Source organism: Equus caballus, chromosome 7 (genome assembly GCF_041296265.1).
Source record: "Equus caballus isolate H_3958 breed thoroughbred chromosome 7, TB-T2T, whole genome shotgun sequence".
NCBI lineage: Eukaryota > Metazoa > Chordata > Mammalia > Perissodactyla > Equidae > Equus > Equus caballus.
This window is the reverse complement of record NC_091690.1, coordinates 85,901,029-85,973,117: the sequence shown is the minus strand read 5'-3', so window position 1 is coordinate 85,973,117 and position 72,089 is coordinate 85,901,029. Positions and strand designations below refer to the sequence as shown.

Here is a 72,089-nt window from a genome sequence, read left to right as displayed (position 1 = left end):
GAGGAGTGTCAACTTTGTGAAGACAGAATCAATAGTCGATCAATGTGCAGCCAAGACTAGCTCTCTACCTCCAACTCCAATTAAAATTCTTTGCAATACAATCTCCCTTCCTTAAAGCCCCTGACTTTTACTCCCTCGGGACACTATTTGGATTTCTACTTGAATCTGTGCTCCCTGAATTGCAGTTCCTTGACCCCAAATAAACACTTTCCTCTTAAAGTAGTTTTAGTCTTTGCAGGTTAATAACGTCCTCAGAAAGGGCTGGCCCCCAGAGAGGCAGAATCCTCCCGGCCCAGCGAGCGAAGTTGTGCTGACACGTCTGGTGTCAACAGCCTGGAATATGCCTCCACGCTCAGTGTCCTGTTAGGCCGGTGTTTGCACAGACCCGCGCCCCAAGTCCAAAGGATCGCACCGGCCTCTGCACAGTGGACCCTGAGCCAGGCAAACCCAGCAGCAACCTGCCCCCGTGCCCCGAGGCCCTACGTGCAGCCAGCCAATGGCCATGGGACTGGGGCGGGACCTCAGGTATCGGGCCAATGGGATGCGGCGCGACTGGAGGGCAGGCCGGGTCCCAGGCGGCGGGGTTCGCAGCCCAGCCCCCGGCCATGTGGGACCCTCGCGGGGCTGAGGCGTGCGCGGCGGCGCTCGGGGGCGCGCTCTTGCTGCTGCTCTTCGCGCTGGGCGTCCGCCAGCTGCTGAAGCAGAGGCGGCCGGCCGGCTTCCCCCCGGGGCCGTCGGGGCTGCCCTTTATCGGCAACATCTACTCGCTGGCCGCCTCAGCCGAGCTCCCGCACGTCTACATGAGAAAGCAGAGCCAGGCGTACGGCGAGGTACTGCCCGACGGGCCGCGGGCAGGGCGGACCTGGGCCTCCCTCCGGGTGGGCTGACGGCCGCTGCCATGCCCCAGCTGTCGGGTCCCGCCCAGCCGGAGCCCCGCCCCCTGACGTCCCGCGGGAGCCGGGCTGGATCCTCCGCCCCCGAGGGCGCCGAGGGCGTGCTCCCGCGCTTGCGCAGTGGGCCCTCGGGCCGCGCCGGCCGTGGCTTTGGCCGAGCGGGGCGCTGTCCTCAGCAGGTGGAGCTCCGGCCCAGTTTCCCCGCCCCGCGGGCCCGACGGTTCGGTCAGGGTCCAACCGACGGCTTCTCGGTGAAATGAGGCGTCCGGATTCTGGGACCGAGTTGATGGTTAGGAGGTTCTTGGAGGCTTCAGTGAGGACGGCTGGTCTAGGCGCTGGCTGTGCGGATTAGGGAGCGCAGGGGACGGCCCGGGCCCGGAAGGGGGCTCTGGGAGACGACTGGGAAAGAGCGAACGAATTAGTGACTGAACTCGGTGCGGGGTCCACAGCGCAGGGGCGGCGGTGGCGTCCCGACTGGCCAGGAGCGTCCTCGTGGCCAACGCGGCTGCGCCTGCTGTGGGCCGGCCTCCCCCCGACGGGGACTGGAGGGACCTCACAACCCCCGGGCGCGGGCGCTTCCTGTCCTCCCCATTTTACCGGGAAATGCTGAGTGACTTGCGGACAGCCGCGCGCTGCTCACTGGCGGGGGAAGAGACCTGAACACGGGCTTGTTTGGAAGGGTGTCTTGACCTCAGAAGGAGGCAGAAGCTTCCAGAGCCCTGGCACTGACTGAACGCACCTGTTTTGTGTTGAATCCATTGATTAATATGCAACAACAAGCTAGGCTCTGCCAGGTGCTGAGATGAAGAGGCGACAGGGCAGGTGCAGACCCATTTTAGGGAGTTACAGCTTAGTGAGAGAGGAAATAAATCTAATTATCGACCACAGCTTGGTGAGTGCTTTGAAGGAAAAGTACAGCAGGGTTGTTTGCAATTGTGATATTTCAGGTTGGGGCTTAAATCCCTATTTAAACCAGTTTTTACAAGAATGACTCTAGATTTCTGCAGCTCCCTAATGGTTTATCTTGCTAAACGGAAGCAGGATTTAGGTAAAGCAAGCATATAATTCTTAGATTTTATTTCCCATCCTCCAGTTCTCCAGGAATTGAGTGTGTTTCCATTGAATATATTTGATCTCTGCTGTGTTGGTGCAAAACATTGTAATGTTCTAGAGAAATCAGGAGATGTGAAAGCATGAGACTAGATGCCGAGTCCTCTTTCGTCAGACAAAACTTGACCTTTACTTCTCTAAATCTTAATTTTTCCTCATGTGCGTAATGAGAACGATAACCATAAACGGTACAGTGCTATTCAAATTTTCTTAGTCATTAATCATAGAACAGATTTATTAGGCCTGCAAATTAAAAAGTATTTTTAAAGCAATTATGTGAAATGGTTTCTGGCGGAATAGGAAATTACATTTTTCATACAGAAATATTTGAACTGAAAGGAACTCTGTATTTACAATGAACGTTCTTTTGGGGGAGGGGTAATCTAAGTCTTCTATCATTAATAGCTTACAAATTAAATTATAAACGTGCTGGAAGATTATCATCTTGGGATAGGTAGATCTGGTTCAATGGATTTAAGAATTTGGCATGAGTAACCAGTTTTGTTGCTGGTACAACTATTTGAGGTGACCATGGCTCTTTACTACAGATCGAATAGGGCTAAAATGTGTTATTAGGTTGAAGAGAGGCAGAGGAAAAAAAGAAGAGCAAAAATGAAAAGGATGTCTGCATTGATGAGGAGACATGGTTTGCCTGACTGCCTTAGACTTAGGTTGAAAGCCGCCAAACATATTGACTGTTTAACCTACGGCAGCATTTGATCTTTATCCTCGTTGTCTCCCAATTTCTTAGAGATGTTTCCTACTTCTGAGAAAGTCTCAGAGTTAATATGAATTGTTAAAATACTATATACCCTTTTTGTGGAAGGGACAGGAGACTGTTATCTCCTGTACTCTGTTGTTCTCTCCTGCAATTCTGGAAGGTTGCAGAAAGTTGTTTATAGGGCTTAGTTTTAAATAGACTCTTATTTTTCCACTATCTTACTTTGTAATTTGGGAGATGTGTACTCACAGAAAAAAACCTGGGCTTTAAAATTGCTTATGAGAAATGACAGTCACTTCAAATGACACCCACTTTTATGCAGTTTGTGAATTCAATTTTCCTTTTGTAATTCTTGTGTGTGTGTCTGTGAGAGGAAGATTTGCCCTGAGCTAACATCTGTTGCCCAGCCTCCTCTTTTTTTTGCTTGAGGAAGATTAGCTCTGAGCTAAGGCCTGTGCCACTCTTCCTCTATTTTGTATGTGGGCTGCCTCCATAGCATGGCTGATGAGTGGAATAAGTCTGCACCTGGGATCTGAACCTACGAACCCTGGGCTGCCAAAGTAGAATGCAGAACCTTAAACACTGGACCATGGGTCCGGCCTCCTATAATTCTTGAAAGGAAGACAGCTGGTCCTCAGATAGTGACCAGGGGGTGGGAGTAGAGGGTGAATGGAGAGATAGTGTTTAATGGGTACAGAGTTTCAGTTTGCAAGATGAAAAGAGTTGCAGAGATGGATAGCAGTGAAGATTGCACAACATTATGAACGCATACAATACCACTAACTGTACACTTAAAAATGGTTAAGATGGTAAATTTTATGTTGTGTGTATTTTACCACAATGAAACATTTGGGGGTGAAAGGGACAATCACTACTGTTAGGTGTTAAAGATGACTTATTGCTGATCTGAGTCTTTGGTGTAAAAGGTAAGATTAAAATATTTGGATACACTGCTAATGGGAAAATAAGAGGTTCTGGCTGGTGATATCTGTCATGATTTTAAAGAGATGGGGAAGAAGGAGTAAGGGAAAACAAAGTTGCATTAAAACCCTTGGAGATTTTGAAGAGCAGAAGAATGAAGATGAATCTAGAACATGGAAGCACTACTCCAGAAAGACAATCTCTAAGAAATGGAGGGAAGAGGAGAAAAATTCCAAAAATCCTTCTGAATACATGTGGCTGCAATTCCCTACAGAATCTAAAGCATGATTCATAATGCAGAAATGATTTTGGGGGGCCAGCCTGGTGGCGCAGCAGCTAAGTGTGCACATTCCACTTCGGCAGCCCAGGGTTCACTGGTTCGGATCCCGGGCATGGACATGGCACCGCTTACCACGCCATGCTGTGGTAGGCGTCCCACATATAGAGTAGAGGAAGGTGGGCACAGATGTTAGCTCAGGGCCAGTCTTCCTCAACAAAAACAGGAGGATTGTCAGCAGTTAGCTCAGGGCTAATCTTCCTAAAAAAAAAAATGATTTTGGTTTACTTTTTCCTAAGTATAATAGTAATAACCCATGTGAAAAATATGAGAACTATTTAAGAAGTAACTATGTTTATTATACCAATCCCCAGAGAAAGCTTCCGTGAATATTGTGCTGTTTTTCCTTCCAGATATAGATACATATGCATGTTTCATATCATTGAAAATATACTGAATACATAATCTTTGTGTCTTACATGTACTTTTCCAATGCCATTAAAAACTCTTATATCATTATACTGAGGTACTATTTTGTACTCAAATATTTGCTCAATGTTGAATTTTTTGTTGTTTCCAGTGATTCCACTGTTTTAAAAAAAATCATTGGGAAGTCATACTCACCAAAAACTGGAAGCAAGAGAATGTCCTTCAATAAGTGAATGGATAAACTGTGGTATATCCATACACTGTGGTACTATTCAGCAATAAAAGGAATGAGCTGTCAAAAAAAAAAATTTGGATACACAAAAGGATCTTTTCAGATACCATGTCTTTTGAGACAAGGGAAACATTAGACAGAATAAACAAATGGGACTTCATCAGACTAAAGAGCTTCTTCAAGGCAAGGGAAAACAGGATTGAAACAAAAAAACAACCCACCAATTGGGAAAAAATATTAGCAAGTGATATATCCAACAAAGGGTTAATCTCCATACTATATAAAGAACTCACACACCTCAACAACAAAAAGTCAAACAACCCAATCAAAAAATGGGCAGGGGACATGAACAGACATTTCTCCAAAAAGATATACGGATGGCCAATAGGCACATGAGAAGATGCCCATCATCACTGATCATCAGGGAAATGCAAATCAAAACTACACTAAGATATCACCTTACACTCGTTAGAATGGCAAAAATAACCAAAACAAAAAGTAACAAATGTTGGAGAGGTTGTGGAGAAAAAGGAACCCTCATACACTGCTGGTGGGAATGCAAACTGGTGCAGCCACTGTGGAAGACAGTATGGAGATTTCTCAAAAAAATTAAAAATGGAAATACCATATGACCCAGCCATCCCACTACTGGGTATCTATCCAAAGAACTTGAAATCAGCAATTCCAAAAGTCCCATGCACCTCTATGTTCATTGCAACATTATTTACGATAGCCAAGACATGGAAGCAACCTAAGTGCCCATCAACTGATGATTGGATAAAGAAGATATGGTATAGATATACAATGGAATACTACTCAGCCATAAAAAGGGGTAAAATAGTCCCATTCACAACAACATGGATGGACCTTGAGGGTATTATGTTAAGTGAAGTAAGCCAGATAGAGAAAGACAATCTCTGTATGACTCCACCCATATATGGAAGTTAAACATGTAGACAAAGAGAACAGATTAGTGGTTACCAGGGGAAGGGGGGTTGGAGGGTGGGCACAAAGAGTGAAGTGGTGCACCTACAACACAACTGACAGACAATAAGGTACAACTGAAATTTCACAAGGTTGTAAACTATCATAATCTCAATAAAAAGTTATAAAAAATATTTGGATACAAAAACAGATAAAAAACAAAAAAAAACTTGCTTCTTGATCGAGACTCTATTCTATATCTTCACCTAAGGGATTGGATTTAGATCCCTTTTCCTGTCCTTGACCCTTTTTGATCTTTGACTTCCTCTCCTTACAAGCTCAGTGCACAATTCCCTAAGTTCTCCTTACTATGCAGTCTCAAAAGGTACACTTAACTCTACAGCTTGTATAATCTGTGCATCTGTGCATCACTCTTTTAGGAAAAACTCAGGTAGAAAGTTATTAGCATTCTGCACTTGCTGAGTGCTGTGTGAGGCGGTCTGGAGACTACAGAGAGAAAATATATAAACAAGTCCTGCCTTTAAGATACTTAGTTTGTAAGAGAGGAGAGATGATAAGCCAACTATAGTACCATGTATTCAGAGCTATAATCAAAATGCTGTAAACCTTACTGCTCCAAGTGTGGTCTTGAGTCCAGCAGCATTGGCATCATCAGAGTTTGTAAGAATTGTAGAATATCTGGCCCCAGCCCAGACCTGCTGAATTAGAATCTATATTTTTAACATAATGTGCACATGTCACCTGGGGATGCCAGTGCTGCTGGTGCATGGACCATATCTCAGTTTGAGATGTGAGATTGTAGAACACAAAGGAAGGGCTAATTATGCCTAGCTGAGTGAAGGGGTGAGGGTGTCATTGAAAGCATCACAGATGGAGGGACATATGCACTGGGCAAGGAAAGACAGAGAAGTCTTTGCTGAGCTGATGGGAGGAGAGAACAGGTGGATGAGCAGTCCAGGCAGAGGGGACAACACAAATAAAGACACAGGGGCATGAAGAGTACCCTTAGAGAATGGTAAGTAGTAGTTGTATTGGAAAAATGGATGAAGAGAAGTTGAAAATATAGGCTGGGCCCATACTGTGAAAAATATTTTATGCTATGTCAAAGACTATGGACAATAGGAATTCAAGAAGTTATTTGAGTAGAGGAGTAACATCATCATACCTATCTCATTTAAGTGAAGAAGATAGACTGAATGGGAGAAAGCCAGACCACAGCAAGAAGCCAGGAGGAAGTTATTGCAATAATCCAGGCATGAAATAAATAAGGGCTGGACTTAGGCAATGGTTGTGGGGATGTGTGTTCTTTTAAACCGCTAAATGTGTGTTAATTTGTCATGCAGCAATAGATAATGAAAGATTTTAGAACCTGGAAGTGGGACCATGCTGTAACAAATACCCAGGAATATAAGAGCAGTTGTGGAACCAGACAATAGGCAGTGGCTGGAAGAGTTTTGAAAAGCATGAATGAGAAAGTTCTAATTGGCTTGAAGACTTTAGTAAAAACCTGGACTTTCAGGACACTGCTGGTGAGGACTCAGAAGGAAGTGGGGAACACGTTATTGGGAACTGGAGAAAGAAAATCTGGTTATGTAATGACAGAAACTTAGCAAAATTGCCTCCTGTAGTTATGTGAGAAGAAATTTTAAGTGATGACTGTAGATTGTATAGCTAAAAAGATTTCCAAGCAAAGCATTGAAAGTTCTACCTGGTTTCTTCTCGTTTATAGTAAAGTGTGAGACAAGAGAGATAAGTTGAGAGAACTCTTGAACAAAAAGGAACAAAGACCTACAGATTTTGAAAAATCTTAGTGTCTTCAGATGGCAAAAGATGCTAAAATTAAGAGATTTACTCTTAGGAAAACATGCTCTAGAGAAAGGCTGAGATGATTAATATACAGCATTTTGCTGAACCTTCAGAAAGCTCAAAAGATCAGAGTATTCAGTCACACTATGGATCCATTGAAGAAATTCAGCTGTGCCTCCTAGATCCTTTCAGTCAACTCAGAGGGTCTCTGAGAGACTTAATAGCATTGTCCCTCAGCTGTTTCAGCCAAGGATAGGGAAGGAATTATTTTGAAAAGATTTGTGGGTGTATCTTTTGTCTAATGGAGCAAATCCTTGTGAAATCCAAGGAAGACCCACAAGATTGTTGAAAGAAATTGTTTCAGCAGAAACACTGCCAGCTTAGACTAAAAGGGACAGGAAATTACAAAATCAAAGGAGATATTGGGTCCTCAACATTGTACTGGCTGGAAGTAGGCTGATAAAATCACATAGCTGCAAATGCGTTATCTTTCATGAAGACGGCGGGATGACTCAGGACAGAGCTGAGAGCCAGGGAGGATTGTTCTCAGGCCTTGAAACCTAATCAAGAGATATTTGTCCAGTGGATTTTAGAATTACCGTGGACCAATGGTCCTTTAGTACCTTCTGTTTCCTGCCTCCTTTGAGCCAGGATGTCTATAGCTGTTATCCTATGTCTGTCCCATCATTGTATGTGGAGTTTGTTGGGGGCTGTCTCTTTAGTTTCACAGGTCCCCAGAGGAGAGTAATTGCCCCAGGAGTTGTGCTTAATGGATTACACCCAGGAGACTCCTTTATGCCTGGAATTGACTTTGATGAAATTTTGGATATTGAGCTGATGGAATGAGACTCTTGGGAACCTTGGAGGACAGTCAATAGATTTTGCCTGTGGGCAGGGCATGAATCATTAGGAATCAGAGGGTGGCCCTGCTAGACAGAATTCTAACAGAGGCCCCAAGATTCCAGATCCCTGTGTACCCCACTGCATAACCCCTTCCACTTGACTAGGGGCAGGACCTGTGAATATGGTGGATGTCACTCCTATGATCAGGTTACCTTAGATGGCAAAGTAAAGGGATTTTACATATGTAATTAAAATCCTACATTCGTTGATTTTGTGTTAGTCAAAAATAAGATTATCTTGGGTGGTTTTGACTTAATTAGGTGATAGCACTTGAAAGAGAAACTGGGTCTTTTCTGAAGAGAGCTGGTCTCCTCCTGGCCTTGAAGCAGCAAGCTACCATGAGTTCCGTGTAAATAAATTCAGCTGACAGCCCTGTGAGCTCCGAAGAGGACACTGAGCCTCAGATGAGACTGCAGCCCAGGTCAGTGCCTTGAGTTCAGCCTTATAAGACCCTGAGCAGAGGACCTAGCTAAGCAAAACCTGGATTTCTGACCCATGGAAACTGTGAGGTAATACCTAAATGTGTGGGGTCTTAAGCCACTAAGTGTGTGGTAATTTGCTACACAGCAATATATACATAAGACAACTGGAACAAGGCAATGACTCTAGGATTTCAAAAGTGGGAGAAACTTTGATATCAGTCTTCTGTATTCATCTAGCAATGAGTGTAGGGATCACATGTCCCCTATTCACCACGGTATCGCCACTGTATTAGTTGGCCCTGCCATGACACAACACCATAGACTGGGTGACTTTTTAAAAAACCTGTCAACCAAGAATCTGATATTCAGGAAAACCGTCCTTCAAAAAATGAAACACGGGGGCTGGCCCGGTGGTGTAGTGGTTAAGTTCACGCATGCCCCTTTGGCGGCCTGGGGTTTCCAAGTTCAGATCCCGGGTGCATACCCAACACCACTCATTGGGCCAGGCTGTGGCAGCATACCACATAAAATAGAGGAAGATTGGCACAGATGCTACCTCAGAGACAATCTCCCTCAGCAAAAAGAGGAAGACTGGCAACAGATGTTAGTTCATTGGCAGCAATCAGAGCACATATCCCTGATATTTGGAGAACAGTGTCCTTTTAGCCCACTCTGGCTCCCACAAGCTGTGTGTAAACTGCTTCAGGAACATCTGCACAGCTGCCTGCCAGGGAGCTAATGCAGGCGGGAAAGGGTAACTGCTATTGTGATTGTGAAAAGAGCTGAAATTGACCAAAATTAACTGCAACTTACCAACCAAGTGTTCTCCTGGATATTGCGTTGGTTGTCCAGGTGGGAAGATGATTCCTGGTACTTCCTATTCCACTCTCTTCCCAGAATCCTCTCCCGCCCTTTGATCTCAATATAAATACCAACATCTTACCATAGCTTACAAGGCACTCTAAATCTTACCCAGTCGTTCTCACCCTTTGTTGTAAAAACTGAGTATGTTTTTTAAAATACTGATGATCAAACCCCATCCCTAAAAGTCTAATTTTAACCTCATCTCTTTCCATTTTATCTTTTAGTCTGTCTCCAACTTTACTATACCCCCTGTTTCTTAAACATGCTTTACAACTGTGTGTGGTAAATATTTAACAACTGGTCGCTCTCTGGAAAGAAAAGGTCTTATTTGTAGCGTTTGCAGAATTCCACTGTGTAAATCTGTCCACCCATGTCTGGTTTCAAGCTACCGATGAGCCATGGCTGAACACAAAGTTGGGAAGAGATGCTAACAATAGCTTGCATAAGCTTATATAAGCAGGCTCCATCATGCCACTGATACTATGACTGTGCCCCTGATCTCTATGCCTGAATGCCCCTCAGTCTCTCCCAACACCCCCACCCCCCAACCACCACCTTTCAATCTTCAGATCTCTAATTAAAGACTTTTTCTTAAGGGAGCTCTTTCCCTAGTTCCTGGCTAGCCTACATCTTTGTTACTTAGACCTATGCTGCATTGTACATTCTGGTTATTACTCATATTTTGTGTTAATGTTTGATATCTTTCCTATTCATCCACCAGTGAGAATAGGAACCATGTGTTTCCTGTTCACTACTGTATTGCCACCGTGTTAGCTGGGGCCTGCCATGACACAAACCTATAGACTGGGTGGCTTAAACGACAGACATTTATTTTCTTACAATTCTGTAGGCTGGAAGTTGGGGGTCAGGGTGCCAGCATGGTCAGGTTCTTGTGAAATCTCTCACCCTGGCTTGCAGACAGCCGCCTTCTCATTGTGTGCTCACATGATGCATAGAGAAGGCAGAGGGGTGGGGAGTGCACCAACCCTCTGGTATCTCATCATAAAAGTATGCTAATCCTGTTAGGAGGGCCCCACCCTCATGACCTCGTCTAAACCTAATTATTTCTCAAAGACCCCGTCTACAAATGCCATCATATTAGGGATTGGGGCTTCAACATTTGAGTTTTGATGAGGTTGAATTACTCTTGGGAATCAGCTGAGTTCAGGATCACCTCACAGATTTCATACCTGCCTTACAGACAGGACCACCCAGTATTCCTTGGCAGCTCCCCAGGTCTGGTGTATGTGACACTACTTTCTGGTTTCTCTAGGGTTCTGTGGAGTGACCTTTGCATTCCTAGGTCATGCTCTGGGCCCAACCTTCAAGAGACTGAAGGACAAAGCCTTAGTGATCCTGCCCTGACTTGGCCTCACCACTTCTCCTTTTCAAATCCTTAGCTCTGGCCCCTGGATGTTCTGCCATTTCCAGAAATCCAGTCATAAGTAAATGAGGCAGCTCTTCAGCAAAGGTCGTCTTCCTCATCGATGCTCTGGAAGGGATCTGGCTATCTCAGGAGCAGTGTGTTGTCCACCAGCCACCTTAAAAGGTCATTTCCCATTCAGTTTTAAAGCTCCTGCCATTCTTCATGGGATCTTCAGTAACTTCCTGTATTTGGATAGAAGGACGGGTAGTTCTCATTGCAGAGGAGAAATAATTGAGTAGACCTGGATCCAGTGACCGATGAGCTCATTCAGGCTCTTGTTATTTCTTACTTTCCCAGTTGCTTTGTTCACCTGACAGAATCCTACACATTTTTAGAGATGTGATATGATATCACATTCCCAGGGAAGCTTTTCTACCTGGATTAGGTTAGAATACAGCCTCTTGTGCTAGTCAAATGATACCACTTATCAAAATGGGTTCTAATTGCCTCCCTCATGTCACAAACACTTATTGGACACCTACTATAATTGATTCTCTGTTAAGTGTTATAATGGAGAGCAAAATGGATGAGGTACCTGGGGGAATGGAAATTTCAGTCTAAGGGGAAGTAGACATTAATCAGATATTCACACTAATAAATGTATAAACTAAAACTGAAATGGTGAGCTGAAGAAAAATTACATCTACTCTTTGAGATCAAATAAGGAAGAATTATAATCTAGACTCAGGGATGGTCATCTGGAAAGGCTTCCCTGAGGAAGCAATGCTTAGCTGAGATATAAAAGATGAGTAGCAGTTAACTGAGAATAGAGAAGAAATGGGGATTCTGGAACAAGGAAACAGCATGGGGAAAGGCCCTGTAGTGGGAAGAACAAGCAGATTCTGACAAACTGAAAGACTATCAGTGTAACTGGAGTTCAGAGTGAGAGGGAGAGCATGGTGAGAATTGTGGCTGGAACAAAAGTCAGGTGCTGCATCATACATAGATTTTTGAATATATTTCAGGTTTTGTACAAGACATGGCCATTTTTGGCTGCATTTAAGTAGGCTCAAAACCACTCATATGCCTTTCCTAGATCTACAGGTGAACCAGGCTCTCCAGGAAGTCTCAAAACTACCCCACTGTATGGAAACAATTAATCTTATCATTGTCCTGGCAAGCCTCAGTGGGAAAGACGAGGTCCAGATTTATAGTGCTTGGCTCAGGGCCCTACCAGAGATAAGGGCAAGACATTTGTTAGCTCTACCAATCACTTACATGCAGCAGCTGCTACAGGAATACCCAGAAAATTTTCACCAAGTGCAGAAATATATGAGGATCCAAATAATTGAAGAGCCTTCTCCCTCACCCCAGATACATTCTTGAGAATGAATGGATAATTGTCTAGTATAAAAAACCAAGTCCAGGGCCAGCCCTGGTGGCCTAGTGGTTACATTTGGCACACTCTGCTTTGGCAGCCCAGGTTTAGTTCCTGTGTGCGTGCCTACACCACTCATCCATCAGTGGCCATGATTTGATGGAGGCTCATGTACAAAATAGGGGAAGATTGGCAACAGATGTTAGCTCAGGGTGAATTGTCCTCAGTGGAAAAAAAAAACAAAAACCCACCAAGTCCAGCCACAGACTTCATGGTAAAGAAAATATGATTTGCTGCAAATCCCCAACAACCAATATCAAGTTCTTTCTTCAGAGGTCTGGTCTCAGTCACAGCCAATTCTCCCTGGAATGTCTGCCCAAGAGTGAATCTCTTGAGAATCAAGTGAATCAGAAGAGAAGAGAAAGTGAATTCTGCTCACTGTTGGAGGAATTTTCTAAGAGTCAGACTGACCCAAAGCGAATGCACTACCCAAGGAGATAGTGACCTCATAATTTAAAAGTAAACTAGAAGACGACTTGGGGGATGTTATAAAGTAGATTCAAGCATGTGGGTTGGTCTACATGGTCTTAAAGGTTTCTTTCCACCTTGAGAATCTTAGAGGAAGAAAGAATGATCTGAAACAGTAGCTATAAGTTGGGGAGAAATGAGACATAAGAGAGGGGAAAAGGCTGCTGGTAAAAAGCTCTCAATAATGAGGAAGAACAGAAGGACTTAATTTTGTTTGGAATGGTTGCAGCTTAGCCATTGCACTTAGTTTGATCTGGACTTGGGAACCAGAGAAAAGAAATCGCACGATGCATCCTTTCTGGGAACTGCGGCTTCCAGCTTGCACTTAGGCACACATCTAGCCAACTTCCTTGAATGTGCTTTCCAGATTTTGAGATTGAACTAGAGTTGTTACGGTTTGGATGGATATTAGTTATCTATTGCTGTGTAGCAAATTACCTAAAAACTTAACAGCTCAGAAGAGCAAATATTTATTATCTCACACAGATTCTGAGGGTAGGCTCTGTGGGAGACGCTCAGCTGGGTGGTTCTGGCTCAGGGTGTCTCTTGAGGTTGCAGCACAACTCTCAGCTAGGTCTGCACTCATCTCCAGGCTCATCTGGGGCTAGATAATCCACTTCTAAACTCACTTATTTGGTTGTTGACAGGCCTTTGTTCTTCGCTGGCTGCTGGCCAGAGACGTTCATTCCTTGACACATGGACCCACGGGCCCATGGATCCATAGCCTACTTGAGTGGCCTCATGACATGGCATGTGGCTTCCCACAGAAGAAGTGATTCAAGAGTGAGAGAAATGTGAGTTGGTTAGTGAAACAGTGCCCAAAAAGGAAGCAGGACTCATATCTAGAATATATTAAGACCTCTTACAGCTCAATAATAGTAAGGTAAGTTGTCCAATTAAAAATGGGCTAAATAGTGGAACAGGAATGTCACAAAAGAAGATAAACAATGGCCAATAAGCATGTGAGAAGACACCCAATTATCACTAGTCATTAGGGAAATAAAACTCGCAGTGAGGACCTGATATAGAATCAGAAGAATGGCTGAAGTTATAAAGCCTGAAAAAAGCAAACATTTTCAAGGATGTATGGAACAAGTTGAATGATCATACATTTCTGCTGGGAGTGTTAAATGGCATATCCAAGAGAAATGACTTCAACTATTCATAGAAAAACTTGTACGTGAATGTTCGTAAGAGTGTCATACATAATAACCAAAACTGGAAACAATACATGTGTCCATCCGACAAATTTTGGTATACAATGGAATGCTACCTAACTCTTTTTCCCCAGTGGTTTAGAATAAATACCCAATTAATCCCCCAAATAATTATATACTGATATATGCAACAATATAAATAAATCTCCCAAACATCATGCTGAGTGAAAAAAGCTAGATAAAAGAGAGTATAGACCATCTAAGTATGAAAAAATGAATCCACAGTGATAGAAATCACATCAGTGATTGTGTGAGGCAGGGGTATGGGGGATATTGACTTCAGAGTGGCATGGGGAACATTCTGGGATGATGGAAATATTCTGTACCGTTTTTTGTGGTAAGTGTTACATAGGTTATATGGCATACTGTTGGTAAAAATCATTGAAATATAGTTTAAAGTATGTAATTTTATATTTATCCTTATAACATTGTTTATAAAGGTAAGAAAAAATTAAAAATGGGTAAACTAAAAAGTTTTAGAATGCAAGAGGTAGCTCACAGAAACAAAATAGTATTTGAAAACGTTATTGTCCTCTCCTAGTCTTTGGAAGATCAACTATGAGGCAAAAATAATATATATGAATAATGTAATTAATCACTTTAATTTCATAGCCATAGATATATAGGTAGATAGATAGAGATATAAATATTTTAACCTCGAGGAACTACTTTTTTTTGATATTTTAAAAATATTTTTGGGAAAGGATCACATAATAAGCCTCATAGAAAATCTCAATAAGTTTCCTAAGTAAAAACATTATAATGATCATTTTATCAAACCTCAATACAGAAAACCTAGAACTGAATAACTGAAGTATAATTTTAGAAGCTATTTTAAATCTAGAAACGCTCTTAATAACTTTTGAGTCAAAGTGAAAATCAAAACAGAAATTGTAAACTATTTAAAAAATGAGATCTTTTACATATCATAACATGGCACATGGTTAAAGATGAACTTAGAGATCAATATCAGAGCCTTACATACTTTCATAATTTATTTATAACTCAGATAGTATTTATTGAGGGCCTATCATGTTCTAAGAATTTTTCTAGGCTTCTGAGGTATAGCCAAAGATACATGTAGCTTCCATCAAAGAGTTACGTGCTAGTGGAATGTCATAGACAAAAAAGGCAAACAAATAAATTTCAGATAGTGCTAAGTTCTTTGGATAAAATAAAGCTGAACAAGGTGGATAGAGAGTGATCTCGGAAGGGATGCCATTTTATATATAGTGGTCAGGGAAACCTTCTCTGAGAAGGTGACATTTCACCAGAATTCTGAAGGCAAAGAGGGAGGCAGACATTGATGAAACAGCATTCCAGGCAAAAAAAAAATAATAATAATAAAATACAAAGACCCTGAGGAAGCTAGGAGTGGAGCAAGCAATGGGTTAATGGCAGGAAGGGAGATCAGACAAATGATGAGGGGTTAGATTCTGTAGTACCTCTTAGGTTATCATAAGGACTTTACCTTCTATTCTGAGTGGATGGGGAGCCTGTGGAAGGTTTTGAGCAGAGGATAGACACAACATGACTTACGTCCTAAAGGAGTCACTCCAGAATCATCTATAGAGTGCAAAGGGTGAAAACAGGGAGATCAGTTGGGAAGTGGTTGTAATAGTCCAGGCAAAAGCTGATGGAGATTTGGATCAGGATGGAATCAGTGCAGGTTGAGAAGAAGCGGCGAAATACAGGTAGTCAAGAGAAAGAGAATATAAGGAATTTGATTTAATAATTCAACTCAGAAATCTGGAAAGAGGCCAGCTAAACAAATTTTTCCCGACAGTCATCTGGGAGAAGGGAATTAAGTGCGCAGGGAAGAATTAGTGAATTAGAAACCAGGAAAATGGTAGACTTGAAAAAATATATATTAAAGCTAGTGCTTTGAAAAGTCGAATAAAATAAAAATTTTGTAAAGTGAATAAGGAAAAAGAAAAGAGAAAATACAGATATACCACATCCAGAATTAAAAAGAAGATGTAACCTCAAATATGAATATTTTAAATTATAATGAAAAATTTCAACTTGCTAATGCATGCAAAAATTTTAAATTAACAAGTTTCACAAAAATATATGTAAGTCAAGAATAGATAGAATAAAATAAATAGAATCACAGTAGAGTAGAACAACGATGGCAGAAATTAAAAACTTTGTTAAGAACTATGTTATAAAAGGAGCTCTGTGAGAAAGTTTTACAGGTGAATTATATCAAGCTTAAGGCACAGTTTCCAGCTATTTACACTGATCTAGAATATAGAAAAAGTTCAAAAATGTGCCAACTCATTTGATAACATTGGCATAGCCCCAATACTAAACAAAGGTACAAAATCCTAAATAAATCACAAGTAACTGAAATTCAGAAGTATATTTTAATGCCTATCCTCTGACCAAGTAGCATTTATCAGGAAGCAGTATAGTGATTTAAGCGAGGAGATTCTAGAGTCAGCCCATGAACGGGTTTGCGTCTTGAGATGGACCTAATAGGTGTATGCCTTTGGTCAACCTATTTAATCTCTGTGTCTGTTTCCTCATCCATAAAATAAGGCTTTTGACAGTATCTACCTTATCCAGTTGTAAAGATTAAAAGATTATCTGTAACGCACTTACTAACACGCCTAGCATGTGGTAAGCACTTAAAACTATTTTCTGTTAGTATTAGTTTCCACTTTTTGAAATGTATTACTCATATTAAAATGTTAAAGGAGAAAAGCCATAAGATAATCTTGTTAGATAACAAAGGATATTTTGATAAAACAATATCCATTTATAATTTTTAAAAATCTCAGTATACAATAAGAAAGATTATTCTTCTAATATATATTCTTGAATATAGAAGATCTACTTGTTACAATAAGAAAAAAATATGAAATAAGATTTACTATTATTTACAGATAATACAATTATCTACCTGGAAAGCCCAATGCAAGTCAAAATCCAATAGGGTTGTTAAAAAGTTGACAATTATCCTAACTTCCTTCTGGAATAATGTGTGACGATTGTCAAGAACATTTTGAAAAAAATAAGTATGAGGTGCCTTTGCCCTACTAGTTATTAAACTGTGTTACTGGTGCATAAACAAAGCAAGAGAAGAGAAAAGAAAAGCCATAAGATGATCAGCATATGATATGGACAGTGTTTCAAATCATTTTGGGACATCTCGGTTTACTTAATAAGTGGTATTGGAACAAGTAGACATAATATGATCAGTAATAAAATCTATCACCCCTTTGTGGGTGTAACCATTGTATGGTTTCAGAAATTCATCGTATTGTCAGGGGGTATTTGCAGAGCCAACTTGAACCACGCACTAGCAAGGTGATACCAGAAGCCCATGGCTTATTGAAAAGGGTGTATTAACTCTCTAAAAACAATTCTTGATATATGTATTTCTCCTTGTAGTTCTGTCAGTTGTTTTACATAAATTGGGGCCATATTGTTGGGTGTACATCTGTTCATGATAAATGTATCCCCTTGCTCAATTATTCATTTTTCTAGTATATCAACACTTTTCTTTTCCCATAAGGTATTTTTTTTGCCTTGAATTCTATTTTGACTATATATTAAGAAGTTACTTCAACTTATTTTTATTGGTATTTGCTTTGTATAACTTGTACTACCCTTTTATTTTAATTCATTCTGAATTGTATGCTCCTAATGTTTCTCAGATGGAAAAGACTGCTGGAGTCTTTAAAAAAATGCAACATGATTGTCTTTGTCTTTAGTTGGTGACTTTAACTAATTTACAGTGATTTTAAAGCTATATAAGCATTTATTATGTCATTTTTTACTGCATGATGCATTTACTATACATTTTTGTGGTCTTTTTTCTCCTTTCCAGTGACTAAAACACGTTCTTTTATGCTACATTAAAAGTTATGCATTCTTGGGGCAGGCCCAGTGGGGTAGTGGTTAAGTTCGTGCGCTCCACTTTGGTGGTCTGGGTTTGCGGGTTCATATCCCGGGCGCAGACCTACACATCACTCATTAAGCCACGCTATGGCAGCATCCCACATACAAAAGACAGAGGAAGATTGACACAGACGTTAGACCAGGGACAATATTCCTCAAGCAAAAAGAGGAAGATTAGCAATAGATATTAGCTCAGGGCCAACCTTCCTCACACACACACACAAAGTTATGCATTCTTTTAAAATTCTATGGAGGTTGCCATAACTTAAAAAAAAAAATGTACTTATGTGCATTTATTCCTATTAAACATGAGTATAACAAACATTAATATATACTATTACCCAGCTTAGAACATAAAATCTTAGAAAATAAAACCTTGGGAGAAGCCCACTGTATACCCCTCTTCATGATATCTCCTTCCCTTCTCCTCAACATTAATCACTTCTTTGAATCTGATGCTTATCATCCCTACGTATGACTGTATACTTGTCTACATACATATGTAATCCTAAATTTTATGTAGTCTTGTTATGCATGTTTCAAACTCAAAACAATTGATATCATCTAGTATGTACCCTTTACAACTTGCTTTATTTTGCACTCAACATTATATGTAAGATTTATGCAGAGTTGATACATATATTTATATTCAGTGCTCTGTATTATACATATCAATTACATAAATAAACCACAGTTGGTTTATTAAGGTATATATTATCCAGTTTCAGTAGTGGGAGACTGGAATAGACTCAAAATGAATATCCATTAAGATGATTTTAAGAAGACAAAATGAAAATGGTAACCAAAATGAAATAGGAAAAAAAACAAGTGAATTTGACAAATTGGCCATTCAGCAAATTGACCTAGAGCTCAAAATCTCAATAAGAAGAAAAAACAAGCTGTGGTAGCTAAAATAATTCCATTTGCTAATGCTCCTTATTAGTCTGCTTGGGTAACCATAACAGAATTCCACAGCCTGGATGTCTTAAAAAGCAGAAATTTATTTTCTCACAGTTCTGGATGCTGGAAGTCCAAGATCAAGGTGCAGTCAGGGATGCCATCTGGTGTGGGCTTTTCTCCTGGTTTTGGCAGTTGGCTACCTTCTTGCTGTGTCCTCACCTGTCCTCTTCTCCATGTGTGCTCAGAGAGAGAGATCTCTAATGTCTCTGTCTCTTCTTATAAGGATACCCGTCCTATCAGATTAGAACCCCACATTTATGACCTCATTTAACTTTAATTATCTCCCTAAAGGCTCTATCTCCAAATAGTGTCATATTGGGTGTTAAAGTGTCAATATATTAATATAGGGAGGATCCAACAATTCAGTCCATAACACTCTCAAGTCATATATACTACTCTGCTATTGCTACAAAATGCTACATAAAACAACCTCAAAATGTCATGGTTTACAACAACAAATATTTATTTTTCTTGCTCATGGGTCTGTCGTAGAGTTAGGTATGATCTCAGCTGGTGTCTATGTGTGGATCTAGGCTGCAGGTCAGGATTAGGTCCGCAAGCCTCATTTTGGAGTCAAGGCTAATAAATCGATGGATACCTAAGGCATATTCTTTCCAGAGTGGTGGCAGAAGCACATGAGTACAAAACTCAACCACATAAATGCATTTCAAGACTCTTCTTGCAGCATTTCTACCAATATCCCATCAGCCAAAACAAGTCACTTAGCCAAGCTCAAAGTCAATGGGCAGAGAAATCAGTTTCACCCACCATGACACCATGGAAGGGTGAGAGTATATAACCCTACCATGGCATAACGAAGAATTGGGAGCAATAATTTAATCAGACACAACTCTGAGTCTTTGGCTCTGAGTGTTCAAGTTGAGCCTTAATTTGCACTAGAAGACATTCTTTTCCTGCAATGGCCTGCATGGATTATGAGTAGTAAATACTGATGCTGCAGCCACACCAAAGTCTTTGTCACTCCATGTTGTGCTTTGATTGCCTTATGGGAAGAAGGAAAGCTGGCCAGATTAATCCAGGGGAGGAGGAAGATAGACTGAGAATTGTGTTCAAACTGAAGACATAGTCCTTGTGGAGGCCTTGAGGCAAGAAACAGAGTCACTGATAACAAGTGGCCATTGCAGAAGTCTCCAGGCACTTGAGGGACTCACTATCCAGGTGATGTAATCACTGAAGATGAAGACCTTTGGGCAATTTAGCCAGAAGAAAATCAGGCCCAGAGGGAACCTAAGAGACGGCCAAACATAAAAGGGAAGAAGACTTAACGCCATTCATTCACTCATTCATTCAATTAATATTTACTGAGTGCTGCCTTGTACCAAGCACTCTGTTCACTGTTTGGCATGTTGGGCATAGAGCAATTAACAATACATGCATATCCCTGTCCATGTGGAGCTTACATTCTTGATGGGGTAGGGTTGCAAAAGATAAACAAAATAAATAAACAAAATTTATACTACAGTAGAAAGTAATAAGTGATAAGAACTAAAAAATAAAGAAGAGGGTTAGGGGGCATGGGTGGGATGGGGTATAATTTCAGAAAGAATGGCTAGGGTAGGTGACATTTGAGTAAACTTCTGGAGGAGATGGCGCTATGGGGATAGAGCGTTCTGCACAGAGATACCAGCAAGTGCAAACACTTCGGGGAGCTGATGCTGGGGAGGCAGGTTGAGAGATAGTAAGAATGCCAGTGCATGAGAAAGTAGTAGGACATGAGTCCAGCAGGTAAGGGGGATGGTGGTGAGAGAAGAGGAAGGGAAGATGAACTTGTAATCCATCACAGTGCCCCAGGTGTGTATTCCGTGAGATGAGGACTCAATGGAGTATTTTGCACATAAGGGAGATGTGGTCTGATCTACCTTTTACAGCACAGGTTGAGTACAGACTCTATGGGAGCAAGGGTCATAATTCTATGTGCTCCTGAGGAAATAACGAGTCAGTAAGTAGAAGGAGATGACTTTTCTAATTAAATAACCCCACTTAACTGACCATCCACCAGTGCAACTGGCTGCCAGTCACCCTGGGATTTACAGTCAGCAGCTTGTCACTGACAGCCCCAGCAGAATATAGGGAAGTTGATGCTGGGAAATTCCTACCTCAAATGAGGCATCAGAACTGTGACATCCCAGATTCCTTCCAATACTGAGCATCTCTGACTCCACAGCATGTGTCCTCAGTCTCTTCCACTTAGCATATCATCTCTATGAATGCAGGGAGTTTTGTCTGTTCTGCTCATTGCTGTACTCTCAGTGCCTCAAATAGTGTCAAGCATATAGCAGACACTCAGTATTTGTTAAATGTGTGCATGCCTCTGTTAAACTTATTGCAGGACCTTGAACAGACCAAGCATGCTGCCTTTGCCTCATCTGAGTCAGCCTGGTCAACAAAGTGTTCACAGGTCCCTGAAGCTCTCCCGGGAAAAAACAGCGTAAAGAGCAGCAGGGGCTCCTTTTCAGTGCATCGAAAATACATTTTTAATCTTGATGAAGTTCAAAAATGGTAATATTCTTCAAGCAAAGAGTTCCATCAATGCACAGCATTACCGTGTGTCCCCAGTTATCCACAAGAGAGTGATTTCATGTCCTCCTAAGGTTTAGTTGGCCTGCCAACATACACATGTTGGCTGATGGGGCCCAGATTGGCTATCAGATAAGCCATGAGACATGCTGTCATATTTATTGAATAGAAATCCAACATAAAAAAGATACATACTAGGTAAGTGCAATGCTTTTATTCTGCATTTAGCCTTAGTTTACTTCAAACCACAAAGAGTTACTTTAGTATTAAGGAGCATGCATTAGGGGTGTCTTTCATGCTCCCTTTCCTACAAGTTGCTTTCATGATAAATTAAAAGAAGTAGAATTCGGCTTCATGGTGATCTAGGAAGAAAAAACACCAGGTAGAATTTAGTTACTTATTAATTGTGAGCCTCTTGTCATGTATTATCTCATTTACTGTTTATATTAATGCTAGCAGGTAGATACTATTTTTGCCTTCAATTTCCAGATGGGGAAACTGAGACTCAGAGAGAGTGCCTGTTCCACGGTCATATAGCTAGTAGAGGGCAAACACAGTACTTGGACCCACGTGTATGCTCTGAATTCAGATGTATGTGACATTGTAGTGTATACTTCAAAAGGATAGTGTCATTGCCTTTCAAACTGAATGCTAGAATAATCACAATTATAACTGCAAGGAACAGTGTTTTAAATAAATAAAATCTATATTTCCTGGCAGATGATCTCAGTGTCACAGGGGGACACTGGTAAACAGAGAGAAATGAAACCAAATTCTAGGGGTTTCAGTTATTGGGACTCTCTGTTCTTTCTCCAGACACCAGAGTGGGCACCTTCCCCTGTGGATTTGTTATCCTTTGGGCCCAGGGAGGGTTAGAGTGTGGACAGCACTCCGGCAGTACCCAGCCATCCATCCTCCCATCCAACAGTACAAAGACAGTCACCTTCTTCCTGGAGTCATTTTGCTGCTCAGGCCTGAAGATCCCTGCAGTGACGGCCAAAGGCTTTGGAGCCCACATCGGTGGGCACGAAGTTGCTCTTCACCCCACCCCCAGAACTGCTCAGCAAGCCTGCCAGCCATTGGGTCACACAGGTGGCAGTGTTGCAGGATCCCTTCTGGGCAGGGACTCTGATTTGCAGGAAGGAGAAAAAGAAGCCTGTCAGTAAGAGGCTGGGGGCAGAATCCTGCCCCATGGGACCTTCATGGTCAAATTACTGCTCTGAGAGGCACCAATGAATCTTAAGAATTTTCTCCTAAACACAGTTATCATAGCAGAAAATCATAGGCCATTAGGGAAAATGCCATGATCACTCTCCATAGACATTCCCAGACGTGTCAGAAAACCCAGTGGTGGCTCTAGGTAACTGTCCATGGGACACAGAGCTGTAACAGTCAATCTCTCCTGTATAAATAAATCAAACAGGTTTACGAGACTGGAGAGAATTACGGGGCAGCACCCAAGCCCATTCTTAAGGACTGTCTAGAAGCTACATCCCATTCTCAGGTACCAAGTAGTCCTTCTTAGGAAAAGGAAAATTCCCCTGCCTTAACTGGAAGAGGAGGAGAGTTGGCAGCATCACATCATGGAGGTGCTTACCTACTCCTCAGGGCTCCTGTTCTTGCTTCTTGAGGTTGGTCACAGGGACCACCCAGCATGCCCTGAGTCCAGCTACCTGGAGCTAAGGCTACTTCTAAGACAGGTGTCCCTGAATCCATGAAGCTGGGATCTGGGCCACAGAATAACCACCACAATTCGGTCTTTTTAGAAATATACCTTAATTCTCCAATGACAAGCACATTCACAAGCTGGAGTGAGAAGCTCTGCTATGAAATTCTCAGGGACTCACAGGGCTGCCCTCTCTCTCTCTGATCTCTTCCTGGGTGATTCTCTTCTGGTCTGTAGGTCCTGCTCTCTCTCCTCCCATCTGAGCTTCCAGACATCGACTGCCACAAAGAAAGCCACTCATACCAGCCCGAAGAACAAGCAGAGAGATCCATACACATCAAGTTATAGGAAGGAAGCAAGAAAGAGAATTAGAAAGGAGAGGGAGGGGCTTAGTAGGCATCATGGGACGTGCCAATGGGAGGGCCATGGTCTCCCTCCAAGCCTCTGACCATGACCCTTTTCTTGCCCCACATTCCAACCCCAATTGTAGTTTATGGAAACATGAGACTTGTTGAGGTCCTGCGGGTATGTGCCCAGCACACAGGTACTCAGATTACTGCACCGCTTAGCTCTGGGGCTGTCCAGGCTGCAGGGAAAACACATGCCAGGTGGTACCATGCACTGGGTCTGCTCCTGTGGCTGTCACACAGAACGTTAGAGTAGGAGTCACTTGGAGCCAGGCACGAGGGGCAGGCAGGGCAGCTCACACCTCGTCCATTAGGAGAACTCAGAGGTTCACTGAGCCAGAGCAGGCTCAGTGGGGAAGGGCTGTGGTGGAGAAGCTGGGACCTTGTCTAGCATTCCACATGCTGCTCAGTCCTTCATGCTCTGCAGTGAGGGTCTCAGGGGGGATGCAGGTGCAACATGCACCTCTGTCGGGGCAGTGCTGGGGCCAGACCAGGGACGGATGTGTCTCCAAGCTCAGGGTGCACGGAGAGGTGGGGCCGGGAAGGGTGTCTGGTCCTTGATGATATGCACATCTACATGGATCCTACACATCCAAAGACCCCAAACCTACCTCCAACACTGCTCTACCTGAGCCCACCCTCTGCAAGGCCTTTGGCTTCACCTTGCAAATGTGCAATGAAGGCACCTTGCAGGTGAGAGAGAATATTGTATGCAGGTTAACAAGGTGGAGCCAAATTTCCAGAATCTCCTGAGATATGTGGGGTCCATCTGCTGGGGTCACACTTACCAGTCCTAACTCCTGCAGGGCTGGGAAGTCTCCTCAGTAATGCCAGACCAGTGTCCAGAGAGAGGGATTCCACACCGTCCCCAACCGCTTTCAGAAATGGATCTTTTTACATGTGGTCTAGCCACAGTCTCTCCACCTGACCTGTCTTCAGTGGAGCCTGAGAACAGCGGGGCCCCAGGTCGGGGTGAACTGACAGCCTGCTGGCCTCCTGTCCGGCTGGGTTCTCTCCTCCTTCTTGGGCCTGACAGGAGGGAGGGGGTGCCCTGTGCTGGGTGGGGTGGGGAGCCTCACCTGGCACCCCCTGTCTCCTGCTCCTGCTCCAGCGCCCTGACCTTCATCTGCACATAGTCCTTCACCAGCGCAGCCAGTAGGAGTCGCGATTCCTCCTCAGGGAGTACAGCAGGATCTGGGAGGCTCTCCAAGGCAGACCTGGGGAGGGGAGGCAAACCCAGTACAGGCTCAGAGCCCCCACCTGGCCCCTCCCCGGGAGAAGCAGCCAGGCTTCCTGGTTTCTGCACCTTCTCCTGAGGAGGTGGCCACCCAACTCCCAGTGCACAGGGCATGAGGCCAGTGTCCTTCCAAAATGCTCCTTCACCAGGAGCCCGGCTCTGGGGTGGCCTTGAAGAAGTGGTTTGCTAAAACTGGATCATACAGGCTTGTGAAAACTGATGGTTAGATTTTCAGGAATTTTATGAGCTTAGTGTTAAATATCGCCATTATTAAAAATTAATGATAAAACTTACAATTAGTTTGAATCTTAAAAAGTTTAAGTTTAAAAAGTAGAAATTGTATCAGGGTGAGAAATCAGCTTAATAGATCACATGTCAGCTTTAATAATAAATTTATTGGCAAAGTAGGCATATTAGGATATATTTCTCAAATTATGGTTGATTTAGATAAATAGATTTGCTACAGATACAAATATTTGGCAAATAGCAATAAAGGCATTCTGTGAGGCTCAATGAAGCATATGAAATTTACAGTAAAGAATATTGTATATGTTATCTCTATTTGTAAGTTACGTATTACGCATCTTTATATCTTAAAAAGTTTATAATAAACTTCTATGCAGGTTTATATACATACATTTTCCTCCGAGAGCTGGTTGTTAAACATTCGGAGCATGAAATTGTTTGATCCCTAGGGAAGTGGGAGGAAAGTGTGCTCTGGCAGGGCTGTCTTACCTGAATGGCACTACCTGGAGGATGCGCGCCTGGTACAGGACCAAGATGCTGAGAGGCAGGAAAGGGGAGAATTTCCAGAGCCCTATGACCCCTCTCTACAAGGGAGGAATGACATCACCACCTACAGTAGTCGGAAGTTCTGTGAGCCCACAGACCTGGGCTCTGGTCCTGCCTCTGCCTCTAACTCCCTGGCTTCATGGCTTCAAGCTGGTCATGTCACATCCCTTGACACTTGTTTCCTCACCAGCGAAGTGAACTGCTGGCAGATCCAGTGAGCCCACAGCATGAATGGTATAGGAAAGCTGGAGGAACAATCCTAGCAGGACCCCTGGGTGAGGAGGTCACAGTCCATAGCCCCCTCCCTACCACCCCACACAGTCTCGCTACACCTGTTGGCCATCAAGGACAGTCTTAGAGCACCCTGTCACCACAGCTGCACCCATAATGCAACCCAGAGCTGTCCTCCCTGTGTGGGGTTTTTACTCACACCTGGAGGGGTGTGTGTTAGGGGAACAGATAGAGAGGGAATATCTCTGAGGTTGGAATCTCCGAGAAACTGAAGACCAAATTCTACTCTTAGCAGCAGGGCACGTTCTTAGAGTTCCCTGTAAAAACCAAGCTTAGAAGAGCATTAAATTGGGAGCCAGGACTTAAACTGGGGAAATAAGCTCCCAGAACTCACAAGGGGCTTGCGTTTAATGGCTGCCTGTCCTTCAGTCATTGTGCCTGGTTGCCACCCACATCCGCTGGTCCAGGTTGCTAACTGATTTCCCGGGGACCATTAGGAACCGGGTGCGATGCGTGAGCACACAGTTTGCAGAAAGCTCCTCCTGCCTCCTGCTCTGCGCGCCGTGCCTGGGGAGCTAAAGCATCCCGAGATTGGCCTAAGCACGTGCAGCAAGAGACTGAGAGTGAAGCCCACCTCAGCGCAAGAAGAGTAAAGCAGGGAGTCCCCGAACTGAGACTGTCCAGTGTTACCTGGGGCAGGAGCCTGAAATGAATCGAGGACTAATAGCGATTCTGTGAAGAAGAGATCCAGACAAAAGTGGACAAAGACTCTGAGACAGGCAAGAAGATCAGCCACGAGAAAGACTAATGAAGACAGAGGGAGAGAGAAATAGAGCCATACAGCTAAGCGGGAATCTCGAGGCTCACCTGGCAGCAGGTAATAGGTAGGTTGGAGCGGAGATGGTGGCAGCGGCAGCAGCGTCGACGTCAGGGGACGGCACTATGGAAGCGTCAGTGACTTCGGAGCCGAGCAGGCTCCCATGCCTCCCAGCACCAGCGGCTGCTCTTATTCCCGCTGCTCTGGGTCTAGGCTGGTCCAGGAATTCGAGGCAGCCAATGAGGGGAAGGATGCTGTGCCCCCACTGATTGCGTCACCACTTGCGTCCAGAACCTGGAGCAACCAACAGGACCATCCCACTTGTATTTGCATTGAGGTCATTGATGAAAGGGGGAGGGGTGGTGACCAAGGGAAAACACCCATAAAGTGAGCAGGAATTTGAGGGCAGCTTGTCATCACTGTAAATTTCACCGGTTCAGGTCCGCTGGCAGCATCCAGGGCTGTAGGGATTCCTACCTCCCACAGTCTGATCCTAAACCCCCGTGCCTGTGAGATTTGGAGGGTTAATGCGCAATGGGGTTGATTCTGGGCCGCGGAAGGGTGTCTGATTTAGGCAGGTGGAATCACCCACAGAGGAGCCGGACTCTTGGGAAGCAAGAGATGGAGGTGAGGACAAGAACTTTGTCAGACCTGAACCCATTTCCAGCTGCACCAGTTCCAGGCGGTAGGATCATGAGCACGTAACTTCTCAGCGCTTGAATGTACTCATCTTTGAAATGGGGACCCGTCTTGAAGGAATGTTGTGATTAGTAGGCATATGTCTGGCTCCCAGCTAGGCAGGGATCTAGAAGAGCTTCCTGGTCCTCGTAAGGGATTTTGGAAGATCACATTCCATGCTTTCCGAACCCCCACCTTCTGTGGCTGCCTGGACTCGCGCTGGGTGGTCCTACACGTGGGTAGGAGGGGTCATACGTCCTGCCTGGCCTCCGCGGGTAGGTATAAGGCACAGATAATTCCCAAGCCTCCGAGTAGCCCCTGGCACTCCCCCTTCCACCCTGCCATCTGAAACTTTTCCCTCATCCGCCTGTCTGAGCCCAGCTGCCCCAGCTTCCAGCTGCTGTTTGCCAAGATGTCCCAGTGGCATGATTTCAGCCCCGCACCGCATCCCGCACACTTGAGTCCTCCACTAGACACCAGGGCAGGCTTGACGCTGCTGAAGAGTCCCTGCGGAGACTAACGCTCACGCTCACTTCCAGCTATACTCCTACACACTCACAAACTCATTGCTGTGCTAAACATGCGCCCACTCTCCAAAGCACAGGCACCAGCAAAACGACACTGCGCGTAGGGACATCCAACCGGGTTCACTCTCAATCGCGCCCCAAGCGTGCCTCCGAGTCTCTTGTGGGATGGCACGCACACACCGGAACGATGATGACCTGCTGGCATCGTACCTGCACTCGCTGAGAATAAGTATGCTCACAACATCAAATTCCTAAGCAGAACCTCCACCCTCTCACCCCCTGCTCAACAGGGTTTTAGGACCCCTCCGCCGGAGCTTTCTGCTCCAAGCCTGCCTGGAAGGTCCAAGGTCCTACTTGCCGCCCTCAGCAGGTAGAGTGCGGAGAAAGAAGCTTCTCGCTGTCTCCAGGATCTCAGGGTCTGAGTGCGCACGCGTCATCTGCAGCGGGCTATGTGGACGCTCCCAGCGCGGCAAGCGCAGCTGCGGCAACAGGAGGGTCGGGAGTTAAGCAAGGACCCCAGCTTGGTAGTTCTGTCAAATAAACCAGAAACTAGCCCCGGCGGTGCCTTAAGTGACCCAAGCCACCCCTCCACACCCCAGTCCTCAGTCCACAAGAGCCTCAGCATTTCCTAGGACACACCTGCCTCGCGGCACGTCTCTTCCCATTCCACTTGGTGGCCTCTGTGTTCGGGGACACCGAACTTCCCGGATGCCCTTATTCCACTTTCCTCCTTCTTATCTCCCAGGGTGGCACTGCCGCAAGGGAATAAGAGCTCGGGGCGGGGGAACTGGGTGTCTGAAACACACTCTCCACAGGGCAGACAGGCAGGGCAGCCGGGGAACCCAGGAGTGGAAGGACGGGTGGGTAGGACTCAGGTGCGCGTCAGGCACGGAGCCGGGAAAGCGAGCGGAGCTCACCACCAAATTAGAAGAGCAGGATTCTGCTTGCATTCCAAAATTATGAGCTCAAAAATTTGAGCCAGATTCCTCTGTAATTATTTAGCATGGGAAGTCGATTTCCTCATAGGCTTTTTCAGGAATGAGGCAGGGAATTAAAGGTTACTCCTAGAATTCTATCTAACACTGAAGTCTTCAGGTGTGAAATACAAAACCATTTTCCCTTTAGCTTATCCCTCATTGTCTAGTGAAACCAAAAATAAGTTTACTTTCATGTATTCAAATCGGTTAGATTCCGGCTGGCTATTCTCTCGGGGTTTCAGAACTAAACACAGGATGATCTAGAGCAAAGTCACTGAGGAAAATGCTGATTTTCAAATAGTCCTTTGAATTTTTGGCCCTTGATTTTACAATCTTATTTCATAACTTTTATAAAATAAAGGTCAGTTCTGAAACAATCTTTCCTGGAAGAAACTATTTTACAGCACACTGATAAATTCTTACTTTAATGTTTATTTCTACTCTCATTAGATTTCTATACTCTTTGATTTAAAAATAAAAATAAAGATCATTTATCAGGGCTTGTCAGGGACTCACAGCCTAGTTGAAAATTCCTATGTGAGTTTTCATGGGATTAAAAGGGTTACAACTAGGGTGATGTCCCTGTGGGCAGGCGGCTAGTTCACACAGTGCTTGAGGGGCCCAGGGTTTCGTCAGTTTGGGTCCTGGGTGCCAACATGGCATGGCTCATCAAGCCATGCTGAGGCATTGTCCCACATAGAACAACTAGAATATACAGCTATGCACTGGGGGGGGCTTTGGGGAGAAGAAGAAGAAAACAAAATGCAAAAGAATGAAATGAAACTGAACCACTATCTTACACCATACACAAAAATTAACTCAAAATGGATTAAAGACTTGACCATAGACTTAAAACCATAAAACTCCTAGAAGAAAACATAGGCAGTAAGCTCTAGACATTGGAGTTGGTGGTGATTTTTTTGGATTTGACACCAAAGGCAACAAAAGCAAAAATAACCAAGTGGGACAACATCAAACTAAAAAGCTCTGCACAGCAAAAGAAACCATCGACAAAATGAAAAGGGAACCTACAAAATGGGAGAAAATATTTGCAAATCATATATCTGATAAGTGGTTAATATCCAAAGTAAATGAAGAACTCATTCAACTCAATAGCCAAAAAAAAAAAGATGTATTTAAAAATGGGCAGAGCATCTAAAGACATTTTTTCAATGAAGACATACAGATGGTCAACAGGTACATGAAAAGGTGCACAATATCACTAATCATTAGGAAAATGCAAATCAAAACCACAATGAGAAATCACCTTACGCCTGTTAGGATGACTGTTATCAAAAAGACAGGAAATACACGTGTTGGCAAGGATGTAGAGAAAACAGAACTCTTGTGCACTGTTGGTGGGAATGTAAGTTGGTGAAGCCACAATGGAAAGCAGTATGGAGGTTCCTCAAAAAATTAAAAATAGAACTACCATATAATCTAGCAATTCCACTTTGGGGTATTTATCTGCACAAAAACACTAACCTGAAAAGAAATTTTCCCCCTCATGTTCATTGCAGCATTGTTTACATTAGCCAAGATATGAAAACAACCTGTGTCCATCAACAGATGAATGGATAAAGAAAATGTGATACACACACACACACACACATACACTGGCATACAATTCAGTCATAAAAAAGAAGGAAATCTTGCCATTCGCGACAATGTGGATGAACCTTGTGGGCGTTATGCTAAGTGAAATAAGTCAGAGAAAGACAAATAGTGTATGATATCACTTATATGTGGAATCAAACATTATACAAAAAGCAAAAAACTGAACTCATAGATACATAGAACTCATTGGTGGTTGCCAGGGGCAGGGATTGGGGATGGTTGGCAAAATGGGTGAAGCGGGTCAAAAGGTACAAACTTTCAATTATAAAATAAATAAGTCATGGGGATATACAGCATGGTGACTATAGTAAATAATACTGTATTGAATATTTGAACGTTGCTAAGAGATCATATCCTAAAAGTTAAAAAATAAAAGTTAAATTTAATGTTCCTATATAATTTGTATATGATATAGACTCAACAACACCACCAACAACAACAAAACCACAACCACCACAACATCTATAGAAACAGCAACATAACTTTCATCATAAATCCATTCTGTTCAGCCAGGGGGAAATTTGGAGCTGTCAAATTAACTGGATTATTTCAACAGAAAATTGATCATACTGGGCTCCGTGGTAAGGAGTTTGGGAGTCATAACAACAAATAAAAAGCTGAACAGGTTGAAAAATCATCAACTCATCTAGGACCCCATAGAGAGATGAGGACAAAGGTCAAAACCCTGCCTCCCAAGAATGGAGAGACAGACAGGCAAATACAGGGAGTAATGGCTTACCAGAGCAGAGGAGCAGAGAATCACAAGCAGAAACTCAGCTAGAACCAGTGCCTGGAACCAGTGCTTGGGTAGGATAACCTAAACTGTAACTGGTAAATTGATGGACAATTTTCAAAGCTAAAAATTCCAGGGGGACCCAGTCATGGGGGGAGGGAACCTACAATTTTGTGAAATTTACCTCCAGGAGCCGTCAAATTGACCAGGTTCTCACAGTAAATATCAAAGAAAATCCCCTTATGCTTATCCCATGGGGTGGGAAAGGAACTGTTTTGAAATAGACCAGAGCACTCTGTTTTACTTAACAGGGTCTGCCCTCAGCAGGAGCTAGTTAAGCAGAGCCTAACCTGCCAGGTGTTATCAGAGCCTAACTAACCAGAGGGAAGGGAAATACCCAACTCCAGTCAGCTGTATCCTCCCACATAGGAGAAGGGACGTACCCAACTTTAGCTGATTCTAAGGAAAAAAACTGAGAAGCATGTGAAGTTCACAGTCCAGAAGTATAGGCTCACTGAACGTCTGAGCCCCTAACCATAAGACTATAGAATTCTTCCCCTCCCCCTTTATTCATAATGGCCAACACCTGGAAGCAGCCAAGATGTCCTTCAGTAGCTGAATGGATAAATAACTATGGTACATCCACACAATGGAGTATTATTCAATGATAAAAAGAAATAACCTGTCAAGCCAAGAAAAGACATAGAGGAAGCTTAAATGCATATTACTAAATGAACGAAGACAATTTGACAATTTGAAAAATCTACATACTGTATCATTTCATCTATGTGATATTCTGGAAAAGGCAAAACTATGGAGATAGTAAAAATATCAGAGGTTGCCAGGGGTTGGGGGTGGGTGGGATGAATAGGTGGAGCATAGAGAATTTTTAGGGCAGTGAAAATATCCCGTATGGTACTATAATGGTGGATACACATCATTAGACCTTTGCCCAAACCCATAGAATGTGCAACAGTAGCAGTGAACCCTAAAGCAAACTATGGAGGTTGGGCCATTGTGATGCATCAGTGTAGGTTCATCAATTGTAACAATGTCTCACTCTGGTGGGGGATGTTGATAATGAGAGAGGCCACACCTGTGTGAGGGCAGGGGCGGTGTGGGAAATCTCTGTAGTTTCTTTGAATTTTGCTGTGAATCTAAGACAGCTCTAAAAAACATAAAGTGATTTTTGTCGGCTAAGGAAAAATCACTATTTTAACCAACAGATATTTATTTGAGCAATTAGAATTGCAATTTGAGAGACACAGATTTAGGCAGAAACCCAAAATGTGCTCTGGAGAAGACAAAGAAGGCGAGGGTTTATGCAGACAAAGAGACATAGCTCACACAGGTTGTATTGTAAGACACGTGATGGGTGCTAGCAAGAACTGTATCCTTGGCTCCATGTGATTGGCTGCTAAGGCCATCTCTAAGGCAAAAAGTTCTTATCAGTGGGAGTAAGCATTTTTCTACAGGAGTAAGCATTTATTCTTTTCTTAAAGGAAGGTCAAGATAACAACAGTGAGGCACAATTCAAAAAGTCACATTCCATCTAGGCAGAGATGTGGTGTACATGCATAGCCTCACTTCCTTAAATGGCTTCCCAGCTCCATTTTAGAAGCCCAGACATATGTTACTCCAATTTGTTATTGCTGTCCACACTTTCCCCTTTGATCAAGATCTTTCAGCAGAAAGAATCACAGATCAATCATTTGGTGAATATGTATAGGTACTGATATTTTCCTCATTGCCAGGAAGGCTCATTCCTAGGAAGTCATGTCCCACATAAGGGGGAAAGTGAGATGTTTGACCATCAGCAAAAGTAATGCAGTCAGAGGCTTTGGCCACATCTGAGCAATAAGAGGCAATCAGGATATGAGTCTTGGGCATAGGCTTTGTCTGGAAAGACAATCAAGTCCTTTGTTTGCTCAGTGTTGCAAGATTGGTCAATCATCTCAAGTCGTTGGGCAATTGTCACTCTAGCAGTAGAGACAGACACACAGCATCAGGAAATGCAAATCATTAGAAGTTTAAAGGTGAAAAACGTTGAACAAATCAGAACAATGATCATTAGTAAAGCCTGGAACCCTCATCTCAAAATAGCTCCAAGCCTAAAGGGTAACCAACCAATAATCTCAAAGTGGTCTAGGAGGCCAGCATTATGACCTATGTCCTTGAGGAGATTTATATTATCTTTTATGACTTTTAGCTCTTGTTTTATGTGACCAGACTCATTTACATAAAAACGACATTCTTCTCCCAGGAGTGCACAAGCACCCTCTTCTTGAGCAGTTAGAATGTCAAGAGTCCTTTGATTTTGAAGGATAACTTCTACCAGACTGTCTATTTGACTCCGTTGACATTCAATAGCTTGTTTGTTGGCAGTGAAGGTTGAAGCCATCATGAGGGAGAGGTTATGAATGGCCATTTTAAGATCAGTTGCCCCATAAGTGGGAAAAAATGCCCTAGCAAAGGCATATCCCATTCCTGTTTTAGCTACAATTGAGTTGTATGTAGGAATTCCCTGAAAGTTATAGTTTCTTTTGTCTCTCTTCGAGTTGATATGAGAATGAAGCAAGAAATGGGACAAGCGCAGTGGAAGGAAGATTTTTTTCTAATGGTGGCATCTGGGGTGAGTGCTACTATTCCATATCATCCCTTCCAGGAAATGGGGAGAGTGGAAAAAATATTGGAGCCACACAGAAAAAAGTATCCAGTGTTTTCAAGAGATATGGCATAAGAGGGTCTGTGTGCCCAGATTCTTTTTTTGGGTTCAAAAGAGGGAATCTCATGGTCAGAAATATTATCATTTTCACAGAGGACACAGTAGTCAGAACTAGGAGTGTTGTGAGAATGGTTATAGGAACAATGAAGGTTTCTATAAATTTGGAGCAAAAGATGAGATTGATTTCGGCTGGTTGAATTTTGTTGAGGGTCAATTGGATCACTAGGGCTATTATAGTTTTTACTTAATTTCCACCAGTCTTCTGATTTTTGATCTATACCCTAATGGGTGCCTGTTGAGGGGAGTATGTCAGCTTCCCAATTGCCAATCTCATTATTTTGGGAGTCTCCCCACAATAAAGACAGGTCAAGGGTTGTAACACCATAATGGTTTTCTAAACCCCGGGGCGTGTGAATTCATGGTCAACAGAATCATAAAGAAGGGTGAAGTTACAACTATTGAGTGGTAAATAACACAGTTTTCCCAGTGCCATTTATATTTTCAATACACAGGAAAGATTATGTGTAAATACCCAAATTCAGGTGAGAGAGACACCACAGTGAGCCGGAGGTGCCCAATGAAATGAGGTGATATCAGAGGTTGTTTTCCAGGAGGCAGCTGACACCTGGTTTCAAAAATGCCATAGGAAAACCCTATGTCTTTTCCAGTTAGATTCCTCCAACCTTGTAAGGATAGAGGCTATGCTACCAGTTCAGGAATGTGATGAGTGTGCTTTGCCCTTGTGCATATTCAGTGATTGGTAAAGTTGGCACTGTTAGCAAGTTTCTATAGAGTTGGGATGAAAGGCTGAGATAAGGCAGTGCAAAGTGGACTGTACTTAAATAATAAACACCATTAAGGCAGCTCTCATCCAGATCCCAGACATTTTGTTGCTAATTAATTGGTTATTTAGTTAAATGATTTTGGATGGTTATTATGAAAGGATTATTAGAACGAAAACTTTTATGATTAGCTTTTAGCCCATTTAATATGAAATTTAGAGAAGGTGAAAATAAAGAGGGAAGTAATGAGATGGGTAAAGGAAAATAGGACAATAGTAAAACAATGTTAAAAAGCAATGTAAAACACAACAAAGGTGACCTGCATCGTGTCAGAGAATTAGAAATTAGTAGTATACTCAGGAGTATGATTATTATAGCAGCTATAAAGTAGATATATGTGCATTACAAGGGTTTAGGTGGGGAAGCTGGAAGATTAGAAATACAGGCCTAGTCCTGTGTCTTGGGATTCACAGTCTACAAACTCACAAAAAATCACAGTTGCAAAAACTCCAGGTGATTATTGTTTTGGGGCAAGTTTTGATAACTTTAATTTAAGATCACCAACAGGTTGAAAAGTCCAGTCAGGGGCCGTAGATTTTTTTAAGTGAGGAACATGAATCCACGAGTCAATATCTTTTAACTTTGCAGCGCAAAGATTGGTCAGCAATATCCGATATGGTCCCTTCCAGAGAGGCTGCAGGGAGTCCTTATGGAGGTGTCTTTTCCAATAAACCATATCTCCAGGTTGTAGGCTGTAGTGTTTGATGTCTTTGTCTCCCAGGAGCAACCTATGAAAAGATTGTTCTACCAGTCTCTCATTTTTTTGGAGGGCTGGGATTGGCCTTTACAATAGGTCATATGTCACCTTTGAGTAGACTAGGTTCATAGGCCCCTTGGTCCAGTCTCAGTGGCTTCCCAGTGACAATTCCAAAAGGTGAAAGTTTATGTTTCCCCAAAGGAGTGAATCTGAGATTTAACAGTACTAATAGAAGAGCCTGTGGCCATAGCAGAGGGAAAGATTCCATAAGTTTTGCCAGTTGGGTTTTTATAATCCCATTGTTCATTCCACAAGGCCAGAGAATTGAGGATGATAGGCACAGTGAAAATGTTGCATTATTGTCCAAATGTGACAAATACATAGTAATATTTGTCTGGCAGGATGAGTCCCTCAGTCACTGTGAAGTTCCGAGGGTATTCTCCAATTTGGAGTAATTTTTTCCAACAATATTTTTCCTACTGCTGAGGCCATAGTTCTATCACATGGGAAAGCTTCAGCACAGTGGGAAAAGATACAAACCATTACCAAAACATACTTGTACCCTTGAGATGGTGGCCACTGGATTTTATCTCATACTTTAAAGGGTCCAGATGGCAATGGAAAATTCTCCATAGAACTATGGATGAATTTTCCAGGATTATGTTTAGGACAAATTTGACATTTATTACAGACACAAGAAACCACTTTAAGTGAAGGTTTCCAATATTATTGCTTTCCCCAAAGTATTCTTTTATCTGAACTCTAATGGGTCAAGTTGTGGAAATAACTAAAGTTTTGTCCCTGGAGGCAGTCAGGAAGGACCAGTCAGTCATTAGGGCCATACCGAAGATTGTTTTTAGTGTTAAATTGGCAGCTTTGTTCAATCCAGTAATTTTTCTTTCATTCAGAGGCTAATTCTGGGGCCTCCTGAAGAATACTTTTAAGGTCCTTTGAGTAGAGGTGACAAGGAGAGTTCTAAGACAGGTTTTTTCTTTTAGAGGGCTGCCTGTTTAGCAGCTGCCTTGGCCAAATAGTTTCCTTTGTCTTCCTCCATATCTACCATGGAATGTCCAGGAATTTTTATAACTAAAGATTTAGGCTTTTGAATAGTGTCTAAAAGTTCTAAAACCTGTTTTTAATCTTTTGCCCTGAGGAAGTAAGAAATCCTCTCTCTTTCCAAAGCATACCAAAATTGTGAGATACCCTGAAGGCATAGCAGCTGTCTGTATAAATATTAGCAATTTTACCTACAAAAGGCAGGCTCTAGTTAGTGCTATTGGTTTGGCCCATTGGGCTGAAATAGCTTTAGGTAATGGCCCAACTTCAATAGTCTCTGTTAGGGAGATGATGGCATATCTGGCTCGGTATGTTCCTATTTCATCTTTAAGATAATAAGTATCAGTAAACCAGATCAGATCTGCATTGTCAAGTGGGATTTCTTGTAAGTCTGGTCTAGGAACCAGAAGTTGGCCCATCAGAGAGATGCAGTCATGAGGCATTTCATCAGAAGGCAGGGGTAGTGGAGAGGCATGGCTTAGAGAGTGACAGTAGGCAATGGTAACATTAGGTGCTGACAGCAATAGAATTTCATAGGACGTTAGACAGCTAGAGGATATTGAATATGATGGGGATTAAGGGGGGCTTCCACTGAATGGGAAACATATATAGTAAGTGGAGAACCCATAATTATTTCTTCTTTCCTTTCTAGTAATTTTGCCATTGCAACTATGGCTCTTAAGCAAGGAAGAAGGCCTTTGGCTACTGGATCTAATTGCTGACTATAATATCCGATAGGCCTTTGTTCATCTCCATGACACAGGGTTAAAACCCCAAGGGCATTTCCTTCTCTTTCATGTACAAAGAGAAAGAATGGTAAACCATAATTGGGATGTCCTAATGCTGGAGGATCTGGGTGGCTTTGTTTAATTTTGGTAGAGGCTTCCTGACCTTCTTTGGTCCATGTGAGGGTCTCAGACTGATCAGTTTTAAGGAGAGAATATAGTGGTTGTGTAGGACTGAAAAGTTAGATATCCAATTTCTGCAGTATCTAGTTGGCCCTGGGGACCCTCATGATTGTCTTTTGTTTTTTGGATGTGGAAAGGACAAGATTCCTTGAATCCTGTCAGGGTCAAGAAGTAACCCTTGTGTTGAAATAAGGTGTCCAAGGTATTTAACCTGAAGCAAACAGAATTGTGGTTTTTCTTCAGCTACTTTATGTCCCCTTTTAGCCAGTTCCTTTAAGAAATGAAGGCTACCTTCAATAGATGTCTCCTTGGAAGGGGAGGAAAGAAGATCACCTACACATCGTAACAAAGAGGAGCCTTGGGAAAATTCAGTATCTGAAATGTCAGCCTTTAAAATCTGAGAAAAATAAGTAGGGCTTTCCCTGTATCCCTGCAGCATAACAGCCCAGGTGTATTGTTTTTCCCAGGTAAAGGCGAACAGGAACTGGCTTTCAGGGTCACGGGTATGCTAAAGAAGGTGCTATTCGGAGGGACGGCTGTGAGCAGCGTGGGATTAGGCACTACAGGATGTTGGGAAACAACAATATTGTTTATTGTCCTGAGATCCTGAGCAGACGTCCATCCCCTCCCATGGGGTTTTTGAACAGGAAACATAGGAGTTTACAAGGGCTAGTGCGAGGGATAATCAGTCCCTTCTGTGACTAGTCTTCAATTACAGGTTTTATACCTTGGCTTGCCTTGGGGTCCAGGGTTATTGTTTTATGTCAGGTAGGGGTTTCCTTCCATCTATTTGGAGAATTGAAAGGCTAGTGCAGAACGTATGTCCCCTTTTTCACCAAAAGGATTCAGGGATAGTGTCTAGGAGAGGTTCTGAATTATGAGTCTGTAGGGAAAGGATGGGGATAGATATTGATACATAAGGATCTTCTTGAGGACCTGAATTTGGGGGTTCAAGATTTAAAAATATTTCTGCCTTTTGAGAGATAGAAATGTGTACCTGATGTGCCTCAAGAAAATCTTGTCCCAGTAGCTGAATGGGAGCTGAAGAAACTAAAAGAAAAGGATGGTGTCCCTGAATGGGCCCTGGCTGGAATGCATTAGGAAGGGACTTAAAAGATTGTCATAGAGTGATTAGAAACCCCAACCATTTGTATAGTCTGAATAGTCCAAGGGAGGGAACAAGAGAGTCCGGTGGGGTTTAAAACGGAATAAGTGGCCCCTGGATCTATAAGCGTCTTCATAACCTCTCCCTCGATAGTGAGATCAATTTCCCCCAAGGTATTATGGTGGAGTCGGGAAAGATTCCCCCACAAGCCCTTGGCGCACTGCTATTATGAAGATCGATGTAAGGAGTTCTTAGATGGTTGTAGCGAAATTGAAAAGGGATGGTTACCTCTTCCTTGAGTAAATACTTTAAGTTGAAAACAGTCCCTTTTAAAGTGTCCTGGCTTTTTACAGTAATAGCATAAACCCTTGAAGCAGAATTATGACATTGTAAAGGGAGTTTGTGTAGATTAGTGGTTAACTGCTGAAGTTGGAGATTCATAATCTGTGCAGACTTCTTTTTATTACTTCTCTGGATAGTTTGGGCTACCTGATTAGCCAGATTAACTAGATCAGGAGTTTTCACAGTTTACCACTTTAGATGGGTTCATTTTATTAGTAGCGACAGTTCTTCGTCGAAGCCATTGACAAAGGTGGAGTTAAATATGGTGTAAGTGGCTGGATTGATGGCACAAAGGTCAAAGTTTTCAACAAAAGCAGTTTCTAGTCTGTTATAGTGATTGAGAACAGATTCATCAGGCTTTTGGATACATCATTGGGCTTTTTTCCAGACTATAGGTTTCAGGAAAGCTTTAGGAATAGCCTCATAAAGTCTGTTCCCTAATTTAAGTGCCTCAGTCCTAATTGTGGCCCTTCATTTGGAAAATCTTCTAGGGAGTTATCCCATTTGTCCAGTTGCATCCAGTTTCTGACCTGATCTTCACCAGCCAGCATTATAGTTAGTTGGTGTAGATCAGAGAAACTAGGTTCATATGTTTGGATCACAATGTTAAATTCTTCAGGAAATTTGTGGGGATCTTCATTAACCTTGGGAAATTCCCTAGCTTGTAATTTAGCTTTTGACCAGTGGGTAAAGGAGGATTGGGCAATTCCTTTCTTCCCAGGTTTAATTTTAAATGGAGCAGTAAGAGCAGGTGGGTCAAGGGGACTTCGGGTAGGGCTGTGGGCTCTGTGAGGTCTGAGAGAGGCTCCGGGTCTCAGGGAAAAAAAGAGACTTCAGCCAGCGAAGGATATAAGGGAGGAGGAGTCAAAGAAGGCAGAGCAGAAGGAGAGCAAGGATTTGGAGGGGCAGGAGTTTGTGAAGCTTCTGCCAAGTTTTCTTGTTTTAAAAGTTGCTTAGAGACAGTCAGAGAAAGACGAACTCTATATGACTCCACTCATAGGTGGAAGTTAACATATTGACAAGGAGATCTGATCGGTGGTTACCAGGGAAAAGGGGGGTTGGGGGGAGGGCACAAAGGGGGAAGAGGTGTACCCACAACATGACTAACAATAATGTACAACTGAAATCTCACAAGGTTGTAATCTATCATAACAATAAAAAAGAAAAAAAAGTTGCTTAGAGAGATCTGAATTAGCTTCCAAAAGCCTCAAGTTAACTGCCTGAAGGGAAGCAACTTTTTCAGCGTTTCTCTTAGAGGCCTCTAGGTACCAATTAAAATAGGCTTCCCTCTCATTTTGCCTAGTTTTGTAACCTATTTCTAATTGCACACATAAATAAACTAATATGGGAGTATCAAAAGTTCCCCATCTTGGCCAATGAAGTTTTAAATCACCCCAGGTAATATGGGTCCATCAAGGTAAAAATTTACAAGAAGAGGGGCCATATTCTTTAAACATAAATCCAGCTGGAGTTCCTGAGGGAGGCTGATCATTTGTGATTGTTCTAGAACAGTTGTTCCCCACAATTTAGAGAAAGCTGTTCTTGAATGACCAAGGCAGGAGAGTATGTGCTTTGGATCTGGAATGTGTGAGGACTGCTTCCTAGAGGGTCGCCAACGGGCCACTGAGCTCTTTCTTACATGTCTCGGAAAATCCTGGACACCAGGCAGTGTCCGGTTGCTCAAGGTACTAGGATGACTAGTCCTTTACGTGTACCTCCCAGATGAACTTATGGAGTTCCTTCTGACCCAGAAAGGAGTTATGTTCTCCAGTTGGGAGGCCCCATGAGACCACTGCACAACATGGACAGAGTCTTGACACTACCCCTAGGTTTCTAGTCGCCTAGAAACACCCCAAAAGGGACTGGAAGCAGCAATGTCTCTTATCTTGAGAGTCCGAGGACCCTCGTTTAGAGGACAGGAGAAGCTAAAGGGTCTGTGTTGCTTATGAAGAACAGCCAAATTTCAAACTGTGAGAGAATATGGCCACTTTAATAAAGTGAAAAGTTACTAAAGCTAAAAGAAATGTCGTTAAGCCCAAATCCTCCACCTAGTTAAGACAAGGATGAAATCTTCCCCTCCAAAAGAGTGAGGGCAGACAAGAAATTCTTGAACCCTGATCCTCCCTGTAGTTAAAGCAAGGACAGAAATCTTTTCCTCCAAAGGAGTGAGGACAGAACCAGTTAGTCTGCCCAAATAAAACCTGGTCTGAGCTTCAACTATAAGAGAAATAGGAGGTTCGGATCCAGGAGAACTTACCACCGAAACTCCGAGCTCACCTGTAGAAATGCTAGAGAACAAGGGTGTCTTCTGCGTGTCCGTGGCAGCACTGGGGGTCCCGGGTCAATTGCTCTGGATCCTGCCAACTACACCAAAGTATGTTGACTAAGGAAAAATCACTGCAATTTAAACAACAGATATTTATTTGGGCAATTAGAATGGCAATTCAGCAGATATAGATTTAGACAGAAACTCAAAACGTGCTCTGGAGAAGACAGAGAAGGCAAGAGCTTACAAAGACAAAAAGAAATAACTCACACAGGTTGTTTTGCGAGATGCATGATTGGTGCTAGCAAAAACTGTCATTCCTTGGCTGTGGTTGATTGATTGGTTGCCAAAGCCATCTCTAAGGCAAAAAGTTCTTATCTATGGGAGTAAGCCTTCTTCCATAGGATAATTTTCTTCTTTTCTTAAAGGAAGGTGAAGGTAACAACAGTGAAGCGCAGTTCAAAAAGTCACATTCCATCTGGGCAGAGATAGGGTGTATGTGCATAAACCTTACTCCTTAATGGCCTCCCTAACACATTTTGAAAAACTGTTTAGGGGGCTGGCCCCTTGGCGGAGTGGTTAAGTTCACACACACCACTTTGGTGGCCCGGGGTTTCCCCGGTTCGGATCCGGGGCGCAGACATGGCACTGCTCATCAAGCCATGCTGAGGAAGTGACCCACATGCCACAACTAGAAGGACTCACAACTAAAAATATACAGCTGTGTCCCAGGGGGGCTTTGGGGAGAAAAAGGAAAAATAAAAATCTTAAAAAAAATAAAAATAAAATAAAAAACTGTTTATACTGCATAATGAAGGGGAGAAACCAAAGCTTTCCATGGGTAAGTTTATTGAAGAACATGAGAAGAGAATTGATTGCTTCTGAATCATTTCCATAAGACATTTTCAGAGGGCAATAAAGCCACTGCTAGGGCAAGGAGGACGGAAGTGGCTGCCAAAGAGAGGCGGGAAGTGAACCCTGGTGGGGATTTTGCTGAGATCTTTAAACAGGTGGATGTACATAAACATTGGAGGAGCAGGACATCTATGAGTAATTAGCAGCCTAGAGATAAAATTGTCTGAAAGATGTTGCATGTACAATGAGTATGAAAAGTTATATAAAGATCAGATCAAAATAAAACAAGACAAACAATTATAAATATTAAGCTACCAACAACTCAGTTCTAGCTGTGTGTCAGACACTATGTATATTGTTATCTGTCATACTCTCAACAGTCTAATAAGATGGATATTATTATCTTTGTTTTATAGACAAGGAAACAGTAAGAGAATTTGCCTTGAATTAATTATATTTTCCAGATGCCACTGAGGGTCTGAGATGCCGGAATGTGGCTTATCTGTTGTAACATCAGGTAAAAGGTCTGGTCCTCTGGATATGGCCACTCAATCAGAGGAGGACATGGGCATGTCTGCCTGCTTCAGGGTTAATGTGATTTCCAGTTAGAGACTCAACAACTAGGCATAAATCATTTGCAATTCCTGGAGCTACATTCAGGAGATTGAGAATTTTGCAGCCGTAAAATAAATGTTGGTGCTGCCACTTAAGATAAGTAAATTACTAAAGAATAAAACCAAATCAGATCCATAACAACATTCATAAAATAAAAATTTCAAATGCTTCAAAGTTCAACCAAACAAAAATCCAGTAACTTGCTTCCTATTGTTTGCATTATGCGTTGTTTTACCTTGTCTGAAATTGTGGTTGATTCTCTAGAGTGTTTTGTTTTGCCAGAGGGTGCGGTGGGGGAAGAGGAAGTAGAAAGAGTGCTAGGAGTCAGGAGACAGGGTTCTCATTCCTACCCCTAACCCAAATGGTACGACTTTGAGAAAATCATTTAGACCTCTATTTCCTCATTTGTCAAACGAACCTAATAAATTGAGAGATTTTGAAGTTCCTGTCTAATTCTGACATTCTACAAACGTGCTGTAAACTTTATGCTGTCTTTACAGTGCCTTTGAATTACACCAAGATACTCGTGATTTAGCTTCCCCCACTTGCCCTGGCAGCTACCACTGTCTTCTGAAAGAACAGCAGAAGGGGTCAACATGAAGGAGTCGTTCTATATGTCATTCTATTGGGTGACACAATCAGAAAAGTCTCCTCCCTCCACCTGCTGCTAAATAAGGAGAGTAAAGGATTTTCAAAATAGATAGGAGGAAGAGGGGGACAGATGTCCTGGTCCTTGCATTCCTGACACCAAAAGATGTAATAGTGCCCTCTAAGAGGGGAGCGAGAGCTCGCCGGCTGGCCTGGCAGCACCATCTTTTCCTCTTCTTCATAAAAATGGGTCTACAACTGACACCTGGCCCTTGCCTGGATGACATTATTTCTGCAAGTTGTCAGCAAAAGCTTTGCAATGTGGCTACTTGATGAGTTCACCTAGACCCTAGAGCACATATCTAATTGAGCCTGAAAAAGAAAGAGGAGATGAATAAGATCAATCTACTAAGAACAAGTATTCTTACCACTCACACAAATGAAATAAAGAATAATAAAAGATAGAGAATAAGTATATTAGTTTCCTATTGCTGCCATATCAAATTATCACTAGTTTAGTGGCATAAAACAATGCAAGTTTATTAACTTATACTTCTATGGCTAAAAGTCTGATGTTCAACACACGTCTCACAGTGCTAAAATGCTGGCAGGCCTGTGTCCTTTCTGGGGGTTCTAGAGGGGAATCCATTTCCAGAGCCTAATGGCCACCCACGTTCCTTGACTTGTAATGAGGTTAGACCAGAAATGAAAAAAGCATTTGTGGCAGAAGAAAGGAATTTACATGTTGAGAAAGTGTGGCTCAGGGAGACACATATCTGTGAGGTTTTCCTGGCCTCTCATTCTCGGAGAGTCAGAGGGCCTCGCTGACTTTTCTACAGAGAGGAGTTGACCTGCCCTGGGGCTGCTCTTCCCAAACCCACAGGCACCTTCTTACCGTAGGCACCAGGAGAGGTTCCTTCCAGGGTCTAGAGGCTATTTTAAGATGCCTTCAGCTACCAGGGAAAATGCTGAGTGTGGTGGAGGAGGGCCAGGCTGGTCACTCTGAGAGGTGGATGGACTCAGTTGGTGATATCAAGGAATCACTCTGGATGGGTTTCTCTTAGATGACTAAAATTCTCCCTTGGCGCCGACTCACAGGATCCAGGATGGCTCTCCTCTCCCTGGCTGAGAACAGTGTTCCATGGAGAAGAGGGATAGAAATAAGAACCTTCCCACTGTACCAGGAAGCTCCTTACAGAAACCAGTCCTTTATGGGCACTGTCCGGGGACCATCAGGTGCATATAAAGGGATTTCCTTTATAAGTGGAATCACCTGGGATTGGGAAGAGTATGACTTGGGGGTCCCATGCAGCTGGATTTGAGTCTTGGCTGTATCACTCACTTATTGTGCTTGAGCACATAATAATCTCCCTGAGCCACACTTTCTCAACATGTAAAATGGGGATAATAATAACTACCTTGCAAGAATAGAGATCTTTTCTGTTAAAGACCAGACACATTGCTTGGCCTGGACCAGATACGTAAGAGTGGTGGCTGTTATTATTGTAACAAAAGCTTATCCTTTCAAGTGCTAAATCACATCAGTTTAATACGGTAAATTAAATGAAATCATTACACATTCCTCTGCTTTCTTAAGATGAAGACAATCTGTAAGTCTTTAATTCTCAAAATAAAACCAATTGCCAAGGCCACAACAGAATGAATCTGCCTTCCCCAAACCTTTCACATCTATGCCTGGCCATGTTGCCATGTTTTTTGCCCAGCAGGATTAATGAGAATTTATATTAAACACTTGGCACATGGCCTGCCGTGGAGGACGCACTCAAGAGTGGTGGTTATTATTATTGTTATAACAAAGGCGTCCCCCTTCAAATGCCAAATTATACAACTTGTGTGAAAAATTAGATAAAATGCATCGCATACTTCTGTACCTTCTTAAAAGAATATACAGAATGCAATTTAAACTCTTTCTTAAGGATTCATTGACACCATCATAAGAACCTCACTTAATGTGTTGGGCACTAAACTGTCTGCTCTCAGGGACTATAAGACGTGTAGGGCCAATAGCCCCAAACTAGATGATATCATGCTGTTTTTCTTTTGGAGGTCTAAAATTAATATAATTTTATGGTTATTCTATTTCATTTCTGCTCATCAGGTTTTCAACTATTACTTCTTGCTGATGTCATTATAACTGTCTTTTGTGACAATCCACCCACTTGAATTTTCACTGTGAAATAAACAACAAAACAACAACAACAAAAACCAAGCTTTGCAGAATGGTATGGGAACAATGAACCTCTCTCTAGACAGAGTGCAAACCTGTAAATACTGGTCAAGAACTATAAAGAGGGTCTTTCTGCACATCTACTCAGCTAATCTGTACTCAAGCGAACAGAAACAAAGCTTGTCAGTTATGTGTAAACACAGAGTAAATAGATACCAAGTGAGCATTTATGAGTAGTGGTCAGGAACTTCATGGACTTTTTTTTTTTTTTAATTTCCCAAAGCCCCAGTACATAGTTGTATATCCTAGTTGTAAGTCATTCTAGTTCTTCTATGTGGGACGCCACCACAGGATGGCTTGATAAGCGGTGCATTGGTCCGCACCAAGGATCCAAACCAGTAAACCCCGGGCCACCAAAGCAGAGCACGGGAACTTAACCTCTCGGCCAAGCGGCCAGGCCCATTCATGGACTTTTACGACAACAGATTCAACTGACTTGTGCTCAGGGAAGCAAGAGAAAACAGCCAAACAAGTTAGAGCTGTGTGTGAATGAAAAGTATACAGACATTGAGTGAGAACTTAGTAATGGCCGCGACGGCAGGAATGAATTGCTGTGACACCTATTTCAGTTATTCAGAGGCTATTTTCTTGGTCTCTTCTCCCAGCTTTCTCTGGTTTAAGGCAGCTTGCAGGCAAGGGACACCCGATGAGTGGTGTTTTTTTGTTTCCTTCAGGAGGCAGGGTCATGGTGAAGACAAAGCCCGTGATGTGGGCAGGGCTTAGCGATCCAGGCTGCCATCTTGTGAGGAGTGTGTCCCTGGATAACAAATAGGGCTCTGAGGACATGAGCAGAAATCGTGTTTTCATTTCCAGGTAAATATGTATTTGGTCCTTGGAGCTGCTGAGAGATCAATCAGCTTTCACTTGTTCAGATCAAAGTTAGTCATTGGCGTCAAAGACCCAGAGGATCTTAATGGCTCTTTGGAAACTCCCCAGCCCTGGGCCACTTGTCCTGGGCACACCTTTAAGCAGTAGTCAAACACGCTTAAGCAGTCAGTGCCTGACTTCTCTTCAGCACGTTTAAGTACCATCCACAGAAACCCTCCAGCTAAAATGAGAATGTGAAGAATAGGCTCCCTGAGGAGCCCAAGGGCAGAGTAGAGACCATGGGTTAGGGAACGGTTGGTTTCTCCTTTGCCTTGTGGTCAACCTGGGAATGGCTTATTTCTTTTGCCTCAGGAGGTCAGGTGTTTTCAGTGGCCAAAATACTACTAAGAAATCCTTTCTGCTGTCTTTGTAAGAAGATAGAGATGCCAGGTTCCTACAGGTGATAAGGCAGGATAAGGGGGAGGTTGTTGAGAAAGTTCGTTCTTGCTTCTGCTTCATACAATTACATACCGGATGATATAATTATCTGTTTTCTTTCACATCAGACTGTAGTACCATTAAAGTAGGAATGGTATCTATCTTGTTCACCCTTGTATTTCTAGTACTCAAAGACTTTTATCGTACATGCTCAAAAAACTTTTGGATGAATAAATTTCTACTGAGATTGAAGAATCTAAGAAGCCCAATATGAAATTTCTCAATACAGTTTTGGCAAACCCTGCTTAGGACACTATAGAATTGGAGAAGACAGGGGCTAAAAGCCTTCTAGATACTTCTAGAAAGTTCTGACAAATGCCAAATAGTCTCAGTTCAGTCTTTGGAGAAATCATCTTTTTGGTAAGTCACTGGAGTATCCATCCAGTTTTCAAAGTTGTAGCAAATATTGAAAGAAAGAAAGCTGGTATAGGAGGCAGTCATTCTGTACTGAAAAAGAGAGTTCAACCAAAAACTACTGGCCTAGTTCAGTGATAATGGACTTTGATATTTAAAGGAAATGTAAATATTACTATATTAAGTACCCCATAATCATATACTCTAGGAATCTTATTCTATTTTTTAATTCCACTGAAAACATGAAAACGGAGTTCCATCTGATTCACATTAACAGCATGAAGGCTATTAACAATAATCTAATGTGGTATTTGCAAAAGAATGAATCAGAATCTTAGCTTCTATTAAAGAACAGACATTACCTCGTAGGTATTCCATAAAAAGAAAGCCTGGGGAAAAAAATCTTATGACAAGAGTGAATGACATCAAAACTTAAAAAAAAAAAAAAAAAAGGCCAAAAATTGAAGTTAAAAAACATCTCCTGAATTTTTCCCTAAAGCTGCATTTTCCAAAAGAGATTGGGAAGATTTATTACATCAGCATCATCTGGGCATTGATAAAGACACATAATCCCAGGCCCTGCCCTCTGCCGGATGAACCTGAACCTCCAGGGGCCAGGTCTGAGCACTGAATACTTACTACACTCCCTTGGTGATTCTGCTGCACAGCATTTTGAAAACTACAGTCTTCACAACATATCTTTCTTTTCCTTCATCTCATTGGTCAAAGTCAGCTTCCTGCAGGAAGGTTTCTGTGATTTCTTTTACCTACTAGCAAAATTTCTGTGTTTCCTTTTTTCTACTAACTCCTCACCTTAAGTGTGTTATCTTATACAACTGTGAAACTGAGTTGATAGAAGAATGGAGAAGCAAGATCTTAGTTTTCTCCACATTAGACATTGAGATCTTGCTTTGTTAGATTAGTCCATGCATTCTCTCAGACAGAACAATAGACATGGTAATATTCAAAGGCAAATTGTATGCAACCCACATCCCTAACATGAAAGATCATAGGGTACAGTTTTGGGAGAGTATCACAGCTCACTTAGATTGAGCCTTGATTAAGAGTTTTCCCAGTGATAAGCTTGACATGAAATTCTTGACCCAAAGCTTCAGACAGATTTTAATTAACAGTAAGAACCTAAGCTTAGAACAAAGCTCTAGGTTCAAATCGCAGGTGTAATGCCACAGTGATTTTAGAAAAAAAAAAATGCTACATTTTAAAATTAAACAACTAGAAGGACCCACAACTAAAATATACAACTATGTACTGGGGGGATTTGGGGAGAAAAATAAGAAAAAAAGGAGATTGGCAACAGTTGTTAGCTCAGGTGCCGATCTTTGAAAAAAAATTTAATTTAATTGCGATTTAGAAAAGTTGCTTTACCTTTCCACATCTCTATTCATCACTAACTGAAGATACAGTATCTCACATGGAATAATAATAATAATAACAGCTGATAATTATTAGATGCTATGTTAGATGGAAGGTGAATAGGAAAACAAAATTGTTTCTCTTCCATTAAAAAATATTGGTGATCACGCAACTACCACAGCTTCTAGCCGTAATAGGGAATAGATTGAGTATTACATCTCCAGAAAGAAAACAAATTGATAGTCCTAGTAAAATGTTTTTTCAGAATCAGATCAAAGGAAAAACAATAAAACTTGCACATCTTTGTTACAAAAACCAACAATACCAGTTCATTATGAATCGTCTATCTGGAGCTGAAGAAGCTATCTTTTGACGGTGGCAAATTGTCTTTTCCCTCAGTGGCTGCAATAATATTTACTATCCCACAAACTTTTTTAAAAACTGTGCCATATTTCCATTAAGAGATGAGTTTATGTCCCCTCTTCTTAAACTGGGTGGACCTTTGTGACTAATTAAATCAATACAGTACAGCAGATGTGACACTGTGAGACCTCTGAAGCTAGGTTGTAAAAGGCAGTACAACGCCTGCCTGGCTCAGACCCTCAGGATTCTTGCCCTTGGAGTCCAAGTATTGTGCCCTGAGGAAGCCCAGGCCACATGAAGAGACCCATGCAGAGGAAAACCGAGGGTTCCTAGCCATCAGCCTCAGCTGAGCTCCTAACCAACAGCCCCCACCACTAGTTGAGAGCGCCATCTTGGAAAGGGGTCTTCTCGCCCTCAGTCAAGCCGTGCCCAGCTGACGCTGTGTGGGACAAAAGCCTTCTTCTGCCACGCCCTGCACAAATTGCAGATTTCTGAGCTTAAAGAATGCTTGTTTTTGTTTTAATCCACTAAGTTTTGGAGTGGTTTGTTATGAACCAAAAGATTACCAGAAGAGTACATTATTTAATTCTCTAGAACTCTGATATCAACACTACATGTCGGCATTTCTTCAAACACCTTGTGGGTTGTGAGGATGTAGTAATTGGGCATCCAATTCAACGGAGGAACATTATTCAAAGCAGTGCTTGGATTCCTGCTTGGAATTTCTGTATTTATAAAATCTCTATATTTGCTTAAATTTGAAAAAATATGTATGTAGAAGGATGTTCATGGCAGTGCTATTTTCATTAGAAAGAAAAAAAGGAAACAACCTAAATAATCATTAATAGGTAAAATAAATGATGGTAAATGATGGTACATCTCTATATGGAATGCTAGACAGGCACTAAAAAAAAGAATAAGATGTAAATCTACTGACCTAAGGTTAAGTGAAAAAAGAAATAAGCAAAGCAGTGTATGGGATGGTTTCATTTGTGTTAAAATACATAACAGATACTCCATTTACGTAGTTCTATAAGGAGAAAGATGTCTGGAATGAAACCCAAGAAACTGTTAAAAACAGCACCTCTGGGCTATGGGATTGTGGAATTGATCAGGAAATAAGAACTTATATTTCCTTTCCTACATTCTCTGTGTTAATTTCTTACTTTGAGTTTGGGTTTTAAAATAAAAAATACCTTTCAAATGTATCCAAAGACTACAGATTAGCTGTAAAGTGTCAAAATTACTTTTCAAGTTTTCTTTTAAAAGTATTTCTTACCTGAGGGGCATGTGTAGGTATTCGAAGTACGTTTGTCTTCCCTGGGTGATTGTATTGGTGCACGACAGCTGTCAAACATGGAGCCACCAACTCCAATGCTTGGAGGATGGGCAGCCATGGCTTTCAACTGGAAGAGTAAAACTCTTTAAGAGTAAGAAATTTCACCAAGGTCAATTCCATGATAAGAATCGGAAGGACCATAAATACAAGAATACAACAGCTTTTGCCTGTAACTTTTCCACAATAATGCTAAATATTCTCACAGCCAACATGATTATTTACCTTATTTTTCAACTTGCCTCAGAAATAACATAAATTAGCATAGAAATTGGGATGACTATCTATGTTGATAGAGGGAACAGTGGTAGTTATGACCCCACAGTCATTTACTTTACTTGACATTACAGGATCCCATACCAGTTCACTGATGTATTGCTCAGGCTAAGGGGAAAATTACTCTGATTTTCTAAATGCACATCAGCGAGGGGTTAATTTAGGTGGCCAGGGTACAAGCGGGGGTGGGGGGAGGGAGGAAGGCAGCAACAGAGAATGAAATTTGCCTCCTGTTGTCTGTGACTCAGATGGAAATACCGTAGATAATGACGAATTAAATATTATCAAACCAAGCATCTCAGCATAGATTTGATGTTTTTGTTATTACAGTGTGCTTCATGGTAGAAAAGTTTTGATTCGAAAATGTGACTAACAATGATTCTGAAGAAATTTTCATGATAAGTAAAACGGAAAGCATATTAACAATAATCTCAAACAATATCAACAAAATATACGGAAAGAAAGCCACAGTCCTCACTGAGCCTGGATTGAGTCCTAAAATAGTGAACTTTCAGTGCATCCAAGCCCCCTGCTCTGACCTCTGACGTCCCAGAGCATGTGGTCATCTGGTGGAGAAACCCAAGGTGAAGTCCTGTGGCCACATCTTTTGCCTGACATTAGGGACAGAGGTGAAGGATGCCATCCCTGCCCTCTGAGAGCTCGGGCTATGTCATTAGTGTGGTTCATATCACATCATGTTATGGCTCATTGTGAAAATGTTTTAAGAAAGGTCTTATTCACATTTGTTCACTGTGTCTAGCACAGGAACCAATTTTAATTGCAGAAAAAAGTTAAAAATATGGTCAGGGGAATAAAGAGAAAAATGAGATTAGATGGAAAAAGAATCAGAATTGTTGGAAAGAACAAACCACCAAATCTTCTGATTGCCCATCATTCCAGGGAGCTTGTGTGTGTTCTTTTGTTTAGTCCTCACCCCAGTCCTGTGAGGCGGGAAAGAAACTAAGCCTGCAGAGGTTAATCCCTTACTCTGTTCCCACCCATCCTGCTCACTGAGGCCAGGGAACATGGTCTGATCACTCATTGGCTTAACAGCCTTCCATGGTTCCCCATTGTCCTTGGAATAATGTCCAAATCCCTCAACTGACTAAGGAGCTATGGGACCTGGTGCATTCCCACGTCTCCAGCTTCATTCCTTGCCCCTCTTTCTCCTGCTCTCTTCCCTTTTGGTGTAATGCATTTCCTTCAGTTCCTTGAGCACACACCATGCCCTATTTCATCCGGCCTTCCCGCAGGCTGTTCTCAAATCCAGAATGCTTCTCCTTCCTCTCTTTTCACTGAATGTTGAATGAATGAATGAGTGAAAAATGAAGGGATACTGGAGAGAGTCAGTGTACGATCCTGTTCAGGAGAAAGATTAGTTGTAGTAAAGGGATTAGGGACTTAATTACAAAACCATGATAATAGATGAGTTCTTGAGGTTTAAGCTGATCACAAGATGTAGCACCTCTAGCACCAAGATGTTGCTTTTTTCTCTTCACAAGTTCCTGCTCTTCCTTCAAGGTTCAGCATTAGTGCCACTTTCTCTAGGAAGCTTTCAACTCCCAAAGTAGTTAATTCCCATGGCTACATGCCCTATAGCTCTATGCATTTCCCTTCTATACTGTTCATTACATCCGACTTAAGAAGGTGCTTAAAGGCAGGGCTGTGTCTTTCTTGTTTGCTTTTCCACCCCCAGCACATAGCACTGTAAACACCACGTGGTGGTTGCCCTCTATATATTTATTGATTTGAATTACACACAATAACTCTAACACACATAGTTTGTGTTTCTCATTGTTTTCGTGTTTCATTTTTTTGGCCATTAGCTTCTTTCAGGTAGCTTTATCATGTTGTGGGAAATTTTACGAATTTCCTACCTACTCATACAGAATGAGTACAACTATTAGGGAATTGCAGTTACCCTCAAGTCTAAAATGATATTGTGTAATTAACAATAGAATTTTTAAAATATCCTGGTTCTCTGAGTGTCCCTCTGGACACAATGCTGGGGAGCACAAGTGTTTATTTTCCTTTCTTTTACCTTATTCTTCACCCCTTCTCCCTTTGCTTGACTAATTCCTATCCATCTTTTATATCTCAGCAGGGCTATCATTTCAGACCTGTCCACCTAGGCTATCTAAATGACAACCTCATTCCCAGATCAAGTACAAGAGTACCTGACATGCGGTAGGAGCTCCATAAATGTTTCTGAATGAATGAGTGAGTGAGTGAGAGAATGAACTGTGTTGGAGAGATTTGAGGCAGCATATTGTTCAGGTGTAAGATCAGGAGTGAAGAGATGAGGGAATCAACCACAAAACAATGTTGTGTTCTTTGACACTTAAACCTATCAAAAGATGGAGCATACCTAGCACCCAGATGTTGGTTTCTAAATAGCATCCCCCAAAAAACTGAAGCAGGAATCTTTGGAGAAATAGCTGATTCCAGCCTGCAGCAGGGGAAATGCAAGATGAATCTGGAGCAACATGCAGTGCCAGAACGTGAGGAAGTGCTCAACTGGCCATAAGTGTGGACTGAACTTAGTGACTCTCATCTCAGAGACAGATTATGAGAATGGAACTGGAGTAACTTTAATAACAAGGGAAACCTGGCAGACACTATCTTAACCAAGTGATCAAGGTTAACCTCACCAGCAATACATATTAACATCATGGACTCCTTGATATTATGCAATGAGAAAGGCACCTCTCTTCTGGGATATTCTTCCCCAACATCCATAACCTTTATCAAATCATGAGAAAATATCAAATAACCTAAATCAAAGAGCAGTGTAAGAAATACCTGACCAGTATACAAAAGTGTCAAGGACGTGAAAAACAAGGAGTGACTGAGAAGCTGTTAAAGAATCAGAGGAGACTAAGGAGATATGACAACTAAGTGCAACATGGTATCCTGGAGCAGAAAAAGGATATTAGTGGGAAAACTGGTGACATCTGAATAAAGTCTATAGTATAGTTAATTCTACTGTACCGATGTTAATTTCTTAATTTTTATAAAAGAACTGTGGATATGTAAGATGTTAACACCATAAGAAGCCGGGTGACGGTATATGGGAACTCTGTACTATCTTTGCACCTCATCTGAAAATCTAAATTTATTTCAAAGTAAAAAGTTAAAAACAAAAAAAAAAGGAGGCCACACAAAGTTTGGCTGCAGTGTCCATTTACAAGGAGAGTAGTTAGGGGAGCAGGGAGGCTTAACTAATTTGGGGTCCATGAAATCTTGGCCCTCTAGCACTGCATATAATTCTCCCCTTATCTGCATAAGGTTTTTAGTTTTATGGAAGGATTTCACATCCTCAAATTCATTTGACCCTCTCCATTGAGAGGAAGGGTAGGAAAGGAAGGTGTATAGGTTCACAGAGTACTATAGTGAGCTTCTCCCAGGATCTATGTTAAAATGAGGATCTCACATATAATATTTGAGGTTAGGCATCTGTGGAGACCAAGGTGTGTTCTCTGAAAGAAATTGATCTGAAAGAAGACTGTGACACCCTTAATTAACACGCTAAGTAAAGAACATGACAATGGTGATAAGCAAGTCCAGAAAAAGGATAATGAAATACTGAATTAGTCAGCATGTTTGCAACATGGACCAGGAGGATGTAGGCCCACGCTGTGTCTCATAAACCCAGCTAATAGGATCTTCTCTCGGGTAAAGATCAATGACTTAGGCCATTGTACCTCCTTTTCCTAATTCTGTGCTCTCTAAACAAGTAATTAAGGCACACAGACAGAAAATTAGTTACCTATGTACCTAGCACTGTGCTAGATAATTTAAATGCTTTATTTTTTTTAATTTTCTCACAAGACAATGAAGTAGGCATTATGGCCCTCAGGTTGCATATGGGAATCAGAGACATACAGAGAGGTTAAGCTACACACTTGGCTACAAAGTAAGTAGCAGAGCCAGGATTCAACCGAGGTGTATCCAATGCTCTGATCCAAACTCTTTCAAGACCCAGACGGTAGGTACAGAGAAGACTTTCTTCTTTAACCATCCTACCTGATGGGGACTCCTGGCAAAAACTGGCCCACTGCACTCTGGGATTCTCTTATAGAACACTCATTGTTTAAAGGCAGAAACCCCACTTGCCGTTTGAAGACAACAGTCTCCACGGTGAATGGACGAGAAGGTGACTCCCTGACATCCATTTCTTCTTCTCGTTGTGATTAACCCGACTTTCGTTGGGTGTTAATGCCAACCCTGCCCAGCCCAAGCACTTCATTTGAAGCTGGCTCCACCTCTGGCCCTTGGCAAGACATCTGATTCAGACTAGTGTAGCCCTATTCTCGGCCCCAGATTTTGGTGAAAGGATGGGCATGCAAGCAAATTTGGGTCTAGAAGCATGAAGATTTGTTTGCTCGGAGCCTCTGAGGAATATGCTCCTTTGCTCTTCTGAAGGATTTTCAAGATGTTCTTTCCTCTCTTCTGGGATAGGAGTGAGGAAGCATGTAGCACAGCGGGAGGGATGAGGAAGAAGGTTTCAACTAATCACTTTGTCCCATGAAGAGGAGTCAGCCTTTGGGGAAAGTACCGTGTGGATCAGACAGGTCAAAATAAACGAAGTCTTTGGTGTTCCCACCTTCCTCATGAGCTAATAAACCCCTTTTGTCATTTAATACAGTATGAGTTAAATCTTCTCTTAGTTACAACTGAAATCATCTTCACTGACAACTTCCAAACTAACACCAGCCATTGAGTAAGGCAATCATATGATTTGTCATTCAAATCAGGACTGTATTGAGAGAGCAAGGGGGAGCTACTAATCATTAGTGCTGGCAACAGGCGTCAACTGGGAACATCCTGGACAAACTGCAACGTGTGGTCACTCTACCATGGAGGCATATACTGGTTGCAATTCTGTCAGTGGATAAGCTGTAAGTTTTTGGGTGATCAATCTCAGATTTCTGAATGTCAGTCTTCCCATATGTGAAGTGAAATATGACATTCTGTGATTCCAGGTAGTTTCTCCCTGGTCTGTAATATTCTGAACTCCCTCCTGCAGTGGGAGTCCAAAGGCTGAAATGTTCCTAAGAGCAGAGATCATCATCATCATCATCATCACTTTATTACTCAGCTATTGCTGAAATAATGCTACATAACAATCAACCACAGTTTCCACAGTAACTTACAACATTAATCCTTCTTGCTGATGACTCTGCAGATAAGCTGTGGCCTGAGTGATCCCAGCTGGGCTTGCTTGGCCAGGCTGAACTACAGACGTTGGCTTGGGTCAGGATTTTCCACGTGTGTCCATTCCTGTGCCCAGGCTGAAGGAGAAATGACCACTTGGGACATACTCTTCTCATGGGACAGGGTGGAAGCTCCAAGAGGACACAAAAATACATTCAAGTATGTTTAAAGTCTTTGGTCTGACATAACATATGTTATATATCCACTCACATTCCATTGGCCAAAGGAAGTCATAGGGTCAAGTTCAGTGTTAGTGAGACTGAGCTGTGCAGTTCACTTCAAGAAGGAGGCACTGACAAATCACATGGCAAAGGGCTTAGATATGTAAATCTATTAGAGGGTAGATGTGAAGAATTAGTAACAACAATCCAGTCTAACGTCCACCATGCATTGGGCACGCCCTGGGTGCCAGGCTGTTGAAATGCATTATCTCATTAAACCTCACAACACTTCTATGGAACAGATATTATGAATATTTTTGGGTTAATGAGTGTTTGCCTATTGGATGCCTGTTGGGCTGTGCCCTGTGGTTACCATGTAAAACAGTTCTGATAGTCAGTTGGCTGGAGAGCAGGCAAGGTAGCTGGAGAGCTCTGTTAAGCACGAAGAGGGATCTGGAGTTATTTCCTAAACTCATATAAGCAAGATGGATATCTGATCCCAGAGCCGCCAATAACAAGAACTTTGATTTAGGTTAGAAGAGAACTTGCAGTGTGGGTGCCCCCCTCCCTTCGCATCGCCCCCATCACCTCTGCACCTCACTCTTCAGGATTACTTCCTTACAGCACTATTAAATCTTGTCCTTTCCTCTTCCTGAAACACACTCACACAAGCACAGTGGCAGCTTCACAGGTTAATATGCTAAATGTTTGTTAGTTGGGATTTTGCTATTCTGCCATTTTCATACCAACCCTTACATGAATATTCGAGAAGCACCAAGGAACAAAAATTACAAATCACAAAAGACTCTAATAAGCAAAAATAATAAATGGTACATTTGATGTCTAGGCATTCTAAAGAGAAATCCTAGCATCAAGGAAAAGCCAAATGGGGGGGAAATCTGGCACAAGGGTGACTTCTAGTCAATGTTCAAATTGCTTCTCCTCCCACTCATTCCCAAGACCATTTTGATGTCATAGTTTGGAGCCTCAAATCCTGAGTTTTTTGCCAAGTTATTATCCTACAAAACATGGGTAAGGTAACCTATTTTTCTAATTTATAAATAATGTGCTCTAACAATTAATACAAAATTTCAGGACACAAAATTTTATTTCATCCAACACTTACTGAATATCTACTATATGCCAGACACTAAGCAAGGTGCATATAACAATCTTACCATCAAAGTCACACACAATCCAGTGTGGAAATAGTACACATACAGATTTAGCCTTTGAGGTGTTGACAGTACCTTATCTGGTTTATGAACAAGTGCTATGAGATGCAATAGAGAGAGGGATTCTTTCTTTGGGGGGGAGGAACAGAAAGAGTAGGAGCCATCCAACCTAAGGCTTGAAATCTAAGAGAGAAGAAGAAGAAGGACATTTTGGGAAAATGCTCAGAATGTCAACTGACACAGAGGAATAAAAATACGGTGTCTCCCTCAGAGCCCTGGTCAGTATCCTACATGGCTGCCTCAGGTACTGCTGTAGGCTGGGGAGTACTATGGATTGAATTGTTTTTCCCAAAAAGATGTGTTGAGGTCTTAACCCAAATGTGATTTTATTTGGATACAGAGTCTTTAAAGAAGTAATCAAGTTAAGCTGAGGTCATTAGTGTGGGCCCTAATCCAATATGACTGGTGTCCTTATAAAGGGAAATTGGGACACAGACAGCCACGCACAGAGGGAAGATGATGGGAAGAGACACAGAGAGAGCCATGTGTAGATAGGGGATTGGCGTGATGCATCTATAAGCCAAGGAACACCAAAGATGCCAAAACCCAGCGGGAGCTAGGAAGAGGCAAGGCAGGATTCCTCTTCAGGTTTCAGAGGGAGCATGGTACTGCTGACATATTGATTTCTGATTTCTAGCCTCCAGAACTGAGACAATAAATTTCTGCTGTTTTAAGACACCCCATTGGTGGTACTTTCTTATGGCAGCCCTAGGATTCTAAGACAGGGAGTTAAGAAGCTGCTCTTAGGGCTCAGAGTAGCCCACTCCTATGGCAAACACAGCCAACTGCCTCTCACCTTATGGTTCTGCTTAAGATTTTTTCAAAAAGTGGGGTTTCATTGGAAAAATGAGCATGAAAACCACTGGTATAGAGCTTTGAGAGTGTATCAGTTGGAAAATTTCAGTTGTAAATAACAAAAGCCAAAGTCAAATGTCTGAAATAACTGGGAGGATTGATGGCTCATGTAATTATAAAAGTCTGGAGGCAAAGTGAAGTTCCAGTGCGATTTGTTAGAGACTTTGATCAAGGCTCTGACTCTATTTCTCTGAAGTTTTCTGGAGAGTTCTCAAGTAAAGCTTTCCTCTTCAGGCTGGCTTCTTTTAAGGTGGCAAAATGGCTGCCATAGTTCCAGCTTCACTTCAGAGCACACTCTGCAGAGTAGGAAAGAACAGCTTTGACCAGGTATTCCCAGCCAAGGCCTTGAGGTTCTCACTCAGCTGCCCCTGAACCTGCGCTGACTCCTTGGGCTTGTGTTCTGGACCAACTGTGACAGGAAGGAAGGATTCACCCTGATTCGCTTAGTCCATTCTTTACATTTGCCTTGCTATATAACAAAACATCCCAAATTTAGTGATTCAAAACCACAACGATTTATTGGCTTGTGATTCCATGGGTCCGGAATTTGGGCAGAGCTCAGCTAGGATGGCTCACTCTCTTCCATGTGGTATTTATTGGGTTCATTCATGTGTTTAGAGTCACTTGGCAAGTCAGCTCAGGCTTGGCTGGTCCCAGTTGGTGTCCACCACAGGTCTGCTTGTTGTCTGGGCTGCCTCAGTTCTGTTCTGTGTGTCCTCTCCAGCAAGGTAGCTTGGTCTTGTTCTCATGTGCATAACATTCCATGAGGGTGAGACAGAGGCTGTAAGCCCTCTTGACATCTAAACTTGAGACCTGAGTGACATAATTTCTGTCACATTATATTGGTCAAAGCAAGTCCTCACTTCTCAGTGGGAAGATCTGTAATTATTCTGTACTGTTACTCCCACCCTTACAGCTAGGGGAAGCAAGCCTAATTCATACATTCCACACAGCTCCTAGACAGAATGGACATTAGGGGGAAAACTGGCTAGAGGCTGGAGAGGAGACCAAAAGGTAGATTGAACTTAGGTTGTGAGGGGCTATGTATGCCTTCTAGGTGAATTTTATCTTTTAGGCTTGTGGTTCTCACTCTGTTTTCTGTAACAATATAATTAATGATTCTGATGCATTCTCATTAGTAAACATGATTAAAAGTGAGTCACCATGGCTGATTTTCTCAACCTGAAGATTGAGCATGAGTAATGTTTCCTAGGGGGGTTGCATGCTCCCTGATTTTGAAGAGTGGACCTGCGTTGGTTGTAACTCATAATTTCAGGCAATGGGCAGCCACTGCTGTCTTGTTCCTAAATGCAAGGGAGATGTCTGCTCTGAGATTCAGTCTTAAGGTGCTCCTGCAACAGCTCTCAGTTACACTCTCACACAGCCTCCTTCGTTCCCCTCTGTATGTGCATACGCTGCTTGTTTGGGATTTTCCTGTTTCCAGTAGCACACTATGCCCAGAAGCAACATTTCTTCCTGCTGCCCAGGTCTTTGCGGGCCCAGTCCACTCCTGGATGCTCACATACCATTCTCATTGCCATGGCTTTTTCTTGCTTCTGGCCTTGACCAGGACAACCCCAGTCCATCCAATGTGTTTGGACATCGACCAAGGGGACGGCCAAGATACAATTCTCTTTTATCCCCTAAGTGTCCTCCAAGCATACTGCAACTGATATGGTCTCTAATGACCATGTTAACATCTTGACTTGGGGAGAGTGATATCTCTGTGGCATCTGAGCTGAAGCTGCAGTGAGTGCCCTGCCATATGCACATATGTATCTCTGCTGCTGGGCTGGACACAACTTGTAGAAGAAACATGGGATTTACCTTGTTTATGGTGAAAATACATTTCTATTGAAAAGGTGAATTAATGATGGATAAATAAACAAGATAAATCTGTGCAGCATCCCTCTGGCTTTAAAAGTTTAGGGACAAGGAAAATGTTCCCTGGTGGATGACTCCTCTCTTCTCAGAGTCCTCGTTCTCAGGGAGGCACCAGTGCCAGTAGATATCAGACACCTTAATCTCGTATCCCTCTTTATGCTGGTGGCGAATATCTGAGCCCAGAGCAAGAGTTTGGAACAGTGAGAACTTTCTCTTAAACTGAGTAAGAATAAGGCTCTGAGGAATCCTTTAGGACATTAGGGAAGAGCAGGGGCGATAGTGGGGGGAAAGGAGGTGGTGGAAGGGGAAGAGGAGGAGGGACGTAGGAAGTGAGCAGGGAAGAGGGAACTCTCCCCATCACCTCCCCTGGGACTCTTCCTAATTGAAAATCCCACCCTGGAGTCTGCAGCCTTGTATCCCACCCTGGCTGCACCTTCACTACCAAGGGTGGCTAGCTTACAAAAAGGACTTAAAGCCCTAAGGGTCTCTCTCTTAATTCAGTGGCTGCTGCAACACCCACCTCGTTTGGACAGCTCATTTCTGCTCCTGCATTCTATTATAGACAGCCTTTGCTCACTTCCATTTGGCTGAGGAGACTGGGCTCCTGGAGGAAAGGAAGGCTGTTTACAGTAAATTATTCCAATACAACTAGGAGCAAGGGCAGTTTCTGCCATTGTCTGCCATACCAATCCCAGGACAGGTAGAGATGGGTAGGATTCTTTAATCTGCAGAATCCGTTAGAGCTGTCAACAGGGAAGTAGGGGACAAGAAATATGGTAGAAAGGAGCGTGGCCTGACTGCAGCTATAGCAGCAGCCCTAGGACAGGGACCTGGAGAGTAAGTGATGGATGATAAAGAGGATGTTCAAGGCAAGGCAGATCTGGGTGGCCCTCATGATGCCCCTCAGGGACTTCTATCACATTGGTTCTCAACCTTGGATGCTCAGTGGAATCTCCTGGGACTTCACAAAATGCTGATACCTAGGTTCCATCCTCTTCCCCAGATACTGAATAAATCTCTCTTTTTTGTGGCCTGGGCATCAGGGTTGGGAAGTTCTCCAGGTAAGGAGTACTTGCCATGAAGGAGAGACTTGAACATTTTTGTTTCTCTTGGGGAGGAGCCAGAAAGAGGGAAATGTGTGATATGGAGGAAGGTGGAGTAACTCAAGAAGTAAATTCCCTGAGCACCTTTTAAGGCAAAATGCCTTTAAAGAGATAAAATATGTGACTCTTAAGGATTCTGGTTCCCACTTAGCTTCCTTTTTCCCTTTCACTTTATGAGCTTCTGTACCGTATTGCAGATATCTCCTTATCTATCTGTGTGTAAACTGAGCTCAGTGAGCAGAGGGCACAGGTCTTAATCATTATTGTATCCCAGTGCTGAATGCTAAATAAAGACTCTGATATTAATGACTAAACTTATCTCTTGACTTTCTAAGTGACGTGGGTGCCCTGGAGCAGCACAAATTCATTCAATAAATGAGTCAGAAGGAGCTATGAAATGGAAAGGAGGGGGAGCGATGCTGGTAAAGGGATGTGTCGACGCGGATGAGAAACTTCACCAACTTCATGTTTTGAAGGGAAGGAGCAGGAGCAAACACAGTCTATTGTTCTCTCCTCTCTCATAGTCCTTGTCTACATACTGGTATATTTTACATAGCCGTAATCAAAGCATCTACATAATTGGATATTTTCTTTTACAAAATGGTGTTTTGAACAGCTCCTTACACTGTCTCATTTTCTTCATAATTATTACTGTGAGAGCTGCAGAATATTCCATCCAGTTAATGTACTGCAATTTACTTCACTGTTTTCACTGTCCCTATTGTTGGACATTTAGGTTGTTTTCAATTTCTGCTACTTTAGAGAATGCTACAATGAAGAGCCTCATCCATAGGGATTTGTCTCCTTTTGAATTATCTCCTCAGTCTAAATTACAACGAATCAAATTACTGGGTCAAAGGGTGTGAACATTTTCTGGTTCTCAATACATACTGCCGCGTTCCTCTTTTATATCCACTGTCAGAGCGTATTCATCAATTTCACAGTAAACAATGGCGCCACTATTGTTATTATATCTTCCTTGGCAAGTTAATAGATATAAAAACATACTTCGTTATTTAATCTGAATTTTGTTACAGGCTGAACATTTTCCCCTATTTGCTTACTATCTATATTTTGTTGTGTTTATCTCATTTGCCATTAACCTGGTGTTTATGATATTTACATATATCAGATGAAATTTTATATCTCTAATACATAATAATCCATTTCCAGTATAATCCTAACATTTGAGACAAGTACTTTTCCTGCTGTTTTCATTTTCACTGTGATTTGTTAGTGCTTCTACTGAAATTATGTATTGATCTTTTTCTTTATGAATTCTTTCCAAGATCAGACACCATCATCTAAATAAACATAAAAACTTTCAATTCTATTTTGTGCAATTTCTCATCCTTAAGTTTTTAATAAATTTGTGATTGATATTTTCTCAAACTGCTAATCCATGGCAGCTTAGAGTCTATGTGTGAGAGACCTAGGGAGCAATCGTGTTAAAAAGGAGGGCAGGCTCCCTGTCTTGAAGCTGCATTTCTACAGCAAGCACATTGTTTTTACTGACCTGCATGTTGTTAGGTGGGTTTAAGGTGGTGGTGAGGATGATAGAAATTATGAACAAAGAACGGCTAAAGTTCTCGTGGCCGGGACCACATTGTGATTTTCATGAGACCTAGGCACTTTTGCTATTGTGGACTCCTCCCTCCATAAAAAAATATTAAAAGTTATATTTTACAACTGCCGTATTATAAAGGTGAATAGAATCCAGACTGTATTCATTACCATATATTCATTATTATTATATTCTTTTTTATTCTTATTTAAATTTTTTTTCCCAAAGATTGGCACCTGGGCTAACAACTGTTGCCAATCTTTTTTTTTTTCCTGCTTTTATCTCCCCAACCCCCTCTGTACACAGTTGTATATCTTAATTGCACGTCCTTCTAGTTGTGGGATGTGGACACCACCTCAACGTGGCCTGACGAGCAGCACCATGTTTGTGCCCAGGATCCGAACCCTGGGCCGCCGCAGTGGAGCACACGAACTTAACCACTCGGCCACGGAGCCGGCCCCTTAAATATTTTTTATTATTATAAAATTAAAACATTTTTGTGGACCACTAATCTGCGCCTATTGTCTCTAGTGAATTATCAACTCTGTCCCCTGGCTTCTTCTCTCTCTCTCTTTCTATCTAAACAGTTGGGTCTACTTCTTGCCTTTTCATTCAGTTCCTCACATACACATTTTTATCTATATCAGAACCATAATATTTTAACAATTATTCCTTTTTAATGTGTTCTAATAGTTGTTAGAGCTGATCTGTTCCCCAAAGTTCTTCTTTTTAGGTCTCTTGACCACTTATTTTCCAAGCGAACTTTAGAACTCCTCTGTTTATTGTAATAGAAAAATTCTCTTGAAGTTGCATAATATTTGTAAGTTATCTCAAAGAGATATGACATCTTTATAAGGACACAACAGTTTGATATTCCATCCCAGAACCAAGATACCATGGCCATGCTATAGAGAGAGTTCAAGGAAAGGAGACAGAGGCGGGAGATAGAATGAAGAGGAACCTGAACTCTGTTGGGTTGAGCTCTCAACTAGAGGTGCTCAGTGAGGCTGGGACACAAGCTCCCATGAGTCAACATAGTCCCGGAAGTAGGTCGTAAACAAGCACTGTAGGACAAGTGCTGGTTAGCTCTTTAAATTAGGGAAAGGGGAATGCCCTTGGGCAGAGACTGAAGACCACCCTTTAGCCAAACCTACCCTCTCCTAATCTGATATTTGAAGTGGCGACAGCTTGGCAATTCTCAGTATCAGGGTTATAGGTAAGTTTAACAAGAAATTTTGCTTTGTTCTTTTTCCAAATTTTTTATTGCAGTAAATATAAAATTTACTGTCTTAATCGTTTTTAAGTGCACAGTCCTGTAGGATTAAGTACATTCATATTGTTGTACAACTGTCATCACCATCCCTCTCCAGAACTCTTCATCTTGCAAAACTGAAACTCTGTACCCACTAATCAATAACTCCCCAAGACCCCCTCTCCCCCAGCTCCTGGCAACCACCATTCTTTCTTTCTTTCTTTCTTTCTTTCTTTCTTTCTTTCTCTCTTTCTTTCAGTTATCTCCCCTTTTCCCTCATGCTCTATTCTCTGAAAACTACCATTCTACTCTTTGTTACTATGACTGTAAGTTCAGATTTTTCTTTTTTTTTCAGATTCCACATATAGATGAGAATATTTGTCTTTCTGTGTCTGTCCTATTTTACTCAGCTTTATAATGTCCTCCAGATTCATCCATGGTTTTTGCAAATGGCAGAATTTTCCTCTTTTTTCAGACTGAATCATATTCCGTTATGTATATATATGTATATGTATATAACCACATTTTTTTATCCATTCATCCATTGACAGACATTTAGGTTGTTTCCACATCTTGCCTATTGTGAAAAATTCTGCAGTGAACATGGGAGTGCAGATATCTCCTCAAGATAGTAATTTTATTGCCTTTGGTATATACCCCGAAGTGAGATTGCTGGATCATATGGTAGTCCTATTTTTAATTTTTTGAGGAATCTTCATACTGTTTTCCATAATGACTATATCAATTTACGTTCCCACCAACAGTGTGTATGGGTCCCTTTTCTCCACATCCTCACCAACACTTATCTACTGTCCTTTTGATAATAGACATCCTATAAGCTGTGAGGTGATATCTCATTGTGCTTTTGATTTGGATTTCCCTGATGATCAGTGATTTTGAGCATCTTTTCTTATACCTGTTGGCCATTTGTACGTCTTCTTTGGAAAAATGCCTATTCAGGTCTTTTTCCTATTTTTTAATTGGATTATTTGTTTTTTTACTATTGATTTGCAAGGGTTTCTTATATGTTTTGGATATTAACCCCTTATTGGATGTACGGCTTGTCTCCCATACATGTGTATGTATGTCTCCCATTCTGTAGATTGCCTATTCATTTTGTTGATGTTCCCTTTACTATGCAGAAGCTTTTTAGTTTGATGTAGTCCACTTGTTTATTTTTGCTCTTTTTGACTGTGCTTTTCATGTCATATCTGTGAAATCATTCCCAAGACCAATGTCAAGGAACATTTTCCCCATGTTTTCTTCGAGGAGCTTTATGATTTAGAACTTAAATTTAAGTCTTTAACCCATTTTGAGTTGATTTTTACCTATTGTGTAAGGTAAGTGTCCAATTTCGTACTTTTGCAGGTGGATATCCAGTTTTCCCAACATCATTTATTGAAGAAACTATCCTTTCCCCATTGTGTATTCTTTGTACCTTTGTCAAAAATTAGTTGACTGTGTATGCTTGGGTTTTTTTCTGGGTTCTCTATTGTGTTCTCTTGATGTATGTATCTGTTTTTATACCAATCCATACTTTTTTATTACTGTAGCTTTGAAATATAGTTCAAAACCAGGAAATGTGATGCCTCCAGCTTTTCTCTGCTTGCTGAAGACTGCTTTAGCTATTTGGGGCCTTTTTTGATTCTATATAATTTTACAGTTTTTTTATTTCTGTAAAAACGCCATTGGAATTTTGATAGAGATTGCATTGAATCTGTACTTTCCATTGTTTATACTATTTAAAAATATTAATTTTTCCAATCCATGAACATAGGGTATCTTTCCATTTATTTGTGTCTTCTCTAACTTCTTTCATCAATGTTTTGTAGTTTTTGGTGAACATATCTTTCATCTACTTGGTTAAATTTATTCCTAAGTATTTTATTCTTTTTGATGCTATTGTAAATGGGATCATTTTCTTAACTTCTTTTTGGGATAGTTTATTGTTGGTATACAGAAACACAACTAATTTTGTACATCGATTTTGTATCCTGAAACTTTACTGAGTTTATCAGTTCTAACAGTTTTTTGGTGGAATCTTTAAGGTTTTCTATATATAAGATTATGTCACCTGCAAACAGAGACAATTTTACTTCTTCCTTTCTGATTTGGGTGCCTTTTTTTTCTTTCCCTGAATTGCTCTGGTTAGGACTTCCCATGTTATGTTGAATAGAATTGGTGAGAGTGGGCACCCTTGTCTTGTTCCTGATCTTGGAGGAAAAGCTTTCATCTTTTTACTGTTGAGTGTAATGTTAGCTGTGGGCTTGTCATATATGGCCTGTATTATGTTGAGGTATGTTCCTTCTATACCTAATTTGTTGAAAGTCTTTATCACGTAAAGATGTTGAATTTTATCAAATACTTTTTCTGCATCTATTGAGAGGATCTTATTATTTTTATCCTTCATTTTGCTAATGCGGTGTAATGAGTAATCACATTTATTGATTTGCATATGTTTAGCTATCCTTATATACCAGGGATAAATCCCACTTGATTATGGTGTATGATCCTTTTAACGTGCTCTTGGATTCAGTTTGCTAGAATTTTATTGTGGATTTCTGTGTCTATGTTCGTCAGGGATATTGGCCTGTAATTTTCTTTTATTGCAGTATCCTTGTCTGCTTTTGGTATCAGTGTAATGCTGTCCTCGTAAAATGAATTTGGTAGCATTCCCTGCTCAATTTTTTGCAAGTGTGTGAGAAGGATTGCTATTAACATTTCTTTAAATGTTTCAAGGAATTCACCAATGAAGCCATCTCCTCCTGGAATTTTCTGTGTTGGGAGATTTTTGATTACTGATTCAGTGTCCTTACTGTTATTGATCTGTTCATATTTTTCTATTTCTACATGATTCAGTCTTGGTAGATTGTATGTTTCTGGAAATTTACCCATTTCTTGTAGGTGATTCAATCTGTTGATATATAGTTGTTCATAATAGTTTCTTATGATCCTTTCTATTCCCGTGGTATCAGCTGTAATGTCTCTTCTTTCAGTGACTGATTTTATTTAGTCGGATCTTCTTTTTTTTCCTAGTTGGTCGAGCTAAAGTTTTATCAATTTTATTATGTTTTCAAGAATCCAACTCTTGGTTTGCTGATCTTTTCTATTATCTTTCTAGACTCTATTTCATTTATTTCTGCTCTAATCTTTGTTGTTACCTTCCTTCTAATAACTTTGGATTCAGGTTTTTTTCTCATATAATAAACAGCCTAATTTTATACCTCAAGGAACTAGGAAAAGAAATTTCATTTCTTCATGCAGGTATCCTTGAGACCAATGAATAGTGGTAGGAATAGTTAAAAGAGATCAGAAGATGGACACTGACCAGTATGTCTCTATGTTGTAACATCACTTATGAGCAGCTCACTCCCCTCCTCTTTTTCTGTCAATAGAAAAATTTTGTGTATCCTACAACTTCCTAAATTTATAATTTTTAATATGAGAGATGGCCTTTTTAAGATAGACTTGCATAATTCAAAGGCCTTCCTCCCTAAGTTCAAGTCTTTAAAGATGAAAATTAGTAAGTGCTATACTTTAACCTAATGTCTTACAAGAGTTGTCCACAATGAATAGACATGACTCTAATATAAGGGCCATTAGAGTAAATTGAATAACTTTAATATCGGGAGAACTTGAATATATATTGTGTTTTGTAAATCACACACTGAGTTTATATTTGGCAAGCTATTTCACTTTATGAATCATGAAAAAGACCTAGGCCAGAAAAATTTCTGTGCTTCCAAGAAAAAGATGAAAGATGCATGATCTGAAACTTCAAACTTTCTAAATTTCAGGGATGATGTTTTACTTCGATTTTAATGTTATGAGGAACACTGAGACACCTTGTTGGAAAATCTACCTGTGGATTCATGCCTGCCCACTCATCACACCCAGAAGAATACAGTTACCTTCATACTCAGAGAAGACACCCCCTCCAAATCAATAAATCATCCTATATTTGAGGTACCTCAACGGATTCAAAAAGAGTGGCCAAGCTGAACAGAGAAAATTTCCCTTAATGAAATAGGGAATTCAGTTTAAATTATCATGAACAGATCATGCTCTCATATGTCAAATAGAAGCAAATTTGAATTAACTCTAGGAGATTGAAACACAGGCCATTAAAACTTCCCAGTGATTAAGTACAAATGAGCACAAACTAAAAATTTTTAAATCACAAAATGCATATGGAAGACATCATTATAAGTAAGAATCATTAGAAATAAACAAAAAAAAACCCTGAAGTATCAGACCCAGAAAGAAGACATATGCAGGAATTATTACTTTCAAAAAATATTTGTCTAATATTTTTCAATAAATAAAAAATGATGTTACCAGGGGAAGGGGGGTGGGGGTGGGCACAGGGGGTGAAGGGGAGCACTTATGTGGTGATGGACAAGAAATAATTTACAACTGAAATTTCACAGTGATGTAAACTATTATGAACTCAATAAAAAAACTGTTAGAAAGAGCAGAATATTCTGGAAGCCACTTCACTTTCTAGAGTTAGGCAGCTCTACTATGATGGGTCTTGCTTAGCCATGAGAGCCCCAGAGGGTGCTGGAAGCCCAGTGTCTAAGCATACCTCCATGGATGCACCTTGACCATCTACCCTAAGTCAGTCTTGACACTCCAAGGACTTGTAAAAAAATAAAATAAAATAATAAATAAAGACTTTTTGGTTCCAACTGCGAAAGAAAAAAAATGATTTTAAAAATTATATTAGTGAGCTCGGGCTACAATAACAAGATATCACACACTGGGCAACTTAAACAACAAACATATATTGTCTCACAGTTCTAGAGGCTGAGAAGTCTAAGATCAAGGTGTCAGCCAAACTAGTTCTTGATGAACTCTCTTTCCTTGGATTGCAGATGTCTGCCTTCTCACTATCCTCTCATGGCCTTTCCTTAGTGCTTGGGCTTACATGAGGAAACAGAGAGAGATCTCTCTTCCCTTTCTTGTAATTCCATTAATCCCACCAAGGGGCCCAACCCTCGCGACCTAACCTAACCCTATTACCCACCAAAGGCCTCATCTCCAAATATCATCACAATGGGAGTTAGGGCTTCAACATATGAATTTTTAAGGAATACAGTCATTCAGTCTATGACACTCTTTCAATGATAGAGACACACAAATGCATAATTAAAACAAGATGTAATAATTCCTCTAACAAAAATTCAAACAAAATACTTCATCTGGCTGTGTATCATCTTAGACAAGTCATGCCCCTTATCTGGAGTTCCAATTTCTCAAGAGTTCCAAGGGGGCTACTCTAGTGCTGTGCTGACAAATGTTTAACTACTGGCTCTCTGAAAAATAAATTATTCCTATAAGTTTATTATAAATTTTATTGATATAAGCAATGTGTAGCATAAAATTTATAAATAATAATAAAATATTCTGTAGTCTTTCTCATAAATCCCTACCTAACTGATCCTCAAGAATGCTTTTATTGATTTTTGCTGAACTCTTGTACCAATAGTCAACCTATGCTTATAAGTGATGAAAGAGTATAATTCTCACATGAGTGTTGGTCAATATATTTTTTATATAATAAGATAAAAGTGAAGCAAAGAAGACATAAGTTGGAACTTCACCCATTTATCAGTGGCATGAATAACTTCTTTGCAGAATTTGATAATAGTGTTAAACTACTGCAAGAGTATTTCCTCAATTTTTTGTGCTATTCACAATGTACCAGCTACCAACTTGACACACTTTTAAGTTTAGTCTTTGTTTTTAACATTTTCTCTATCATTTCTTAAGTCTAAACAATCAAAAAAACCCAATAAACTAAGCCCTGAGTGGTAATTGATTTGCTAATTTCTGTGGCGTAAATACTCTTACCATGGTCAAGTTCAAGCTACCGATGTGACATCAATGAATAAAGGTTGAGAAGAAATGCAAACAGCACGCCATTATAGATACAATAGATGTAAATAATCTTAAGACCGTAGATAAAAGTAACATATAGTAAAATATAGAAAAAATTGGTTATTATCCAAAATATATTAAGAACTCATACAACTCAATAGCAAAAAATAATAATAATAATAATAACCCAGTTAAAAAGTGGGCAAAGGATCTGAATAGACATTTCTCCAAAGAAAATACATGAAAGGCCAACAGGTACATGAAAAGATGCTCAATATCACTAGTCATTAGGAAAATGAAAATTAAAACCACAATGAGATATCACTTCACACTTGTTAGAATGGCCATTATCAAAAAGACAAGCGATAACAAATGCTAGCATGGATATGGAGAAAATGGAACCCTTGATCACTGTTGGGATTGTAAATTGGTACAGCCACTATGGAAAACAGTATGGAGGATCCTCAAAAAATTAAAAATAGAACTACCACATGATCCAGCATTCCACTCCCTGGAATATATCCAAAGAAAACAAAAACACTAAGTTGAAAAGATATCTGCGCCTCCATGTTCATAACAGCATTATTTATAATAGCCAAGACATGGAAATAACCTAAGTGTCCATCAATGGATGAATGAGATAAAGAAGTTGTGGATATATATACAATGAAATATATTAAACCATAAAATAACAAGGAACTCCTACCGTTTGTGATGACATGGATGGACCTTGAGGGTGTTATGTTAAGTGAAATACATCAGACAGAGAAAGACAAATACTGTATGATCTCACTTGTATGTGGAATCTAAAAACAAAAATTAAAAACCCAAAGTCACAGAAAAAAAGATCAGGTTCGTGGTTACAAGAGGTGGAGGGTGAGGAGAAGGGGAAACGGAGAAAGGTTGTCAAAAGATACAAACCTCCAGTTATAAGATAAATAAGTACTGAGGATGCAATGCACAAGAGATGGCTACAGCTAACACTGCTGTATAATATATAGGAAAGTTGTTAAGAGAGTAGACCCTAAAGCTCTCATCGCAAGGAGAAATTTTTTTCCTTTTTTCTTTTCTTCTTTCTTTTCTTTTTATTGTATCTACATGAGAAGATGGATGTTAGCTGAGCTTACTGTGGTAGTCACTTCATAATTTATGTAAATCAAACCATCATGCTGGTATGCCTTAAACTTATACAATGAGGTATGTCAATTATTTTTCAATAAAACTGGGGGTAAAAACCCCAGTATGGTACTGGCATAAAAATAGACACATGGACCAATGGCAGAATCAAAAGGTCAGAAATAAACCCACGCATATACTGTCAACTCCCTTTAACAAGGGAGCTAAGAATACTTAATGGAAAAAAGACAGTTTCTTCAATACGGGGTGTTGGGAAAATTGGATACTCAAATGTAAAAGAATGAAACTAGTCCCCTATCTTACACCACTCACAAAAATTAACATGAAATGCGTTGAAGACTTACATGTAAGATCAGAAACCATGGGACTGCCAGAAGAAAACATAGGGGAAAAACTCCTTGACATCAGTCTTGGCAATGATTTTTTGAATATGACACCTAAAGCACAAGCAACAAAGTCAAAAATAAACAAGCAGGACTACATCAAACTTAAAAGCTTCCACACAGCAAAAGAAGCTAGCAACAAAATTTTAAAAACCTATGGAATGGGGGAAAATATTTGCAAACCATATATCTGATAAGGGGTTAATATCTAAAATATATAAAGAACTCATACAACTCAACAGCAAAAAAAATCCAATAGCAAAAACAAGCCAATTAAAAAATGGGCAAAGGACCTGAATAGACATTTTCCAAAAGAAATATATGAATGGCCAACAGGTACATGAAAAGGTGCTCAATGTCACTAATCATCAGGGAAATTCGAAACAAAACCACAATAAGATATCCCCCCATGCCTGTTAGAATGGCCGTCATCAAAAAGACAAGAGAGAACAAACACTGGTAAGGATGTGGAGAAAAGGGAACCCTTGTGCATTATTTGTGGGAATGTAAATTGGTGCAGCCATAATGGAAAGCAGTATGGAGGTTCCTCGAAAAATTAAAAATAAAACTATCATATGATCCAGCAATTCCACTTCTGGGTATTTATCCCAAGGAAACGAAAATACTATGTCAAAGAGATATCTGCACCCCCATGTTCACTGCAGCATTATTTACAATAGCCAAGATGTGGAAATAACCTAAGTGTCCATTAGTGGCTGAGTGGATAAAGAATTTATGCTACATATATTCAATGAAGTATTGTTTGGCCATAAAAAGCAGGAAATCCTGCCATTTGCAACAACATGACTGGACCTTGAGAGCATCATGCTAAGTGAAATCTATCAGACAAAGACAGACAAATACTGTAAGCTCTCACTTATATGCAGACTCTAAAAGAAAAAAACCTAACTCAAAAAAAGAGATCAGATTTGTGGTTACCAGAGGCAGAGAGTGAGGGGAGGGGGAATTGGAAGAAGGTAGTCAAAAGCTACTAACTTCCAGTTATGCGATAAATAAGTACTAGGGATGTAATGTACAACATGATGGCTACAGTTGACA

The 72,089-nt window shown here is 41.4% G+C and overlaps 1 protein-coding gene across 1 annotated transcript; it reads right to left on the bottom strand.

Annotated features, from left to right (window-relative positions):
* Positions 1-21,618: 21,618 nt before the first annotated feature.
* Positions 21,619-28,198, bottom strand: LOC102148927 (uncharacterized). The gene is made up of 5 exons (XM_070273406.1): positions 26,620-28,198; positions 24,572-24,709; positions 23,267-23,363; positions 22,363-22,547; positions 21,619-21,781 (listed from the first exon to the last, which is right to left on the bottom strand). Exons 2-5 carry the CDS (start codon positions 24,616-24,618, stop codon positions 21,772-21,774), a joined length of 339 nt encoding a protein of 112 aa, XP_070129507.1. The 5' UTR covers positions 24,619-24,709; positions 26,620-28,198; the 3' UTR covers positions 21,619-21,771.
* Between the last annotated feature and the right edge of the window lie 43,891 nt (positions 28,199-72,089).

What these genes read in the sequence shown, in the direction of transcription:
- LOC102148927 (XM_070273406.1), bottom strand. Translation starts at nt 24,618, where the DNA reads ATGAAGGTCAGGGCGCTGGAGCAGGAGCAGGAGACAGGGGGTGCCAG. An exon ending in CAGGAGACAGGGGGTGCCAG is followed by an intron (nt 23,364 to 24,571) that starts GTGAGGCTCCCC and finishes TCTTTGTGGCAG; the next exon opens with TCGATGTCTGGAAGCTCAGA. An exon ending in GAGAGAGAGAGGGCAGCCCT is followed by an intron (nt 22,548 to 23,266) that starts GTGAGTCCCTGA and finishes CCTGCAAATCAG; the next exon opens with AGTCCCTGCCCAGAAGGGAT.